This window comes from Triturus cristatus, chromosome 2_2 (genome assembly GCF_964204655.1).
Source record: "Triturus cristatus chromosome 2_2, aTriCri1.1, whole genome shotgun sequence".
Taxonomy (NCBI): domain Eukaryota; kingdom Metazoa; phylum Chordata; class Amphibia; order Caudata; family Salamandridae; genus Triturus; species Triturus cristatus.
In genome coordinates, this window is record NC_140582.1 from 1,054,747,272 (window position 1) to 1,054,819,360 (window position 72,089).

Sequence of the window (72,089 nt, forward strand, 5' to 3'; positions counted from 1 at the left end):
AAGCATTAGATTCACCTGAGTGATTCCTTTGCCTCCCAGACCCCTGGTTAAGTCCACTGGGGAGATCCAATGGGGTGATCCCATTGTCAGTCCCCAATAGCCTTAAGTTAGCTGGGCCACGTATAACACTTGGCACTGGGCTAGTTCTCCCTTCATCCTCACTACTTTCTGTATCCCCACTACTTTCCTCCGCTGTAGTATGATTCTCATCTAAGGGGTGGCTATTGGAAAGGGGTACTTCAGTAGCATCTTCAGAAGGGGGGCCTCCTGTTCCTGTCCCTAAGGGGCCTAACTGGGAGGCTTTCCTGAGAGCTTTCTGATCTTCATCAGCCTGTAAAAGCTCCCTGAGTTCAGCAGAAGTAGGATTCTTGGGCTGTTTAAGGCCCCTGATATTTGCCAACTGCCTGAGCTCATTCTGATTAAGGGTAGCAAAGATGGATGGTGCCCTCTGGGGGTCACTCTCAACAGAGATGGGTACAGTGGACCCCTCTGCCCCAGCCATTGCTCTTAAGTGTGGGTGGATGTGTTGCAATCTACCTACAATTGGGTTTACCTACTAAACCTATCTAGTAGTTGTAGTCAGGGTGTGCTACTCCCTTTGCTCTACAACAACTAAGTTCAGTAGAACTTAAGTATATATAATCTTGTTTTATATGTACCTACAGGTACCTATGTGATCTTTCAATTGGTAACCAAGAGATTACAATGGTAAAACACAGCGAGCTCAAATCCAACCGCTGCTCACCAATGTGAGAAGTTGGCCTGGTATATGATGTTCACTAGTTAAAGTGACCACCTTGTACCATGCCAAGCAACCCTTATGGTGTGGTTGTAAGTCAACCTTTTCAGACTAGCTGCCCTAGTGGTAGCGTAGGCTAAGCAGTCTTTGAGGCTAAACTCGTGAAACGTGTTAAGCAAGCTGTTTTACCAACTGCAACCCCCTTTTATACCAATGAAAGGACACCACACAGATATATATTGAAAATATATATGTATTTATTTCTCAAAGTATCCCCTAGACTCTTTATGAGCACAGGAGCACAAATCGTTAAACAAGAATACGTTAGAATACACAGAAGTTGCACTTTATATGGATAGGCCCTGGTGGCCGCTCGAACCATATACTAAAATAGTGGTATAAGTACCACGAACAGAAAAGGGAAAAGGCCTAGGGCCTCTAGAATCGCTGGGCCTACAAGGAGCTAACTTTAGTTAGTGACCAGGAGGTCCACGGGTTGCGTGTGCAGAGCAAATAGTCACACGCGAGCTCCCATAGGTTTTCAATGGGTGCGTAAAAGTTACAAAGTTACTGCAAAAAGGATCTTCCGGATGGACTATGAACTCAAGATTGGAAACACAGACACTAGAGATGATACTCTACACTTGGGCACCGGAGTGCCAGCTTTACCTCACCCACAGGAAGCGGGTGCATAGGTCTCGAAGTGCGTCGGGTTTCTTCTATCTGTTCAATGGAGCCTGTAGACAAAGATGCTGCAGGCGGTCGGTCCGGAAGGGATGCGGTGGATCCAAGAGTGGATCGGAGTTGTAGAAGACCTGTAAGCAGAGGGGACAGTGTTCACAGTCACTAGCCAGTGACCAGCGTGGCACCAGGTGGGTACCAGGCGATGTCGGGTGCAAACAGGAAGAAAGGTGTAGCTTGTCTCTGCAGCCACGTGGTCCCTGAAGGTTGACGACGTCCAGGAGTCGGTTTACGAGCTGTCCCACGCAGGCTCTCGCTGTCGGCGACTTGGTCGAAGCAAACAAGCCTTGGCAAAAGCAATTGTTGTGGAAAACGAAATAAGCTGATGGTTCTGACCAGCAAGGTCAGAGGGACTGCTCCTTTGGAGGGGAGCAAGGGCCAATCTGGAGCAACCAGACCAGTGGGGTATTTCTTGAAGTTCGTCACCAAGATGGCCACTAGCCAGCGGGCCAGCAACCGGTTAGGCGCGTCGAGTGGCAAAATGCAGAAGGGCCCCACGCAGATCGTGGAGATGCTGGAGGGCTCACCTTTGGTGCAGATGCTGCTCGGGTGTTGGGCTTCTCAGATCCCAAAGCACAACTTGGAGGGAGCCTCGGTTGTTGCGCTTGCAGCTTGTCGTGGTCTTTTCAAGATGGCTGGCTCCACGTGTCTCGGTGCCTCCACGGGTTCCTCTTTTTCAGGGACTGTGGATCGGGCGGTGAGAGGTCTGGAGGTCCAGGTCTTGTCAGTCTCTGGGCTCGGGCTCCGGCGGGAGGCGACGGCAAAGCAGACATTGATTCGCTGGATGGTGCTTGCGTTAGCAAGGTGGTCACTCCCTGACCACAGGGGAGATTGGCTTCAGTCCTGTGTGCGGCAGAGCGTTGAAGTTCCCGTCTTCTTCTTGTAGTTAAGTTGATTCCAGGATGTCTGAAGTCTTAGGACACAGCTCCTACCTTTAAGCGGATTCTAGGGGCCGGACTACCTGCTAGGTCCCTCCCTAAGGGTGGGACCAGGAAGGGGGGTGGTTACACCCCCAATCCTTTGTCCAGCTCGCCCCAGGCCCGGGACTGGTGTGCCCCAGGACCGGATTGAACTGGCATATGCACCGAGGCTCCTTGTGAGCCTTAGGCATGTCTGGTTTCTTTCAAGCCCTACCTGACCAATACACAAAATCCTGTCTGGGGTGGTGCACGCACCTCCCCTGGCAGGAAACCCTTTGTCCACACCTCCCAAGCTGGAAGGACTCCCAGCAGCAGGAGGGCAGACTTGTGTCTGTGGTGGCAGCATCCATTTTGTGGAGCTGAGGCTATGTCTGATTTTACCCGGGTTTCTGGTACTGTACATGTCGTGTCCCTCTAGAAGGGTGGAATGCTAACCCCGTCGCCAGAATTGGCGAGGGGTTAGTATTCCAATTCGTATGACACCTTACTCGACATGTTTTGATAAAGCCAAACCAAAGTTAGCATTTAACCGCGAGGTACATAATGCACTTAAGAGTATATGGTATGGCGATATCTGGAAACAGTAGAAGGAAGTTGTTCCGACCACTGCAGACAGGCTCCGCTCATGCCAGAGCACCATCTCACATGAAACCAAGCACTCTGCCTTCAGGATTGTTAAGGCCTGCCATAGGAGTGACTTATAGGTTAACATGTGTCCCATTTAAGGTTAGGTATAGGTATACTACACCTAAGTAAGAGGTGGTTACACCAACTTACCCTAGCTGAGTGATCAGCCAGTTGTGTCAAATTTGTTAGGCCAAGCCTGGGGTGGCATAATACATGCTTCAGCCCCTGGCAGGCCTTAGATACACCAATGCCCTGGGTACCTAGTGTACACTGGTACAGGGGCTCACAGGGTGATCCACTTCCAATTGGTTATGCACCTAGGGTGCATAGTGTAAATTTAGTAGAGAGAACAGCAGGCTGGGGGTCTGATTGACAGGCTCACAGCCTCAATATGTCAACAACCAGTGAAGCAAAAAGCAAAAATTTGGGGTGACCATAGGATAGCAGACCCTACTCTCCTACAGACCATCACTAATTATTGGGTGTGTGATCTTATGCTGCCTACTACAGATAGAGGTATTCCTTATTTTGTCCTGCCATATGTGGCCTTTGTGCTACTACATGTGTAAGGAGACGTGTCCCGTGAGAGTCGCTAAGTAATAGGATGATGCTACTGCAACATCTCCATGACTTCATGTCTGTAGACCTGGACTCGGATTAATGAGAGTATAGTTATTGCCTATGTAAGGGCAAAAGGAGGGTCTGTCGTACTTTAAAATTTGGGACCGCGTAGGAGGCGGGGCCCTACCCCTGTCTATCCCGGTATTAGTGAACCGCGAATGGTTAATGCGGTATGTACAAGTGCTTTGTGTAACGTTTTAGCTATGAATGCACTATGTATACGTTATTATACATTGACTCCGTGGGTTCCATTTTGTATCGGTGGCCATCTTATGGTTGCCCTCACATAGGCTATATAGCATGAAGCGAAAACGGGCCTTTTTAGAGCACATGTGCCTTTCTTTGACTTTTCTGTGACCTGGGCAGCTTGGCTCCGCCACCCCAGGTCAAACTGGTCTCACTAGTTCCCCGTCCTCTGGCCACCTGTGATTAGCATCAGGGCTTGACACACCATAAAGTCTTTTCATCCTACACAAGCCTCCGGCTAATCTCTTTCACACCTGACTGTTCCTGCTTTATGGCTTGTTTCCCAAAACAGGAGATGCTCATGTTTATTGGGGCCTATCGATATCTGATGTGGGATCTGAGCCTTGCTGGGTAAATAATTACGGGCTGGCTTAACTGGAATGTGGGACGGTCACCATGACTCTGCCTTTTCGTTTGCAATGTATACATGTGAATGACCAACTGCAAGAGAAGGGCGGTGTTGCCCAGAGCGTAACATTCTCCATAAAAGAGGAGACTGGTTTCTGTTCTGCAGACTGCCTCATCCAGTTGCTAAGGCTTCTGTGCGACGTAGTCTCACTCACTTGAGTTTAATAAAGATGTCTTTTCATATTTCAGCTTCTGTTGCCAAGTTCTTTGTTATATTATCAAGATATGCAGAATTCTATAATACCACATCAGGAAGTACTCGAAGTCATAGGGTGCTACCCCTAGCACCTCTGGGGTCTCAAAAATTGGAGTACTTCAGCAGCAGTGTTTCGTGTAGCAGTGTGAGGCGTGCACCAGTGTGCGGCGTGCAGCTGTGTGCGGCGTGCAGCAGTGTGTGGCAAGCAGCTGTGTGAGGCGTGCAGCAGTGTTTTGTGTAGCAGTGTGAGGCGTGCAGCAGTGTGCGGCATGCAGAAGTGTGAGGTGTGCAGTAGTGTGCGGCATGCAGCAGTGTGAGGCGTGCAGCAGTGTGAGGCCTGCAGCAGTGTGAGGCCTGCAGCAGTGTGAGGCGTGCAGCAGTGTGCAGCGTGCAGCAGTGTGCAGCGTGCAGCAGTGTGAGGCGTGCAGCAGTGTGTGGCGTGCATCAGTGTGAGGCGTGCCTGCAGTGTGCGGCGTGCAGCAGTGTGAGGCGTGCAGCAGTGTGAGGCGTGCAGCAGTGTGTGGCATGCAGCAGTGTGTGGCGTGCAGCAGTGTGAGGCGTGCAGCAGTGTGAGGCGTGCAGCAGTGTTTCGTGTAGCAGTGTGAGGCGTGCAGCATTGTGCGGCGTGCAGCAGTGTGCGGCGTGCAGCAGTGTGAGGCGTGCAGCAGTGTGTGGCGTGCAGCAGTGTGTGGCGTGCAGCAGTGTGAGGCGTGCAGCAGTGTGAGGCGTGCAGCAGTGTTTCGTGTAGCAGTGTGAGGCGTGCAGCAGTGTGCGGCGTGCAGCAGTGTGCGGTGTGCAGCAGTGTGCGGCGTGCAGCAGTGTGAGGCGTGCAGCAGTGTGCGGCGTGCAGCAGTGTGCGGCGTGCAGCAGTGTGTGGCGTGCAGCAGTGTGCAGTGTGCGGCGTGCAGCAGTGTGCGGCGTGCAGCAGTGTGTGGCGTGCAGCAGTGTGTGCAGTGCAGCAGTGTGAGGCGTGCAGCAGTGTGAGGCGTGCAGCAGTGTGCGGCGTGCAGCAGTGTGAGGCGTGCAGCAGTGTGAGGCGTGCAGCAGTGTGTGGCGTGCAGCAGTGTGTGGTGTGCAGCAGTGTGTGGCATGCAGCAGTGTGTGGCGTGCAGCAGTGTTTTGTGTAGCAGTGTGCGGCGTACAGCAGTGTGCGGAGTGCAGCAGTGTGAGGCGTGCAGCAGTGTATGGCGTGCAGCAGTGTGCGGCGTGCAGCAGTGTGTGGCGTGCAGCAGTGTGTGGCATGCAGCAGTGTGTGGCGTGGTTTGTAAGCAACAAGAAAAGCGGACATCAAAGGAAGGGTGGGAAGGAACGAGCATATGGGTTGTGAGTTATAACGAAAGTTAATTGTTGTAAGAGGGGATGCAGGAAGTGAGGCCGAGCACCCTGGCGAAAGCAGTCTGCTGCTTTCAAGTCCGATGCCAGATGCCAGCTTCGCGCTTAAATGCCTCACATGCACTGTCCATAAACCGCATTCCTAGGGTCTTGTGCCCCTTATTTATTCTCTCTGAATGCGTGAGGTGGCGCATGCGCAGGAAGTAGCTGGTGGCAAATGGAATGCGCGTGGTTGTGTGCGTAACCGCCACCCGATCCGCCTGGGAAGCCTTTGGGAGCATTTTCTGAAGCCCCTACATAAGTCTCGCTGCTCGATCGCTTACGCGATAGCCAGGCGAGACCTAAAAAGAAGGGAACAACACTTACCCAACCAACCACCCTGCTAGGCAAAGAATAACTGACGAAGTCAGAAAAAAAACGAATAAGAATTTTGTGTGATGCACTTCCCCCTATATTCTCACCTGATAGGTGGCGCCATATTGGGGGTAAAAACTCTGCTAGGTATAAGGTTTCTAGGAGCAGAAAAGCTGCTCACTGTTAGGGAATGGGATGGGAAGACGGACGAGTTGGTAATCCGTTTTGTAATGGATGCTCGCTCCCACAGATTTGTTCTGAATCTCAAAATCTTTATAAGCCACAAGGAGTGACTGATGCCAGATAGCAGTATGGGACGGCGACGCTTATCTGTGCAGTTTCGCAGAAAGTGACAGAGCATGTCCATGTAAGGTGAATGGTCGGATTGGGAGCGCAATTAGGCCCGGGCAGCCCCAAACAAAAGTGGCCCAAGAATATCATTCCGTTTCATGAAACACCATTTGGTTGGTGTCACTGGCCTCATTTTTAGAGAAATGTTTGGCAACGTAAGCATTTTAAAGCTTACAGTGGGGCATATTATCAAGGACGGCGTTAGTAATATCGCCGGTTTAGCGGCAGAAAACTGCCGCAAAAGCGGCGATAATGGGCTTGATAATATGCCCTTGAGAATTCCAATAGAAGCCCAGGTTCACACCAGAACATGGACTTCTATTGGAATTCTCTGTGGCATATTATCAAGCCCATTATCGCCGCTTTTAGCAGCAGTTTTCTGCCGCTAAACCGGCGATAATTTTTAACGCCGTCCTTGATAATATGCCCCACAGTAAGAGTAACGTTGGCTAGGGTTGCCAGCTGGCCGTTTTTTTACCAGCACGGCTGGTGTTTTAATAAACTGGCCGGAACAAAAGTGAAGAAAATCATCCAAAACTGTTAATTTTTCCTCTGATCAGTATATATTTTAAACAGTTAATGATAGGCGAAAGTGTAAAGCTGCCCTATTAATCTACAACTAATAGTTAAACTAAACAAAGACAGAAAAGTCATGTTGAAAAAGAATATGAATGTTTTTATATAAATAGTCCGCTTTAATGATCATGCTCCGGCGTTCGCTGAATCTTAAAATAGGAACAAATGGCAATTTTTCGTTGTTTATTTGTAGTTTTATGTAGGTTAAACGCTGCCCAAGGGCATTGGAACAATTTACATGAGCGCCAGTTACGCTACACAGGATCAAATTAATTTTTATTTTAGGCCTTGGAAGATTAAATTACTTGGCCAGAATCACAGGATGTTGAGCCAACGCCTAGTACCCCAGTTTCATAGCCGACAGTTTTAGTCATAATGTCACATCCTCTCTGTGTTTTTTCTGTAGGGTAAGGTGGCATCACATTGAGGCCTATGCAAACAACCATCCCCTCCGCCAAAGCCTCAAAGACACTATAGCCGAGGTGACAATGCTTGATCCCCCAGCCAGTTTGCTCCCCTTACGTCTGTCAGGGCAATGGCCTGGCCAGGGAGGGGTCAGAAAAAGCACATAGCTGCTGCTCCGGGGGAGCTGAGGGGAAGGTGGCTCAATGGCCACAAAATCACCTGGTCCCCCAGCCAGTGGCATGATGAAGAGGAAGATGATGTTTTCATAGTGTCTTGTACTGACTGAGAGAGTAGGCCACAAGATATGACTGCCTCCAATGTACGTCGTGAAAATAAGAGGCACTCCCGTCAAAGCACTCATTGACACAGGGACATCCGTAAACATAATGGACTCTGAGCAGTTTGAGAAGCTGACGTCATACCCGCCGTTATCATTTAGCCGGGTGAGAATCTACACTTACGGTCAGAACTGCTACCCCTCCGAGGAACAATAGAGGTAGATATTACGATCAACGGACACTCGACATGAGCAAAATTCCATGTAATGGAAGGTGGAAAATGGCACGCTGCTTGGCTGTCACACAACCAAAGACCTTGAATTAGTATTTTTTGCAAGACAGGTCGATGAATCGCATGCAAACGCCTTGCTCGCAGAGTTTTCGCAACTGTTCAAAGGCCTGGTGAAGTTAAAGGGCAAGCAAAACACTGTCTGGTGGTAGCAGGCTGGCTTAGGCTAGTCGGTGACCACACTAAAGATTGGTAGGTTTCAGGGGACCCCTATAAGGGATCCTTCGTATGCACTTTTTGATAAATATGACACTGTAATCAGTGCAGGTTTGATACCAAACATCCCATATTTCAGTGAAGCTATCATGGAGCTGGGGAACTCGTAATGACGGGTGTCCAGCCCATGTACTTACTATGGCTTACCTGGTCAATTACAATATCCAGGAATTAACAAGGATATTACGGGGGCATATCCGCTCATGCAGTTATGCACTCACAGGAGATATAGTGCACTCTGCCTTCAGGCTAAAGCCTGCTAGAGGGGTGTCTTACTATATCTCATGCAGTGTGCCATGTCCACCTGTCTGTTTTCTCTGCACAAAGACACGCAGCTTGCAATGGCAGAGAGCATAGTTTTGGTAAGGGGTCCCTGGGGTGAGACAACCAGTGCTGCAGCCCCAGAGAACCCTCTTCAGTACCCATGCTGTAGGTACCAGGGGTACCACTTATTTGGGACTTACATGGGCAACTGATGTGGTGCCAAAAGTGGTATAGTGGGAAAGAACACTGGCACTGGGAACCTGGTTAGCAGGGAGCCATAACTTTACAGTCAAAGTTACATGAAAAGCCAGGCAAATGTGGGGGGGGGGTACTGCAACAGAATCCCATTTTCCTACATTCTCTTTATTCTTTCCCTTGGCCAACAGGGCTCTACTCTGGGCATCTTAAAGGGCTATATTTCTTTTATATCAGCCTTTCTGAGGTCGCCTGCTGACCAGCCATCCCTCTTCAAATCGCCTACTGTACATAGCTTCTTAAAAGTTTGCAACCTATGTTTCCTCCATCATGCATCAGTCAGACCTTAATTTAGTCCTGACATTCTTTTTAGTCCTTGCACAATTGTACTTTCAGGCTCCTTGCCATCTAGACAGCCTTCCTGGTGGCAATAACATCTGCCCGGAGGATCTGTGAGCTTCATGCTTTGTAATCCAAGCCTCCATACCTGAACATCTACCGGCAAGCTGTTTCTTTGCATTAGACCTTCCTATCTGCCCAAAGTGGTTACTCCTTTTCATGAACGAAAGTCCATCACCATACTTACGTTTTACGCTCCGCCACATCCGTCCAAAGAAGAGGAGCGACTCCACCTTCTGAACCTTTAATGAGCTTTGTCGTTCTACTTTGACAACACTAGTGAGTAACAGGTGGACAACCCGACCTACTCTTCATGGGGTATGTCGGAGTGAAGAATAGAAGGGGCGTGCAGATATGGACCATCTCCCAATCGATCATACTCTGCATTAAGATCTGCTATACACTGGACAAGAAGCAACCCCCTGAGGGATAGCATGATCATTCCATCAGAGATAAGGCTGCCACCACTGTATTAGCATGCGGCGTACCGTTCCTGGATATCTGCTAGGCAGCAATGTGGGCTTCTCTGCACACATTCACAAAACACTACTGCCTGGACAGTCAGGTCTGTTGGGACGGACACTTTGCCCACTCGGTCCTGCAGGACTTATTAGTGTGAAATTGCTTCGCAGACACACCTCCAAGGAGGTATTCCTTGGGTATCTATTCTAAGGTAAGGAATCTACGGCTAGAATTCTCTTCGGTGACGCCTTATTTTTGAGAGACTCTATCTAGCCACAGATTCCTTCTGAACCTCCCAATCCTCCCTGCTGTGCATACGGATTTCTAGGGACAGGTCTTTCCTTTTTCAGGGCCCTAGTTTTCAATAAGAGTTGTCAGTGTTCTTCATGGGTCCACAGTCCTGACATGGAAAGTCGCAAAAGAAACTGATATCAGCATGCGGGGGTTGCTCCTATATATGCACTGTGCGCGTTACTTTCTGCGCGGACGATGCCACGTGAAGCCAAAGGATGCCACCTACCAGCGAGCAGGGGTACTGTTCCCGAAAAGGTTCCGCTTCAAGGGCGGCATCTGGGTATAATTCTAAGGTAAGGAATCTGTGGCAAGATAGAGTCTCTACCTGATAAGGCGTTACCGAAGGTAAGTAACTTATTCTACACAATGAGTGAGTGATGCCTGTTACTTGGAGGTGACAAAACCAACGCTGTTGAACAAATGTGATGCGATTAGGACTAGTTGGCTTCCGCAACAACCATGGCACCGAGACTCCCCTCCTAGCCGCCACGGACAACATCCACACTCTCCTCGACCAATGCCATACTGCAGCCCTCATTCACCTAGACCTCTCAGCAGCTTTCGATACCATCTCGCACCGCACACTAGCCGCCAGACTCTACGACGTCGACATACAGGGAACTGCATTAGACTGGATCTGCTCCTTCCTCGCCAACTGAACTCAAAGAATCAGACTCCCACCCTTCCTCTCCAAACCTACAGAGATCAGATGCAGAGTTCCCCAAGGATCATTCCCTCAGCCCCACGCTCTTCAACATCTACATGACCCCCCTCGCAACCAATGTAAAAAAACACAGACTCAGCATAGTATCCAACGCCGACGAAACCCAGCTCATCCTCTCCCTCACCAAGGAACCCGACATCACCAGACACAACTTCCAGGAAGGAATGAAAGATGTCACAACCTGGATGAGAAGCAGCTGCCTGAAGCTCAACTCAAAGAAAACAGGAGTCCTCATCGTCTGAGCCACCCCCGCCGCATGGGGCAACAGCTGGTAGCCCCCCGTCCTCAGCAACCCTACCACCCCTACGGACCATGCCCGCAACCTCAGCATCATACTCAACTCCTCCCTCACCCTGAACCAACAGTTCAACGCTGTATCCTCCACATGCTTCAACACCCTTCGCATACCCCACAAGACCTTCAAATAGATTCCCTCCCAAATCCAGGAAGACCGTCACCCACACACTCATCATCAGCAGGCCGGACTACGGGAACGCCCTCTACGCCGGAGTCAACAAAACTCTACTCCACAAACTACAGACCATCCAGAACGCAGAAGCCAGACTCGTCCTCAGCATCCCATGACAAGACCACATCACCCAGCACCTGCGAGACCTCCACTGGCTCCCCTTCAGAAAAAGAGTGACCTTCAAGCTGCTCACAAACGCCTACAGAGCCCTCTACAACACCGGACCCAAATACCTCAATGAAAGAATCTCCTTCTACGCCCCCAAGAGAAACCTCTGCTCCGCTAATCTAGCCTTGGCCGAAATCCCCCTCCTCCACAGAGCCAGAACGGGAGGCAGATCCTTCTCCTACATCACGGCCAAGACCTGTAAAGAACTCCCCCTCAGCATCATATGAAGCCCCACACTGCAAGCATTCAGGAAGAGCCTCAAGACCTGGCTTTTCGGGTGACCGGAGCTGAAAGCACCTTGAGACCCTCACGGGTGAGTAGTGCGCTCGATAAATCCCTGATTGATTGATTAATTGATTGAATTGTGAGGGAAAAAAACACATACTTTTACAACAGTGTAGATATATATCAAGTAAGATACAATACCATAAAGCTATTCATGTGACCTTTCAAGTGGCAACAAGAACATCACCAGTATATTTGTTACAACATCTCTTCTACAGTTGCACATTTAACAATTAATTATGTATCATGTAATGTCTTGCACGTTCAGTTCAAATGTGAATGCTATACACAATTAAAGAGCTCTAATCAAACCTCAGATTTCTAGGTTTCTCCCAAACACCACACACACACACGTGATTGTGCTTATGATCCCCACACCCAGCTCTAGCAGAATGTAGTTAGCCCAACTGCCAATCATAGCCTGGCTGCATACATAAAATCGGAGCAGCCACAAACATACTCTTCCAGACATTACAACATGTTGCTTAATGTGTTTTTCGGTTTGTCCCTTGTAATGAAAATGATGTGAGAAGGAGGAGGAGAGCTGAGAAGACCTTCAGATACAGGATCAACCTCTTTGGGATGTCTAGCCAAGATATTACATCCGAATTCCGTGTTGTCCGTGATGTCATCCTGAACATGGTTTGTGAGAGGGATAAGGATCTTGACTCAGACATGTGGCTCTCACACCATCCCAGCCTTAGTCAAGATCCTAGCGGCTCTGGGTCATTCCAAAGACTGTCCAGTGACATTGTGGGCTTTTCTCTGGCAAGCCAGGCCCAATCCTTGTGTCAGGTTCTGAGCTGCATAAGTAGGAGAGTGCATCTCTATATAGGTATGCCACATACACTGGCAGGAAGGCAACGAGTTGCTAGGGATTTCTCCCTCTTTTCCTGCTTCCTACTTGTGGTAGGTACAATTAATTGCACTTATGTTGCACTTCAGCCACCGCGCCACAATGCACACCTTTCACAACAGACACCACTGGCGCACCATTAACATGCAGGGTATGTGTGATGCCAGTGGCTGCTTCACTGATGTGTATGCAGTGTTCCCAGGCAGTAACCATGACAGCTACATATTCGGCAGTTCAACTCTTGCCCGGCGCTTGGCAGCAGGAGAATTTGGCAACATGTGGCTTCTGAGTAAGGACTCACGCACCGTACAAGTCTGATATGTATACATGTTGTTTGAATATTTACAGCCATTACATATGACTAATTCTCATGGCACATACATGTCCCCAACAGACACTACCTGTACCATTTATACACTAAGAACTCTACAGATGCCAGAGGTACATGTATAAGTATTCCCTAATTTTCCTCCTAAGGTGATGCTGCATATGCACTCTCTCCTCATCTCCTCATATCATACAGATGTGCAATCACTATACCTCAGCTTATGTACAATAGGGCACACATTTGTACATGACCCATCATAGAGCTCACTTTTGGTCGCCTAATGTCGCAATTGAGACGTCTTGACCGTACTGTACTCCCTTGAAGTTGTATGCAAAATAATAGTAGCCTGTTGAGTCTTGCACAACATTGCAGTACTTCAAGGCTTACACATAACTCTGAAACCTCACCAAGGTCTGCATCCAGAGAACACGGTCATTGCCTCAGAGGGCAGGGTATGCAGGTGCATAACCAGCTGGTTGACACTTTTTCTCTTGAGCCATCAGTTGCCTTACGGTCTTTATGTCGTTTCACAGTCTGCCGTCAAAGATGATTGGTGGACATTTAAAACTGTCCATAGATTCTATTCTGAGACTACTTTGTAAGCCATACATAATCAAAGTAAACATCAGCTGTTGTCAAGAGTCAAAAGGCAAGCAATGTAACACATTTATTTATTTATACAGAACAACATTCATCCATATGGCTATCACAGTGCTAAGGAGAGCGCAGCTTAAGTGAGAGTGGAGTGCTGAGAGAAGGTCTCTAAGTTACTTATCATACCCTAGGAAACAGATGAGTTTTTAATTTCTTCCAGAATACCAGATAGTCATCGGTAAGCCGAAGTTCTGGTGGTAGTTCATCCCAGTGAGTCTCTGCTAGGTGTGAAAAGGAGGGACCCCCTTCCTTGGTCTTCTTGATGCATTTGGTTTTTGCCCATGCCTGGTAACACAACCTCAAGTTACGTGTGGGTGCGTAGAATTCAACTCTATCTTGAAGAATTTTGGGGACAAGGTGGTGTAAGACTTTGTGCACATGGCCTAATAGTTTAAATTTAGCCCTTTGTCGTGCAGGAAGCCAATTGAGCATCCTCATGCATTCTGATGCCGAGCTGTACTTTCTCTTGTTGCACACCAGCTTGGCAGCTGCATTCTGGATCACCTGCAGACGAGTGAAGAGGTAGTCCGCCATGCCCACATAAAGTGCATTCCAGTAGTCCAATTTGCTTATAAGCAATGCTTGGATGATGGTTTTCCTACACTCCAGAGGGATCCATAAAAAGAGTCTCTTTAGCAATTTTAGTGTCGCAAAGCTTTTCCCACAAAGTGCACAGACATGGTCCTGCATGGTTAGTGCATTGTCAATGAGAATGCCTAGTTTTTTTGCAACCTGTTTGGGTGCGGGTGTGTTACCTAGTGATGAGGGCCAGGCTAAGTGTGCTCCTCCAAAGAGTAGAATCTCTAACTTGTCTGCATTCAGTTTCAGACAATGGTCAGATATCCACGCCGCCATTTCCAAAAGATGTCTGGTTAGTCTGCTCCTCGTATCTTCGTGTCCATCAAGAGCTATCAGCAGTTGCGTGTCATTTGCATAAGAGTAGATACTGATTCCCTATTTTTCGCTGATCTTGGTTAGTGAAGACAAGTAGACATAAAAGAGGGTGGGACTCAAGAAAGCTCCCTGTGAAACACCGTATTTAATGGATTTGGGGTTTGAGGAAAAAGGGCCCTGTTGTATTGTCTGTGTTCTATTGCTTAAAAAGGAGCAAAGCCACTGAAGGGCTTTGGAATGTATATCCTTTTCATAAAGGGTTTTCAACAGGAGGTCATGTGAAACAGAGTCAAAAGCTGCTGATAAATCCAGCAGGATCAGTGAGGCGGCTTTACCCTGGTTCGTCAAGGATCTAATATTATCTCGTACTGCCAGGAGGGTGGTTTCAGTACTATTGGTGGCTCTGAAGCCAGTTTGGGTAGGGTCCAGGAGCTCATTGGTCTCAAGGTAGTTGGTCAGTTGTTTGTTTACCAATTTCTCCATCACTTTAGATAAGTATGGAAGCTGAGAAATTGGTCGATAGTTAGCTGGATTGTGAACATCTGTACCCCTTTTTTTAGTGAGGGAACTACGGTGGCTTTTTTCCAAATGTTTGCTGATTACCTCACAGCACTCTGTTGAGGGGGACAGGACTTAAGACATGCTAGATGGATTACATAGCTCTTTGACTATTTTGTAGAGCTCCCTAGGTAAATTGCTGTTATCGTTTACACATTTTGCAAAGTAGGTCTTCTTGGCGTTTTTAATGGCATTATTGTAGATTCTCATTTCTGCTTTATATGACAATCTATCCCTGTCCTATTTAGACATTCTCCACTTGTGCTATAGTGCTTTGCATTTTTTCTTCAGTATTATAAGATCAATTGAATACCATTGTTCAGACTGTGTTCTTCTATGGAATGTGTTCCCTAATCTAGGGGCACATTGGTCCAGTGTATTGGAGATTTCTGCTTGTAAGCTTTGTGCGCTCATTTGTACCAGCGATGACATCATGGCATTTGGATCATTTATAGAGAAATAACGCTCAAATGTGTCAGGGGTAACTAGCCTCCAGACTCTTTTTACCGCTGCTTATGGTGTTTGGGGGCGGATTAATTTTGACGGTAGGCTAAGAGTAAAGGATCAGGATGTTATCTGTCCACAATAGAGGCCTTACTTATAGGATGTTGGTGGATTCTATATTAGAGAACAAAAGGTCCAGGGTGTGCCCGGCAATATGTGTGGGTTCCCTAACCCATTGTTTTAATTGCAAAATCTGCATGTCATTACCTAGGTGTTTTGCCACGGGGTTGTTAGCATCTTCAAAGTGAACATTGAAATCTCCTATTAATACATAGTGCTTGTGTTTTAAGCGTGAGGGAAACAACTGAGTGAGAAGTTGAGCACTGAAATCTGGTTTGAAACCTGGAGGGATATAGACAATTGCCCCTCCGAGTATTTTGTGGGCACTGTTTAATATTTGGAACGCTAAAATCTTGTGCTTCCCCAGCTGAACCACTGATTCAGGGAGACATGTGACACAGGCCTTAAAAAGCAAGACTATACCACCTCCTTTCCGGACCATTCTGTCCTGTCTCAATCATATGTAGCCAATTGGTAGGGCAATGGCGATGTCTGGGGAGTTCTTGTCATCCAGCCAAGTCTCTGTGGTAAAGGCTAGGTCGGGCTTTATCTCTGCTAGTACATCCCATATCTCGATAGAGTGTTAGGGCACTGACCTAGCATTGAAATAAATGCATTTCAGTTGAGGACCGATCAGAACAATTGAGCTCTGTGACCAATCTGGGGATACCTGGCTACACCATTTGCAGCAAAGGCATGAGAATGGACCCATCGTGCTCCCTGGAGAGGCTTTCATACACTGTTTCTTGATACCTGGCAAGCAATCTGCTAGCTCTGTGAGTTTTTCTCTCGAGTAGCATAGCCGACTGTGTGGATCTGAGATGAGAGATGCAGGGGTTCTGGCCTCAGGCCCCGGTCGGGCATGGACGGGTGCAGATGGGCTTGCCTTTGGCGTGCCAGTGGGACGGCCGCTGCGCCGCGGCCACGTTCATATGGCTGCCCATGTTGAGCATTAGCTACTAGACCGCAGACCTCGGATACTGCTGCTTCCAGTTTCAGCAGAGCCTGAGTCACGGTCCTAAACCCTCCCGCCTTTCAAAGTGCTACGTGCAGGAAGGCAGTTGTGATTCCAATACAATTCAATTCAAATTCAATATTTTACTTTTAACAGTTGACACAGTTAGCATTCAGGTTAACATTTCTGGCTTTATCTATGTCTGGGATCAGTGCAAATTTTGGCGACTCAGTGCACAATTTTAAATGTTAAAAATTGTTTTAGAGCAAGATAAAATAGGTAAAAAATGCTGCGAGTGAGCTGTCTCACTTAATCAGGCAATCCACATTTCTTGCATATAATAGTAATTAGTGTGGGCAAAGTAAATTAGGGAAGTAAATGTTACTGCATGTGTGAGATCTCCCCGGATAGTGGACATCTGAAGATTTGTCTACACCAAGTGTCACAATGAGTCATGTGTATGCATAGAATCAGTGAGGATTGTCATTGTGTCCAAGATAGAAACCTACAGGTATATGTGAAACTGATGAGATTAAAAATAGGTGGAATCTTCAAAGCCACATTCACAAAGACCCCGCGTGTACTGGAGGGTTGTGAAGACACCCTGGCTGACCCTCCATGATCAGCTGGAGGACTTTTAGCAACAGAGAGCTGGTTAGCGCATTGTAGGAAGCTGGCTCTCAATATACTACACCAAAATGAGGTATAGTGTGCAGAGAATCCAGTGGATCCCTAGAGGCTCTGCAGAGGCCAAAGTAGATAACACTAGTGCTCTCTTTTATGGTAGTGTAAGCTAGCAGTGAGGCTTATCAGAGGATCAGACCAATTTATACAAATAATAATTGGTTATATTTATTTTGTAAAAACACAGAATTGGGTCATAGGTGTAAGAAAGTAGGATCTGCTCTCATGGTTGCCCCCACGTTTTGCTGGTGTTATTCTGTTTTCTGACTAGTCAGACTGGGATCCTGCTAATCAGGACCCCAGTCACTGTGCTTCCTCCCTAAATTTGTTATGGTAAGTACTTTGGTACCTTCCCAATAGGCTAATGGCGTACCCAGGTAAGTCCCTAGTATATGGTACCAAGGTACCCGGGGCATAGGTACACCAGGGGTCTCTCATGGGCTGCAGCATGTATTATGCCACCCATGAGAGACCACACAAACTGTGAGTACAGGCCTGCCATTGCATCCTGTGTAAGTTGGTGTTAGCCCAACTTACAACAGATATGTTTCCTTATATCGGAGGTCACTGCACTTAAAACCTATAAGTCACCCCTATGGCAGGCTCTTCAGTCCTGAGGGCTGGGTGCTTGGTTACAAGTGTGAGCGCGTCCCTGCATGAGCAGGACCAATCTACAAACCCCAGAATCGATTCTCCAGGCTTTGTAAGTGCAATCAACCATTTAATACATATAATGGACATCAAGTCAATTTCAAGATGTCTAACTATATATTGGTTGGACAGAAACCAGTCATGTTTGGAATCAAACATGTTGGAATCCTACCCTAACACCGATTCCAGTGTTGGAACCCATGTACTGGGGGCTGCCCTACGGAGCCCCCCTGTATTTCCAGTCCCAGCCTTTCAGGGTCTAAAAGCAAGCTAGTGCTGCTGTTGACCACAGACACAATTCTGCCCTCCTGCTGCTGAACTCAGCTCGAGCAGGGGAAGGTAGAACAATAGGTTTCCTGTCACAGGGAGGGGTGACCAACTCCCAGACAGGACTTAGTGTATTGGGCTGGGGTGGGGGCACTTGCCAGCGCCACCACACTGCTTTGAAGGGGCACATTTGGTGCCTTCCTTGAATACTCCAGTTGGAACCAGTTCAGGGAGCCTTTGGCTCCTGCTCTGGCGCGAAACTGGACAAATTACATGGGAGTATCCTCCCCTCTGTGCAGCCTCTCCTCTGGGAGGGATCCTTAAATCGTCCCAACCCTTTCCCTAGGGTACTTAAGGGCTTACCTGTGGATGGCTCTTCAGATTCATCCTGGAACAAGATTCAAATCTGAGACCACTTCAACTGTCTGGCCAACTTGGACTTCGTTGGACTTCACCTGGAACCGAGACTGCATCAAGGAAGACTCCTGCTGCTACTGGTCTCGTCGTCCTGCCTGCCTTCTGCTTCATCTGTGCCTGCGCTTCATCTAGGTTCTTCTACAGGCCTGTGTGCATCAAGGACACCAGAAGTAATCTCCCTTGGAGTGAAGGAGTCAGTCCCCTGCATCTGCAGGCACCGCATCAAAGCTGACAGGTCTGCTACTCCTGAGGTCCCATGGACTCCAAAAGGCCCAGCAACACAGGTGGTGGTTCTGCAACTCCCTCGAGGCTTGCACTCTCAGCAAGTGTGAGGCCAGTATCCCTTGTTGGAACCGCTGGAACAGAACCCCTGTGCACCGCATCAAGTTATCCGTTGCCAAGGCTTGTTGACTCTGTCCTCCAGAGATCTTTGGGCTACAAGAAGCTCCAGCCTCCAGCATCTCTTCCTGATAAGATCTTCGTCCTCACCGCACCCTCTGCTATGTGGGCCTTCATCTTTGGTGACCTGCTTGAGGTCCTCTTGCAACTCGTCTGCCTTCGGCCTGTGGGTCCTATTGAGGATCTTCTTTGGCCTCAGTGGGCTCCCCTGCTTGCTCAGGGCCTGCTCTGACTCTCCTGCACTTGGTGAGTCCCTCAGGCCTTGCTAGTCCCAACGCTGCATCTTTTTCGTCTTCCACGTATGTTGCTGCTTCCAAGGCTTGTTGGTGCTCCCACCGGACACCGACCCCCTCGTTCTTGACTTCCGATGTGGGACAGCTTGCAAACGGCTCCTGGTCTTCCACAGCGTTGCCTGGTCCTCACAGCTGCAGCGACAATGTCTTCACCATCACTCCTGCATTTTCTGTCATCGGTCGTCATTCGTCTTCCATGCCTCCTGGTCACTTCAGAGTGGCATAGACTCTGTCCCCTCTGCTTGCAGGTACTCCTCTTCAAGACTCCATCCTTGGATTCCACCGGACTCTTTCACCTTCTTCGCCAGCGGCATCTTTACTGAAGTCTTCCATTGTGGTCTACGGCGGTTTCCGATATCACTTCGCATCTATGCACCCAGCTTCCCTGGTGTAGGTATCCTTGTTTTTGGGGATATCCTTGGGTGGGGTGACTCTCGAACCTTCCATCGTCCATGGGGTTTCTTCAGGGTCCATTGGGGCGGGTCCTTCTTCTTTAAAACTGCAACCACGACGTTCCCATTGACTTGTATTGAGTACGCAGCTGTATTTCAACTCTGCACACAGCCTCCGTGGGGTTCCTGGGTACTTATCTCAGGTGGTTCCTTGTGTTCCCAGCTCTTCTGAATCTTCTGGTCTTAGTCTCGACTTTGGTCGTAGTTCGATTTCCACGTCTTTAGTGCATGGTTTGGTCTCCCCCTGGGGACCACTGTATATTTGTGTTTACTTCAAATCAAATCAAACAAAGCTTTATTTGATTTCTGTAAGAAAAAATCATAAAAGCACAAACAGTACATTAAATCACATTCCATTTTAACATTTCAGGTCAATTTTTTTTCTTACACCCCTTTTACATGGATTTCTTACATTTTACTACACTTTTTAAAAACTGATAAAATCCAGGTTACATATTCATTTTCTAAAAACTGCAGTGCTAGAAATGCGGGGCCACATTGTCTAATGCCAAACTTTAAAAAAAAAGGTAAAATCCATTTATTCCTTTGAACATAATAGAATTTACAGCATCAAACTACGTGGAGTGTTTTTTGCTCCGAGCGATCATCACAAGGGCACAGTTGCATAACTTTTGTCCAGTCGTTCATGTTTGGGAAACTGGTTATTCTATGTCATATCCCAAATAAAAATCTGGTCAATAAAAATCTATTGTATAAACCACAGACACGTATAAGATAGGGTTGCATGCTATAGGTAATTAAAATCGTTTGATTGTACAATATTGTGGGCTTCATTATTTCTTTCGATAGTCTGAGAGTTTCGAGTAGGTTCAAGCCTTTTGCCTTTAACATTTTTCTTGTCCAACTACTCATTGTGTTCGGCTCAGTAAAGAACTCTGGGTGGCCTAAGTCAGGCATAAAATCCTGCACATACTTTAGCCATGTGATTCTCAAAGCACCTTCCAATTTAAAAATATCTTTAAAAATGTCCATATTGAGATGAGTTTCTACAGATGCCCATATCCTGTGCCATAGCAGGATTGGTTCCACTTTTATGAGATCTATTAGGTATGAGACCCCCAATTCAGAATGGCAAACATAAGAGGAGGTACTACCCAGGACTGCCAAAATATATTTTAAAACCAGATTTTCAATAACTTGCAATGCTTGAAGATCAGAATATCCCCATACCCCTCCACCATACATGGCCGTCAAAATGCACTTGGCCCTATATATTTGTAGTAGCTCATGTGGAGGCATCCTGCCCAACTTTTTTGAGAAATTTACTAAGGCAGCAGTAGTTTTCATAAAAGCCAGTTTTCTTGCTTGGATCGCACGAGTACACGTGGCATTCTGGTCAAATAAAATGCCAAAATAGCTAAATCTGTTTATAAAATCTATTTTTTGTTTATCAATGTACATATCTCTACACTTTTGGCTGCCAATACCACATCTCATAACAAACATTTTTGTCGTGTTTACCCTCATCCCTGGATCATGCATAAATGCTGAAAAGCTATTTAACATTCCTTGTAGGCCCACTGGGGTGCAAGACATCAAAACAGCATCCTCCGTGTACAATAAAGCTAGGATAGGCTGTCCTTCTATTTGGGGGAGTTCTTGGCATGTGTTCAACGGTGCTTGGCCTAAGCCATTGATATAAAGATTAAAAAGAAAAGGGGCCAGCATGCAGTCTTGCCTTACCCCCTTGTTGATTTAAAACAGGGCTGCACATTCTCCATTGGTGCCATATCGTATCCTGGCCTTGGCATTCCTATACAGTTGTGTTAAAAAAAGAATGATGGTGAGCTTCACTTCTAAATCCTGGAGGATCCTCCATAGCTTGTCATGCCTCATGCAGTCGAAGGCTGCAGTGAGGTCAACATAGGCTAGGAACAACATGCCCTTTTTTGCGAGGGTATACTTCGCTATGATAATATTCAGGTTTAAGTTTGTTCAACAGTTCCTAGCCCCTTACAAAAACCAAACGGTAATTCGGAGATGATCTTGTTGTCCACAGCTCAATCCTGCAATCTTTCAAGCACGATACGCCCGGCTACTTTTGCCAGGGAATCTAACAGCCATATCGGCCAATAGAAGGCGGGGTCTTGACGATTTCCTTTTTTAAATATTGTTACTAGAATAGATTCAGTCCATGTCTCTAATAAATGGGAGGAACAGCTAGCTGTAATTATCTGCGTTAGCAACGGGCCCCATTGCGCCGTGTTATTTTTATATAAATCTACAAGGATCCAATTGGGACCAGGGGCATTCCCTCCCATGCTTGCCAAGACTGCACGATTTTCTTCATGCAGGGTTACCTGATGGTCAGTCGCTATTGTTAGAGGTGCCATGTCGTCGTCACCTAGTGGTTGGATTTCTGCAGTATTGTTGGACAGGATGCTATTAAATATGTTCGCAAAATGCTCCACCCATTGCACCTCCGTTATTGTGATTTTAATGGATGGAGCATCCCCGGGATCTAAAAAAGGTATCTTAACAGCCGAAAGTCTTAAAGTTAGGATTTTTCTCAGTTTAGGAGTCCTAAAGTTAGGAGTCCTAGCTTTACTACTGCTAAACTGAGAAAAATCCTAACTTTAAGACTTTTGGTATTCACAGAAGGCATTTAGGAGTCCTAAAGTTAGGAGTCCTAACTTTACTACTCCTAAACTGAGAAAAATCCTAACTTTAAGACTTTCGGTATTCACAGAAGGAATTTAGGAGTCCTAAAGTTAGGAGTCCTAACTTTACTACTCCTAAACTGAGAAAAATCCTAACTTTAAGACTTTCGGTATTCACAGAAGGCATTTAGGAGTCCTAAAGTTTGGACTCCTAACTTCTGTGAATACCGAAATGAGTAAGTGCGTTTTGTGAATACCAAAATGAGTAAGTGCCTTCTGTGAAAACCAAAATGACAGTAAGTTTAGGATTCTGTCTTAAGTTAGTTCTGTGAATCGGGCCCCTTGTAATTTCTGAGGGATCCACCATTGCCCAACGGGAGGAATAACCGTTCAATCTATCTATTGATACGTTTTGGGAGACATGCATATCTTTAGTCCCGAAATGTGTCAGTCGGTTTATGTATGAAATAGATACACTCTGTGGGAAATGGTCACTTAGATTTATGTCAGAATGTAATCTATTGTTGCAGAATAACCTCTGCCATTAAAAGTGCTTTTAAAAGGAGAAGATGAAACGCATATCTCATTTGCAGAACAAAGATCATGGCCAAACATTATTTTGTTTTGAGATTCCCCATATTGTGAATGCGGGAAGTGCATATTACTATTTCCCTCTTCTGTAGTAAGGCCACATACTTCCCTCCCATTATTTGGACACAGAGCGGTTGTTGGAAAACGAGGCAGTATCTGTGAGGCCTGCACAAATAACATGACTACATTTGTCCGTCACTGGGAACCCAGTTGTAGCGCCTGACTCTCAGAGGGTAGCGTTGCAGAGCAGTATGAGGCTTACTTAAGGGAGGTGGTGTGGGCTAGTAATCGCCATTTGCAGGTGCGCAGAAATAACACTCAATAATTGATTTTCCAGTCTGTACTTTGCTTTATAAAAGTAAGAGTACATTTATTAAACACACACACTACTCAATACTATGCACCAATTTACAAAAATACATAAACTGTTGGAATTACTTTGTGACATTGCATAACATCTCCACCCCTCCTGCAGGGGGGTGGGGTCTAGTACCACCACTCCCATGTATGCACATCATCTTGCCCCCAAATGCCGTTAGTTGAACCTAACCTGGAGCGAGGGCCCTGCACGCTGGCATCATCCCAGCGGAGACCCACCCCATTACCCCAACAAGCATTTAAAATAGGTACACCTGCCCTGGTGACACACAACCCTGACTGAGCATTTCCTACTGACTATGAAGTATACACCTCTACATCTTAAGGGCTACCAGTCTGGGTTCTTCACCTAAGCGCAGCAGCAAGAATACATGTTTAAGCATCACTTTAGAATGAGGGTACTCATCACATTTGCTGGACATTAGAATGCGTTGCAATTACAGCCCCTAAAGGCATCACAGATGAACTCACAGGATTAAGAATATACAGCCAGACACCCTAGCAGGAATGTCTGGCAACTAACCTCACTTTGCTTATGATATCACCTTACACAGGTACTTCACATTACACATGTGACTTTCAGTCCCCCTAAAAGAAATAACGTGGTTAAATGCATTTGTGGTGCAATTACACCTCCAGGGGATGCCCTTCTCCAGACATCCCCAGCTCAGTTCTTCATCATTTGATGCACTTCTCAATACACCCCCAGCTGTAGAACAAAAGTTCCAGCCCAAAAAGGTGTTAAGTGAGCCCTTGAGGGGTTATTCTTCTCAAGTCCCCAAGAGACTTTGGGGGGGGACTGAGGTTCTGTAGCGATCCGAACCCGTGAATTCGGTATCGTAGTACCGACACGATTTTGGTACCAATGAACCGCAAATGATCCATTATATACATGACAGTGTTTTCGCTGCGCAACTAGCATGAATTCACTGGAAAATAGGGCATTCTGTCATAAAAGTCATGGCATCTATTTTAGTTACGGCATCCATTTTGTTTCTTGCCCTCACATAGTCAATGAACGGACGATAACCTCGGCAGAGTCACCTTGTTAAGGACACGTAAGCTCGAGCCCCGGGAAAGGCTGACGCTGCATGACTAGGCAGAATCAAGTTACCTCCCTTGCCTGAGGCCACTCCTGCTATACTGGTTCTCGTGTCCGATGTCCTGACTGAAAAGCCGAAGACGGTAGCCATGCCCGTTTATGATCCATAAACACCTCTTATCCTACATTTCAATCCTTTGCACCTGGCTCTGCCCCTTACCTTCTGGGCTTTTACAATGGGGAGGTTACGATTTTTATGATGGGGAGGATCGGGCAAAGAATGGAAAACTGTCGAGAGGACCTGATCGAATACCGAAAACCTACGACTAATTATTGTTTGATGTCAAATTTACTGTTTGTTTGGGATACCGGGTTAGGCATGAGAAATATTCGTGTAATGTAGCCTAAAGAGTAACCCACTTAATGCAATTTGAACAGTCTCGTAGATTCTGCCTCTGTGTGGTTCCTATGATTTCTGTGTCCCTGCAGTAAATAAACCTTGGTCTTTGACGCCGCCATCGAGAAGCCCGTGTCTCTGTTTATTTGTGCACCGGGACAGGAGGAACTCAGGGGTCTTCGGGTGTTGTTTCCCTGATACCTCTGGACTCTTAAAAGTCCAGAACCTCAAATTGGCGCCCAACGTGGGGCGACGTCATCCGGTACCGGTCCAAAGCCTGAAAAGTTCGAGAAGTTTCGTGTGAAGATTCCGGAGGGAGGTACCCCGCTTCATCGATCCCTGCATGTCGTAAAAGTGGCCCGACGATCTCTTCCACGAGGGTTCCCGTTCCCAGACGGCTACAGAGGACCGCTGCCCTGACTGTCGCCCTGTCTTGGACCCGAGGTGCAGACCTTAGTACGGCGAGATGTAGACGGGTTCTCCTTGGTGACGTCTTCCACATTTCAGTTAAGTATTAAGTGGGCTACGCTCAGTTTCGTTGTTCCTTGTTGCTCTGGTTTAAATTCGTAGATTATCATTGGTTGCTCTTGTTTAGATAATCTTTGTTTTGGTATTGATTCATTTTGGTAGGCCTAAGTTCTCTGCGTGTTTTGGTTGGAATTTGTCTTTGTTGCCATGACTACCAGTAGTAACTGTTTCTTGTCCTGGTTACGTTGCAACGGGGATTCCCGGTTGGAGGATTCGTGTTCGGTCCCTCCGATTGGAACTCCTACATATGAGCTCTATTGTAAACATGGTGTTGGTCCTATTGCGTATAATGAAGTATGGGTCCGTTATACCAGAAGAGATGGTGTCCTTAGTTGGCCGCCGCATGGTAGTTTCGAAACGGAAATACTAGACAATCTAGAAATGAAGTTGTTCAAGAAAAAAGCCCGGCCGGCAATGTTTGATTCTTTTCGCGTATGGCGCAAAGAAGCCAAACAGAGAGAAATTAGGAAAACGAAGAAAGAACAGAAAGAGAAAGGGTTGACTTTAATGGAGTCTGCTAGGCAGCTGCATGTCAACGAGACTGAGAAAGCAATGGAGATGGCGAATAGAAAATATAATTTGGCAATTGATAAATGTTACCCTGTATTGCCATCATGTCCTATTAAGCCGATGGAGGATCATGAAAAGGATCCTCTGTTGTCTTACCTGTTGAATTCACCCCCACCGTATGCACAGGGTATTACAGTACCACAGTTGCTACCTGTTGTACAGCCAGCTGCTGGTCAGCCTGGAGTAGTTGCTCCACTTCCTTTGATTCCAGCCCCTATCCTTCCCGTGGTTAATGTTCCTTCGGCACCCCCTCTTCCTGGGGCGCCCGTTCCGCCTTTGCCTGTCGTTTCGCAAACTGCTTTACCTGCTACTCCTACCCTTACTATTTCATCTGCTTCAGCTGTTCTGTCCCCGAACCCTGTGAACATTCTGACTCCGCTTTCCGTTCGTCGGAAAATAACCGACTCTGTAACTAATATCTTAACTCCTCTCTACAGGTCTTTAATTGAGACCCCCGTTTCTGACTCTATACAGAGACGTAGCCAGCTTCCTGGTCCCCAGGAACGAGACACGTTAGATTCGACAGCTCTTAGGTGGATGTCGAAAGCTGCGAAGTATGATGTACGAAGAGTGTTAGATACCTTTATGCAATGGAATGACCCAACCCAACGTTATGTTTTTGACGTGATGTGTTCTCTTGTGCGTGAAGAATGGGAAGATGATGATTTAGACTCCGTCCCCCCTGACCTGATAAATATTCAACAGAAATTTGCCGCAGGAATGGTGATAGGTCCAGAAGTAAGGGGAGCGATAGAACTGATTTTAGCTTATAGGGATGAGTCCCCTCTTCGAGCGACAAGAGACCCTGATGGTTCACCGATTACTACTAGGAAACGACGAGGACAATATCCGATGAGGGAAGTTCCACCGATATGGCGTGATGCAGTTCCAGCTGATGGGGCTAATAATATTGCAGCTGCTCCGGCACATTTCCAGAGAGTGTGGATACACATCCCTTGGAAACGGGCCGAAGTGTTAGCCGTAAAACAAGCATTACCAGACCCACGTAAAAATCCTGCTGGTTATTACAAAGAGTTAACGCAAACAGTTCAAGCGTGTGTCATGAATTTAGCAGACATTGAAATGCTATTTGGTAATGTGGTACCACAGCCTATATGGGCCAAAATTCGGCAAGAGAACCACCCAGTCGCCTTAGGAGGTGATTGGGCAGCTATTATAGCGGCAGATGCGCAACAAATTGGCGGTGCCAAACCTGAACCTCTGATTGCTGCTTTACCTGGCAGAATAATTACTCTAATGAAAACACTGATGCCAGCGTTACGAGTCAATTGGGATAAATTATCGGCATGCAAGCAAAAGAAGGACGAAAGCGTCTCTGACTTCTTCACTAGATTTGAAGAGACCTTCGTAGACCACAGTGGGCAAGATATGAGTACTGAGGGAGGCCAGAGATTGTTTGTCGACAAATTCGTGTTTAATTTACTACCTGAGCTTAGTAACAAGTTAAAGGATTCTGAAAGTGCATGGGCAGTGTCGACAACAGCACAGATACTTGCAACTGCTCAGTATTACGAGAACAGAGAGAAAGAAGAGAAGGAAAAGTCAGAAAAGAAAACAAAAGATTTAAAGACTAAAGTTCTTCTGCAACAGGCGTATCCGCCTCGTTCGAATCAGTCAGATTTACGGCAGCGACCCCAGTTTCAGCCACAACCACAATTCCAGCAAGGGACGGCCCAAGGATTTAATTATAGTTTTCCGCGACAACAGTTAGCATGGAATCAGTGTGCTTATTGTAAAAAGGAGGGTCATTATAAGAATGAATGCCCAGTACTGCACCCACAAACTAGTGGTGTCCCAGCTCAGAGAGGTAATGTTGGGTTTATGCAAGCTCCTAGAGGTAGAGGACGTGGTACGATGACACCACAGGCTGATCGCCAATCGAATTATTTCGATCAGCGAAATGCACAATCTGCGCAAACAGGTAGATCTCCACAGTACCATGTTGAAGATTACTATGATCATAATGAGGAGATTCAAAGAAGCGAGCACTAGGACAGCCGCAGGCAAAGAGAGGGAGTAGTATCAGTTCCAGTTGATCAGAGTGGACCTTATGTCGCAGTAGTTACCTCAGGCGTGGTCGAACCGTTTCTGTTGGATACTGGTGCGGCAAAAAGTTCAATTATGCATGCAAAACTCCCTGGCGCACCTTTGTCTGGCTTAACGAACACTTCGGTAGGATTCTCAGGCGCCCCTGTTCACAATCCTGTTTCTAGTCCTTTGTCAATATCTGTTGGGCCATGCGAACTAAAAGCACCCCTTATCCTAACAACCGGTTGTAATGAGAATCTGCTTGGTTTAGATCTGTTGAAACGCCTGCATGCGACACTGTACTGTTCTCCTTCAGGAGTACAGCTCACATTAGGCAAAAGAGTCATCTCTCCAATGTATATGTTGATGGATAAGCTCCCACCGGAGCTGCGTTCTCTTCCTGATACTCTTTGGGCGACTGGTCCTAACGATGTAGGCCTCTTGGAAATTCCCCCTTATGTGGTAAGTCTGAAAGCTAATGTTAAATTCCCACGAATCCCACAGTATCGGATTTCGAATGAAGGGGAACGAGCACTCTTATTGATTGTGAAAGACTTGATACAGAAAGATGTGGTTGAGGAAACTAGAGGGAACGTCTGCAATAGTCCTGTTCTGCCGATTTTGAAACGTACCGACCCTTCCAAACCTCCAATTTACAGATTTGTGATTGACCTCAGAGAAGTTAACAAAATAGTGATTCCACAGTTTCCTGTAGTCCCAGATATCACCGCATTACTGACGTTGATTCCTGCCTCAGCTTCATGGTTTACAGTGATCGACTTGAAAAATGCCTTCTTCAGCATTCCCATAGCCGAGGAAAGTAGAGACATTTTTGGTTTCTCCTTAGGAGGTCGCAGCTTCAGGTTCAAACGCGCTCCACAAGGTTATTGTGAGAGCCCTTCAATTTACAGCCAAGCATTGAAGAGTCAATTAGATGCCCTTGTATTACCTCATGGTGTTGCTCTGATCCAATACGTAGACGATCTTTTACTGGCTGCTGATGACAAGGAAACTTGCAAAGCAGCTACAATTTCTTTATTACGTCATTTGTCAGACTTACATCACAAGGTGTCACCTTCTAAACTGCAATATTGTTGCCAAGAAGTGACCTACTTAGGTCATCTTTTGTCAAAGGAGGGAAGAAGGTTGACCCCAGAGAGAATCAAAGCAATTTCACAGATGACTGTACCAAGCACACAAAGAGAAGTGCGTGCGTTTTTGGGTATTACGTCATACTGCAGGCAATGGATCCCAAATTTTTCTCTCATGGCGAAACCATTGGTAGCCCTGACTGGAAAAGGTGTTCCAAGCCCTTTGCCATGGTCTGATGAATGTCAACAGAGCTTCTCGAGCCTACGTGATGCGCTGTGTTCAGCTCCTGTGTTGGGTACTCCTGACTACAGTAAGCCGTTTACTCTATATGTCCATGAAAGAGAAGGTTGTGCATTGAGTGTATTAACGCAACAATTTGGTGACAAACAGCGGCCTTGTGCATATTTCATTAGATCCGGTAGCCAGAGCGTTGCCAAGTTGTTTGAGAGCTACAGCAGCAGCTGCAGTGTCTATTCGACAGTCTGCTGGACTAGTCATGAACAACATGTTAGTAGTCATGGTTCCACATGCTGTGGATACACTCATGAATCGAACGAAAACTCAGCACCTCACCAGTGCTAGACTATCAGGCTATGAGCTGACGCTTTTGGCAAGTCTTATTCAGATCAAGCGATGCAACATATTGAATCCAGCAACACTGTTGCCGACTACTCAGAAGTCGAGTGATTCAGAGCCCCATGACTGTTGTTTCAGAACTGAGGAAGATACAAAAGGTAGGATTGATTTAAAAGACACTCCGTTACTAGACCCAGACGGCACTTTATATGTCGATGGGTCGTGTTTCAAACTACAGAATGGCGATGTGACGGCCGCGTATGCAGTTACGACTTTGAGTACGATTGTTGAGACTGCAAGAGTAAGTCATAATTCTGCCCAAGCTGCAGAATTAATTGCACTAACAAGAGCGTGTGTTTTAGCTGAGGGAAAGAGAGTGAATGTGTGTACTGATAGCCAATACGCCTTCGGCGTTGCCCACAATTTTGGGCGTCTCTGGAGAGAAAGAGGTTTTCTCACGTCCCATGGGACTAAGATCCAACATGGGCAGTTAGTCAGTGATCTATTGGAATCCCTGACTCTACCGAATGAAGTTGCAATTGTGAAGTGCAGTGCACATCGGAAGATTACGGATGATGTTGGCCGTGGAAATGCGTTTGCTGATGAGGTCGCCAAAGAGACGGCCAAGAACATGACGAGCCGAATGTATGTTGCAACGTCTGCAAGATGGATTGCGGAATCAGGAATGTGTGAGAATACGATTGAAAGTGTGAAAACAATCCAGAATGAAGCAACTGAAAATGAGAAGAATGAATGGAAGGAGAAAACGGGTAAAATGGATTCAAGTGGATGTTGGGTCGATTTGTCTGAGCAGCAGCGTTGGATGTTACCTGATGCGTATGTACTTGCAGTAGTCACGATGGCGCATGGAGCGGCGCACATCAGTTCGAAAGGGATCTGTAAAATGTTAGCTCCAGTATGGAAGAACGATGGAATTACTAAGTGTGCAGAAAGAGTGGTGAAAAATTGTATGGTATGCCTGATGCATAATCCTGGCAAGGGAACCCCAACCCCAACTGGCCATTTTGCTCCCCCTTCTTGTCCCTTTGAAGTGATTCAGTTGGACTATATCCACATGGATAGATGTAACAATCTCAAATACGTCCTAGTGGTAGTCTGTGCCTTCTCAAGATGGATTGAGGCATATCCGTTAAAGGACAACACTGCTATGTCCACTGCCAAAATCCTCCTAAAAGAATACTTCCCCAGGTATGGTATGCCACGGATTGTTTGGTCGGACAATGGAAGTGAGTTTGTAGGGAAAGTTATGAAGAGTGTGTGTGCGGGTCTGGGTATTTCCCAAAAATACCACCGTGCGAATCACCCACAATCAGCGGGTTTGGTTGAAGGGTACAATGGCACCTTGAAGCTGAAACTTGCGAAAATTCAAGCTTCCACTGGTCTCTCTTGGCCAGACGCACTGCCTTTAGCTTTACTGTCCACCTGAGCGACTGTACACTCTCGAGTAGGGCTTAGCCCATATGAGATTGTGTTCGGCCGCCCTGCTAATGTTTGGGGAGTCCCTAGGCCAAAGGAATTCAAACAGATTGAATACCCAATGTTGATTGATTACCTTCATGATCTGACTGCTAAATTGAGCCTTATTCATCAACAGGTATTCGAATCCTTGCCTAAACTGCCGGAGAGTCCAGGCCACACGTTGAAACCAGGCGACCAAGTGGTAGTTCGGAACTTTGAACGTACTCGGAACCTCCAGCCAAGATTCGTGGGTCCGTTCCAAGTCCTCCTCACAACAAGAACTGCAGTCCGCCTAGCTGGAAGGAAAAACTGGGTGCACGCCAGCCATACGAAGCGTGTCCCTCTTCCACTCCCCTATGATAACTGGGTTAGACAGGGAATTGGTATATCTGAGACAGAACCTGTTCCTAGGCACATCCCTTTCAGTGATGCAGAGTACATAACGGACCACCCACGAACGGGAACACAGAACTTTGACACCCCAGCAGGAACCGCTCCTTTGAATCCTGAACCGAGTACTGTACAAAGTGAACATTTATCACCTGTGGAGTCGAACATTTCCGCACCTGTAGACCAGCTATTTCAAGACCAGACAAGACCCGGAAAGTGCAGATATAATCTACGTTCTCATGTTATGAACTAATGACATTACATAATTACCATTCTGTTTGAAAACTGTTTTGATCTTACTGCATTCCATTCAGTCAGGAAGTTTGCTCAAAATTTTTATCTTTTTGTTTTTTTTATTATTTCTCTCACCTTGCCATCTGGGTTACCGTAGGGTCGTAACGTGTGCCTTGTTTTAATTTGCAGGGAATCAGACACTAGGTCGGTTTCTTCTGTTTGTCTTGGGAACTCCCAGGATAAACAGAGGCAAGTTTTTAACAGGTACAAACCATCCGTTGCGAACGGTTGTAGAAGATGGAGCTTCCTGAATTACGACGGGTTAATGTCATAAATGTGCACAAGACAAAGCTATATGACATATTGTATAGCAAATGTTTTCTAATGCAATGTACTCTGACACTTCTAATTGTTTTAATAACTTTGGCAGGCGGAATTATTTTTGGTATTCAGTTGATCTTTACACCTGTTGCATCTACAGTATCTCCCTATGCTCCTGTTTCTCCGACTGTTGTTTCTCTTCATTCTTTCCATCCTTTTCCTGCCCACGAACAAGCTCGACGCTCTGAGTTCATAAATAACACTTTCATTCAACTCTTGCACCAACATCAACTAGTGGTTAATACAACATACTGCTGGGTGTGTGGTTTGATACCACATACCATGGGCAAGGGCATCCCCTATTTGGTTCTGCCTTTTAGTTATAATGGATCATTCTGGGCATTTCAGACCATGTTCGCTTATGCCCTAGAGACCTATCCTCCACGACCTCCGCGTTCCACCCGGTATAACTCTGCTAACAGAGCCTTGGTAAAAGGAATCACCGACATGGTGAGAGATGTCAATAATACTCCGTTCATTCCCAAAGATGAATTGCGAGTTTACATGGGTTGGAATGTTACGGAATATGGCATTACTCTGGGTGAGAACAAACGCAAGAGCTCAACTCCGATCTGGGTCGTACCCCACCAAGGTCAAGTCTGTTTGCAAGGAAATGGGAGGAATCCGAAAGCTCGACTAGGGAAGAGTGACTGTATCGAAACATATGTTTTTCCGTCACAGTCTTCCCCGGCATTCTTAGCTGCTAAGGGTACCTATTTTGTTTGTCAAGACAGAGCATACACATGGCTGCCTGCTGACTTCTCAGGTTCATGTTACATCGCTCAACTGTTACCTCCGACATATACTGCTGCACCGAACTATCACAAAACTAGAGTTGTGAGAGGTGTTTTCAGTAAAGAAGATACTGCTGGCCAAGAAGCAGGAGACTTTTTCAAGGGTTTCCTCCCATTCTGGGGGCCTATGGCCAACAGTAGAAACTTACGTCAACTAACATGGGTAGTTGAATCCACTATCACTGAAACGGCGGGTGCTCTTAGTAACCTGACAGCTGAGCTTCAAGCGGATCGCCTCATGACGTTACAGAACCGTATGGTCCTTGACGTGTTACTTGCAGATCGAGGTGGAGTATGTAAGATGATCCAATCAAGTTGCTGCGTTTTTATTCCAGATAATGCGCCAACAGTATACAAGGCCATCTCTAAGTTACATAAGATTTCTGACTCTATTCATGTAGAGGAAGGTGACTGGTCATTAATGGGATGGTTCTGGAGCCTGTTGTCTGCGTGGGGATGGAAGGTTCTGATAGTCACTGGTGTTGCATTAGTATTTTTATTTTCGTGCTGTCTCATTGTTCAGTGTGGTCCTGCCTTATGTAATCTCTGCATTTCTACATGCGTAAGAAGACCACCTGTTTTTAGAGATACGCCACGGGATAGAGTAATGCTCCAACAACATATCAGTGACCTGATGAACATAGAGATGGACTCTGACATAGAGTGAGTTATTGCCTATGTAAGGGCAAAAGGACGGTCTGAGGTTCTGTAGCGATCCGAACCCGTGAATTCGGTATCGTAGTACCGACACGATTTTGGTACCAATGAACCGCAAATGATCCATTATATACATGACAGTGTTTTCGCTGCGCAACTAGCATGAATTCACTGGAAAATAGGGCATTCTGTCATAAAAGTCATGGCATCCATTTTAGTTACGGCATCCATTTTGTTTCTTGCCCTCACATAGTCAATGAACGGACGATGACCTCGGCAGAGTCACCTTGTTAAGGACACGTAAGCTCGAGCCCCGAGAAAGGCTGACGCTGCATGACTAGGCAGAATCAAGTTACCTCCCTTGCCTGAGGCCACTCCTGCTATACTGGTTCTCGTGTCCGATGTCCTGACTGAAAAGCCGAAGACGGTAGCCATGCCCGTTTATGATCCATAAACACCTCTTATCCTACATTTCAATCCTTTGCACCTGGCTCTGCCCCTTACCTTCTGGGCTTTTACAATGGGGAGGTTATGATTTTTATGATGGGGAGGATCGGGCAAAGAATGGAAAACTGTCGAGAGGACCTGATCGAATACCGAAAACCTACGACTAATTATTGTTTGATGTCAAATTTACTGTTTGTTTGGGATACCGGGATAGGCATGAGAAATATTCGTGTAATGTAGCCTAAAGACATTTTTCGTGTATTTAAAGAGTAACCCACTTAATGCAATTTGAACAGTCTCGTAGATTCTGCCTCTGTGTGGTTCCTATGATTTCTGTGTCCCTGCAGTAAATAAACCTTGGTCTTTGACGCCGCCATCGAGAAGCCCGTGTCTCTGTTTATTTGTGCACCGGGACAGGAGGAACTCAGGGGTCTTCGGGTGTTGTTTCCCTGACACCTCTGGACTCTTAAAAGTCCAGAACCTCAGGACTTCCATTTTGGTGCTGGGGGAGACTGTGTTGCTCCTACAGCTCCCCCTGCATCCTGGCACACAAGTGGTGGTGACCCTGTTCTCCTGGGGTCACCACAAGCAGAGAAAATGATGAGTTTTCCTTGCAGGCCGTCCTGGCCTGCAAAGCATTATGGGCGCTCCCTTGTCTTCCTACATATTATAGTAGCGGCTCCACCGCTGCTTCGGGGGGAGCCACGATCGTTTTGCCAGCGGCTTCGCTGCAACTTCCTTATCGATGGGGGCCCGGTCCCACCCGGACTCCCAGGGGATACATCGCAGCTCGGGAAGCCTATCCCCGGCTGCTCTTCCTCTCGCGGGTGTCCGGTCCCACCCGGGCCCCCGCATTGCTACTTTATTGGAGGCCAGCCCGGGGAGCCCACCCCCGGCTGCCCCCGCCGGCTCCCTGCCCAGCCAGCCCCCTCGCGTGCTGCCGCTGGAGCCGGCATCACATTTCTGGTCTGCCTGCTCCGGTCCCGCTGGCCTCGGGAGAGTGCAATGGCACTCCCCCCCTCCTCATGGCAGCCGCGGAGGAGTGCGACGGCACTCTCCCCGTCCTCCCGGCACACTTTGAGGCCCGGAGATGGCATCCTGGGCCCCTGGGGCATATCTTCACGGGGAGCACGACGGCACTCTCCGGATTTGCTTCGGGGCCTAGGTATGGGGTCCCGGGCCCCTAGAGACCTCTTTGCGGGGGCTTCTTCTTGCACACAGTGGGGCCCGGAGTTGGGATCCCGGGCTCCTTGCGATATTCACGGGGAGCGTGACGTCGCTTCCTGCCTTCTCCTCTTCGGGGGGGGGCGTGACGGTGCTCCCCCGCCTCTGTCTTCGGCGGGGGCCTGGGTGGGCTCCTGACCCCCTTTCAGGGCATTTTCATGGGGAGTGCTACGGCCCTCTCCGGCTTCCCTTCTGCTGGAGGCAGCCCCCAGGACCTGACCCACCCCAGGGGCACAATTGAGACCAGCGGCGGAGCCCCACGTGCTTCGTCGTCGGTCCATTTAGAGGTCAAAGGTCGCCTACCTTCTGGGGGGCATATCTCGGCCCCCACGCGGCTGATTTTGGTGATCTTGGCCTCTTCTTGCTCCTGGTGGCGCACCCGAGCCACAGGGAGCACTTTCCTTCTCCCTCCTGGTCTCAAGGAGGATGCATTCAGCAGGGAGCTGTCTTCACTGGCTCCCTGAGCCAACCTTTTGCCTGGCTCTCCTCCTGGGCCTCTCTTCTTCCTGCACAGAGGCCCTACTTCTGCGCACTGGTCCTGGACTCTTCTCCTGGCGCTGTTCAGGGTCCTGGGACAGTCAGGGGGTTCCTCCTTCCAACTGCCCATCACGCCAGGCTCCAGCACCCTCTGCCTCTGCAGACCACACCCCAGAGAGAGCTCCTCTTCCAGTGCAAGTTCTTTTAAGAATTTGGGGAGGGGGCTGGCAGGAAGTCTCTGTTTGCCCTATCACACAACAACACATCACTTCTCTGCCCCTGTTCCCTCCTTCCTGCCCAGGCCTCTGGATTGGTTCAAGATGGCGTCGTCCAGGGTCTCCTGCCACATAGTCTCTAAAAAAGCCCCTTCCCCCCAGAGCTGCCTTTTCCCTTGTGCAGCCTGGTACCTTGCACCCGGTGACAGCTGCTGATGGATGAGCCTGTAGCCCCACCCATCTTCTCTTCGTGGAGAGGAGGTCTTCGCTCTGGGAAGTAAGGTCATTAATCCAGGCTACTGAGGTCAGCCCCCAGCCAGGGCCTGGTTATGGCTGACTCAGAGAAATATGACATTTCTGGATGACCCAAAAGCAGTACAAATATGACTTTGGACTCTGCAGAATACTTCTTCTCACACCCGTTACAGTGGACTTTAGTGCGTGTCTGGAATCTGTAGGCCTTAGAAAAATCTAACCCATGGGCTCCACATCCCCATAGGGAAATAATGAAGTGAAAAACAGAGTAAAACACACTGACTTTCCCTGGCATGTTTCTTCCCAGTGTATAAAGCCTATTCCATTTCACCACCCAATTCTGCATATGTCCTGCCACACCATTCACCTTGTATCTGCTCTGGGGCTGCGCACGCCAGGAATCTCCCCTGCGCAGCCCGCACACGTGTGGACACGCATGTACACATGTGTCTGCATGTAACTAGCCCGGTGCCCCTTCCTCCTGTGGCTGCGCAGCGGCCTGGTCAAGCCAGGGGGACACCAGAAAAATCCCCATGCAGTCTCTTTCATTGTGAGTTCACTGTGGGTGAGTCCCAACTTATGAGGCTCACCCACAGTAAAAGCTCAACAATTAGGTGCTCAAAAAGCAAAAAAATCCGGGCGGGCCATAGTGTCAGAACCACCTTTTTACAGCGGTATTAAAATCCCCCCCCCTCAAATGATAAACACATCCCCTTCATTATCATTGTGGATTGACTTCACATCATTTTCTAGTTTTTTCAAAGCCCTCCCAATCTGATCGGGCGGGGCATTATAATAAAAGTTTATCAATACAACACAGTGCTTTTTATCAGTATGCAATGTCATTACTTGATAATGAATTTCAACAAATTTCAGTTCTATTTTTCTTACAATTAGTATGTTGGATATATAAGTAGACAATCCCCCCTTTGCTCTCCCATGACTCCCAGCCATAGCCACAGTATGACAAGTGCTATAACCGTTAATATGAACAGCGTCCTCTACCCGGGTTTCTTGAAAACACATAATGTAAAACTTTGATATTAAATCGCACCATAACGAGTTTGCTATCTTTGAACTAATTCCTGCAACATTCCAATAAACTATATTCGTTATCTCGGAGTAATTTCTATCTTTGCAATTCTTTGGGGGCTAATCTACAGTGAGGGCAGTAGGAGCACTAGATGGTGTCTGGATCTGGCTTGTACCTGCAATGATGGTAGCATCCTCTATTGTGTGACTTATAATTTTCACTTTATCAGCCAAGTAAGGTTGAGTCTGAGCTACTGAGCTACTGTGAGTGGTATCTACTGTTTATTTTTAGGAGCAGGGTAATTTGGAAGATACTTGTGACTACCTGCTTTAATGGGCATATTTCTAACTCCACCCTTCTTATTTTCAGTTCTTGTTCAAGCCCGTTTTTCAGTCAATCAATATCTTCAAAATTGTTTCGACTGTCAAAACAATTAGTTACTGGGGCGCTTTACCTATGGTAGGTTTCAACTGGGTGGTACCTAGTAGTGTTTCTATTACTCTCCATCATTAGTGGTTGGTAAAATAAACCTAATAGGAAAATATGTACCTCCTGGGGCCTAATAACGTGGCTGCCTGCTCTTTCAAAAATTGTTTGCACCAGGTGGGGAGATCTAAATGTTAACACCGCAGAGTCCCCTTCCGGTGCTTTACGGGTTTTGTCTGTCCAAGCTATTCTTCTGGCCATTTTGAATTCGAAAAAAAGAGCCTCAGTTAATCCTATCCGGGTGCTAAGCCAGTGAATAGATTTGTTTTCTCAGGGCGATCCATGATTCCCCTTCATTGGCAGGGAGTTGAGGTACGTTTGTTAGAACTACCGTACAAGGAGTAGCTTCAGGTTGGAGTTCTAAGAATTGTGGGTTAGTTTGAAGGGAGACCCTTGTATTGCGTGTAATGTCAGGGTTAGATTGACTATTTAGGGATAATGTATCATTTTGGGCCTTCTTCTAGAAATGTATATATGTATCTCTCCTGCTATTATTACGATTGTGATGGTGGCCTTCAGGACGAGGGTGGGATTTCACCCCCGCGTTCCTATCGGGTTCCCCTGGTTCACCTGATTCCCCTGGTTTGACAGATTTAACTCTCCATAATTCCCTTTGTGTGTAGTTTGCCTATTTGGCAGTTCAATGCTTTTGACTGAGATGCTCGGTCAGACTTAGGTCTTATGGAACCCACACGCTTATTTGTGTCATTATCACTACTAGGGGTAGCATTTCCTAAGTGTTTTTCTATTGATGCCTCTATAGATTTTAGCCTCTCCGCCATTTTTGCTAGGGCTTCCCTTAGAGTACTCTCTAACCCTTCTATCTGCTTGGAAAGCTTATTTAACTCATCTTTTGAGCAGTAACACTCTGTAAGAGTTGGTGACCCCTCCTTATGTCCTTTGTATGATGAAGTTAATACTTTTTTCCGCTTTGTTACCCTTTTCTGTTGCTTTTTGCTCACTGTTTTTAGGTCTACCTGGCCGCCTTGTACTGCCCTATTATCCTTTGCCGAGTTTCTAGGTCGCTTTGGCGGGGGTTGAGTGTCACTATCCTCGTCACTAACCCATACACTGTCCGGTACATTTTGCACACAGCTGTTTTTAGACAATCTACGTTCAGTTCCCTCGGGTATTGGGGACCCCTCTCTTAAATGTATCTCCACTCTCTGGTTTTCTCCCCTAGTTTCCACGTTTAAGGTCTCCTCCATGGTCGATATGTGCTTTTCAATCGCCCCGTGAGATAGTTGGAAAGAAACGAGAGCCCATCTTAGGTGCAAACTGCCAAGGTGCTTCTTTTTAGCTTCAGCCTTCCTTTTCCCCATAGTTCGATCTTGGCCAGTAGTCACCAATATTTTGGGTCCGTTTATTAGTCTAGGAGGGGATAGTAGCGTGTAATCAGAACAGATGCCCTCGCTGTCATTCTTAGAGTTCTGGTCACATAATTTTCTTAAAAGGCCCGTGAGGATATAAAAGTTGCTAAGGGGCTCTCCCTTTGGGTACTCACCAGCAGAAAAACAGGGAAACTGTTCTTTCTGTCCCACACGATCAAGAGGGGTGGCCCGACCCGGCCTCTTCCAGGCTATGACGGGCTAAGATGGGCCCCTCTTGGCCCGGTCTTGGCCCGGGCCGAGCTCGGGCACGCCCCACGCTAATTCCGCGCTGTGGGACGCCTCCGGTACATTTATAGTGCTCCTGCGCTGTCTTCCTGCCTCCAAACAGGGTTCAGGGATCGTGGGAAAAGTGCAAGTGCTTCAGTGAATCCTCTGCATGTTTACTTACCTCTTTCCATTTGAAATATTGTATGTATTGTGTTGATATCTCCGGGTAGGAGACATACCAATGTGTTAGTGAATGTTTATAATAAATATAACTATTTTTATAACTATACTGTGTGGTACTTTTTCGTTCAACCTACACAATAGGATTAGTTCTGGTGAAAAAAAAAAGCTGCTTTACACTCATTCTGGACTAAGCTTGAAGGCTGCTCTCCAAAGCTACCACTTACAGAGCTTTTCTATGGTTGTCTTAGACCCCCTAAAATCACCACATGGGTTGTCTGGATTGGTTCATGGTGCTTCACTTAAATAGGTTTGCACCATATACTAAGCTAGCCTCCTACGTTGGTGGCAGCAGTGGGGATTTAAGCCTGCACTGTTGTACCAGCTAATCTAGGTGTGGATTAAATGAAAACCCATCACTAGCATAATGCACATATACAAATATTTTTGTAAACAAGTAAGTTCTGCTGAACTTTTTAGATTGGTTTTTAAGGGCCTAGCACAACCCTTTCTCCAATCTTTGGAAGTTTAGTTTTCACTAGGGTAGGTAGGTGCAACACCACACTACACCTAGTCACTACGTCTTTAGTTATGGAACCCAGTGATTCCCAACCCTCTAGATACAGTGGTCTTAAGTTCCAGGAACTAAGGACCCTGTGTACCTCTAGAAAGTTAAAGACAGGTAGTAACCCTTACACTAAGCAACTCCTAGAGTTGCTTCTGATAGATGACCTCCAGAATCCTGATGGGCCAGAAGGGCAGGACAAAGTGAGTGGGGATGCTCCAGAAGATGGATCAGGAGGGGTTGCCCTTCGTGACTTTAATTCTGAGCATGACCAGGAGGAGTCTGATGACTTCACCATGGTGAACTCTGATTCCCCAGGGAATAGTACTGATAGTACAGAGGGTGTCCTTAGAGGTATGTTCACCTTTGTTCCTCCTAAGAGGGTGCAGAGAATGTAGGGGAAGTCTATGTCCTCCACTGTCAACTGAAATGCCTCTGTCAATTCCATAAGGCCTCCATCTCTAGCAAGAGGGAGGACTCCTTGGAGAGGGAATACCACGTGATCAACTTGAGAGAGTTAGACTCAAGCAAGAGGAGTTGGCCCTTGATAAAGAGATCCTGAAAGTCCAGAGGGCTAGGAAGAATTTTGGACTAGAGTGCCATGGTGGTAGCCCTAGTGTAACTAGAGTCAGGGAACCATCCTCTGATACTAGGAACCTGAGCAGGCCTTACCAGGAGGGGGATGTTATCCATAAATGGATCACTTTTTTGGAGTTCAGAGGGTCCCTCAAGGGCAGTGGGCATCTATCCTGTTGCTCTCCTTTGCTAACAAAGGTAGAGACAAGTTCCCCACTGTTAAGAGAAGAGGATGCTGATAATTACTCAGCCCTGAAGAGTGCCCTCCTAGATGGGTTTAGTTTAACTACTGAACAGTAGAGAGTTAAGTTCAGGGACACACAGAAGGCACACACCCAAGACTGGGTTGATTTCATAGACACTGCTATTAAGGCTATTGAAGGCTGGCTTCATGGAAGCAAGGTACAGGACTATGAGGGATTGTACAATTTGTTGATGAGGGAGCACATCCTTAATAATTGTCAGAATCAACAACTGCACCAGTACCTCATGGATGCTGAACTGATCTCTCCCCAAGAATTGGGAAAGAGGGCAGACATGGGTCCATACCAGGGTTAAGCATAAAAACAATGGTGATGGTGGTGACCAGAAGAAGCAAGACTCTTTTAAGGCCCAAGAGAAGGGTGGGGAGAAGGGTAAAGACAAAAAGGAGTCTTCACAAGGTCACCAAAAACCTGCCTCTGGGGGTGAGTCCAAAACCTCCAACAACTCTAAAAAGAAACCTTGGTGCTACCTGTGTAAGGAAAAAGGTCATAGGCCAAGGGATGCTAATTGCCCTAAGGCCAGCACCAAGGACGCTACTACCACCGCCCCTAAGGCAACTATCCCCCCAGTACCAGTACAAGTGGCAGTTCAGCTCCCAAGGGATTAGTAGGTTTAACCTTGGGTTCTGAAGTGGGTTGTGGCCTAGTCAGAACGCCCACTCGGGCTGTCCTTTTCTGTGACAGTGGCATGAATCTTGCCACTTTACATGTAAGTCCCACTAACTTGGGCAAGTACAGACAACAGCTTGTGATTAATGGACAAGAAGCTATGGCTTACAGGGATACAGGGGCCAGAGTCACAATGGTGACAGAGAAACATGTGTCCCCTGAACAGATCATACTTGGTCAACTGTACCAAGTGACCAACACCTGCAATGTCAGGAATGATCACTCCTTGTCAGTTATTATTCTAAGTTGGGGAGGGGTAACTGGTCCTAAAAAAGTTGTGGCTTCTTTAAACCTACCTGTATATTGTCTGTTGGGCAATGATTTGGAAACTTCAGCCTGGTCTGAACTGAAGTTTAGGACACATGCAGAGACTATGGGAATCTCTGCCAGCACATTTGCAAACAGCTAAGCCTGCGAACCAGCTGGCTCCTAGGAGCAGGAAGGCTAAGGAATTATCCTGGTTAGGGCTAGCTTTGAGAGGGTAGGGATAGACATTGTTTGTCCCTTAAACCCTCCAATATCACCTGGACACAGTTACATCCCAGTGGTGGTGGGCCATGCAACTAGGTATCCAGAGGCTATTCCCCTTAGGACCACTACAGCTTCTGTAGTGGCTAGGGCCTTTCTTTGAGTCTTTTCCAGAGTGGGGTTCCCTAAGGAGGTCTACCATGTGGATAGAGTATGGAGTAAACTACAAGTTTACCATACCCTGCCATCCACAGTGCAATGGGCTTGTTGAAAGGTTCAACAAGGCCCTCAGGGGTATGATGATGGGACTCCCAGAAAAGCTCAGATGAAAATGGGAAGTCTTACTACCCTGCCTTCTTTTTGCCTACAGAGAGGTTTCTCAGAAGGGGGCGGGCTACAGCCCATTTGACCTTCTGTTTGGACATCCAGTTAGGAATCCATTGTGTCTGGTTAATGAGGGCTGGGAGCAGCCAAACAGGATATTGTGGACTATGTCCTTGGCCTGCGTTCACGTATGGCTGAGTACATGAAGAAGGCCAGCAAAAACATTGAGGCCAGCCAGGAGCTTCAGAAAGCTTGGCATGACCAAAAGGATGTGCTGACTGTTTACCAGCCAGGACAGAACGTGTGGGTGTTGGAGCCTGTGGCCCCAGCAGCTCTCCAGGACAAGTGGAGTGTCCCCCACACCATTCTTGAGAAAAAGGGTGAGGTCACATATTTGGTTGACGTAGGTACTCCTAGAAGTCCCCACAGGGCACTCCATGGGAGCCGCCTAAAACACATTGTTTACAGGGCTGACACGAGCTCGCTCATGGCCTCTCATGCGGGATAGGAGGAACAGAGTGACCCTCTCCCTGATGTCCTCTCTCAGGACCCTGTTGATGGGTCACCTGATGGAGTAGCCTTTGCAGGCAGCCACACTGACCAGCAGCAAGCTGAATGCAGGAAAGTCCACAATCAGTTTGCCCACTTGTTTTCTCTGACTCCCAGTCAAACCACCTGGTGTACCCATGAAGTGGACACAGGTGACAGTCTGCCTGTAAAGAATAACATTTACAGACAGTCTGACCATGTCAGAGATTGCATCTGGACTGAAGTCCAAAAGATGCTAGAATTGGGGGTCATTGAGCCTTCAGATAGCCCTTGGGCCAGTCCAGAGGTCCTTGTACCAAAACCTCACACCCAAGATGGTAAGAGAGAGATGAGGTTTTGAGTAGACTACAGAGGCCTCAATGCAGTCACTAGGACTGATGCCCATCCATCCAATTCCTAGAGCAGATGAGTTAATTGATACTCTGGCCTCAGCCAAGTATCTAAGTACATTTGACCTGACTGCTGGCTACTGGTAAATCAGACTCTCTGAGGATGCCAAGCCACAAACAGCATTTTCAACCCCTAGTGGGCATTATCAATTTATTGTAATGACTTTTAGCTTGAAAAAGGCACCTGCCACATTTCAGAGGTTAGTGAACAAAGTTCTCACAGGTCTGGAAGCCTATGGTGCAGCATATCTAGATGATATTGCTGTCTTTAGTTCCTCCTGGGATGATCACCTGGTCCACCTCAGAAATGTTCTGGAGGCCCTGCAAAAGACAGGCCTCACTATCAAAGCCACAAAGTGCTAGATAGGGCTGAGCCAGGTGCTGTATCTGGGTCATTTAGTAGGTGGAGGCCAAGTTCAACCATTGGAGAGCAAAATCCAGACCAGAGTTGACTGGGTTGCTCCCACTACCCAAACTCAGGTAAGAGCTTTCTTGGGCCTGACTGGGTACTACAGGAGGTTTGTTAAGGGATATGGGTCCATTGTGACTCCCCTTAATGATCTCACCTCCAAAAGGATGCCTAAGAAAGTTCAGTGGACAGTAAGGCAATTGATGACCTGAAGTGGGCCATGTGCTCTGCTCCCATTCTTCAAAGTCCTGATAACTCCACAACCTTCATTGTCCAGACAGATGCTTCTGAGATGCTGTTGGAGTTGTTTTGTCACAACTTAATGCAGAGGGAGGGCCAGGACCAACCAGTAGCTTTTACAAGCAGAAGGTTGCCCCAGGGAGAAACGTTGGTCAGCTGTTGAGAGAGAGGCCTTTGCTCTGATCTGGGCCTTGAAGTTGAGGCAATGCCAGTTTGTTACTCACTTCATTGCTCAGACAGACCATAAGCCCCTCGTTGATGCCTTCTGATGTGACCAAATGGTCCACCAGCATGCAGAGGGTTGGCAGATTGGAGGCTGTGGGGAGGAGACTCATGCCTAGGGGATACTTGCTCCTCACCAGGGGTTTGGGTCCTTCGGATCCTTGAGAGAAGGCCTGGGATGCATTGTCATGGGAGTAGTGTGTAGGAGAAGGAGTAGATTGACCTCAGGCATGAGGGCTATAAGGAGGTGATGGTTGTGTTGGGGGAGGTGAATTCTGTGGCTGGTTGGCTGACTGCTGGGAACAGGTAATCCTTAGGAGGGAAGCAGGAGGAATAATGCTGGCCAGACCTGATGTTGCCTTCAGTATTTGGCCACTGGGCCAACAAAGCACTCCCCTCATCCATGTTTTCCTCCACGACCAACATCTGCTCATCTTCTTCCTCCTCATCCTTGTCTTGTTGAGTGGTGCTACTGACATTGCTGCTTGGAGGAGGAACGGGTTCTCTCCTCAGATGGCCTGCCATCCTCTGCTGCTAGATGGTTCAGCTTCACTCGGCGACTCACTGTACCCAGCACCTGAAAGAGAGAGGTTGCAACAAATAAAGTATTTGCCATAGTATATCATGTGCTACAACACAATCATTTGAACAAATATTTGTTGCATCTATCTGAAGTTCTACATGTGATCTGGTTTGTGTAAACCTACATGCTAGAGATCACACTGTAATATTGGTGTTTTTAATGAAGATTTGCAATGCAAAATCACACTCACCAGCTCCAGCCAGAGATCTGTGTGGTATTAAGATCCCCCGTGATGTCACCTGGCTCCTTGATTGTATGGCAGAAGGCACAATCCTCAATCCAGCAGCTTCAGAAGAAAGTGACACCTTAATTAATGCTATCATGAAAAATAAGTGAACATGCAAAATAAACATAGACATCTGAAAGAAACACATAGTGATAGATTCCTTACCTTAGAATTACTCCCAGGCATCAGACTAGATCCGGAACGTTTTCATCAGCAGTACCCCTGCGCATTGGAAGGTGGTGTCGTGCTGCTCCGCGTCCGTCGTTGGCATCATGGTCTCCGAGATGACGTTGTGGCAGCTACATAGACGCCGCCCTCGCACGCTGACGTCAGTTCTGTTCTTTCTTTTTCCGCACCAGCAAGCGCAGGTCCGGAGAATAGTACCCCTCATTTTTTGACTGTGTTTTTGAGGCTTTTTGTCTCGATTTTTTTCGAGTCAATTGACTCCTGGTGTCGTAGATATGCCCGGTTTCAAGTCTTGCAGGGAGTGTCATCGGATGATGTTGGTGACGGACCCACACCGCGTGTGTCTCTACTGCCTGGGGTGCGACCACGACCCCAAGTCGTGCCCCGACTGCTGGGCCATGGCGCCGAAGACTTTGCGGGAGCAGTCCCAAAATTTGCTTCAAGCCCAAAAGTCGGCTCCGTGCTGCTCATGGTCCCGGTCCCAAGGGAGGTTGAGGGACCGGTCGCTGAGCCAACACCATCGTTCTTCTGGATCGAAGTCTTCGCACTCGAGGTCAGGTAAGCGAAGCACAAAAAGTTGAAGAAGCGCCATCGCTCAACGACTTCCCCTCGCCCGTCGTGGAACTGAGGGTGTGGGTGGTGCCTCCCCCACGGCTCTGGCAGAGCCTACTGTGTCGCCGTCGGCCTACCTGCCCTCCCTGGGTCCGTCGGCGACTCCGGCCAAGCTCCAGGATTTTCTGGCAGCCATGGCCCTTCTCTTTGGGCCGTCAGGCCCCGCCGGTGCGCCTTCAGGCCCCGCGGGCCCGACTGGGGGTCCTTGCCCTTCACTGTCGGTGGCTCCGGCTCCGGCATCGCTGTCGGCTTCAGCCCCAGCACCACAGGGCCCTCAAGGATCCAGGCCTGGATCCCGGTCAATGCCGGTTGACCTTGTTACACCTCCACCAACGCCGACCCCACCGGCACCACCACCGATGTCGGCCGTGGCACCAGACGACGTCGCCTCCGGTTTCAGCCCCGACACGGAGCCGGATCGGCATCGCTCGATCGCCAATGGGGCCTTTCTACCCGTATGTCCGACCTCCTTAGTTTCGGCCTGTACCTCAGCCTGAGGAGGAAGGGGAGGACTGCACCACTTTCCCTTTGGCAAAGGGAAGGAATGCCTTCAGTGTAAGTCAGATCGCCCAAAGCTCCAGAAGGTTGATATGGAGCTCGGACTCCGTCAGAGACCAGAGGCCTCTGATCTCCGCCTCTCCCATGTGGCCTCCCTATCCCAGGAGGGATGCGTCCGTCACCACTGTGTGCTCCAGTTGGGGAAGGGAGAGGGATCTGCCCTGGACTCAAAGTCGGTTTCTTGAGCCACCACTGCAACTGCTGTGCAGTGCCGTCCGAGATCTGGACGTAATCGGACAGGTTCTCCCGATGCTACGCCCACTGGAACTTCAGGTCCCACTGCAGAGCCCGCATATGCCATCTGGCATGAGTGACCTGCAGGATGCAGGAGGCCATGAGGCCCAGCAGCCCTCGGGGTCATCCTGACAGAAAACCCAGGATAGAGGCCGAAAGATCGGAATCATAGCCTGAATATCCTGGACTCGCCGTTCGTGAGGATAGGCCCGAAACTGCGTCGTGTCCAGAACCGATCCGATGAAGAGGAGCTTCTGAGAGGGAATCAGGTGCGACTTCAGCACATTGATGGAGAACCCCAGCAAATGCAGGAAGTCGGCCGTAGTCTGGAGGTGGGAAACGACTGCCTGGGATGAGCCCGCCTTCAACAGCCAGTCGTCGAAATAGGGGAAGACTGGAACCCCTGATATGAGCTGCGACCACCACCGTAACTTTCTTGAACACCCGAGGGGCACTGGTAAGGCCAAAGGGGAGCATGGTAAACTGAAAATGCTTGTGGCCTACCGTGAACCGCAGGTAACGCCGGTGGGCCGGCAGGACGGAAATGTGGAAATATGCGTCCTGCAAGTCCAACGCTACCATCCAGTCTCCAGGATCAAGAGCAGACAAGACCTGAGCCTGAGTTAGCATCTTGAACTTCTCCTTCCGTAGGAAGCGATTGATGTCTAAGGTCCAAGATAGGATGCAGGCCCTTGTCTTTCTTGGGCACCAGAAAGTAGTGGTAATAACAGGAACGTGCTCGATGGCCCCCTTGGCCAAGAGGGTCGCAACTTCCTCTTGAAGAAGTGCCAATTGATCCCCCGACATGCGGTGGTATTGGGGTGGCATGGCTGGAGGGGTAGTCTCGAAGGGGAGGGAGTAGCCCCTCCGGACTATGTCTAAAACCCACTTGTCCAAAGTGATGGTGCGCCAGTGGGGGAGGTGATGGCGAATCCTGCCGCCTACTGGTGTTTGATGGGCCTGAAAGACCGGACTAGGAAGGTTTTGGTGCAGTAGTGGCCGGGGTGGAAGTGAACTGACCCGCCCACTGGCCCCATAAACTTCCTCTGCGGTTCCCACGTCCGCGCTGAGACTGCTGCGGCTGTGGCCTGTGGCTCTAAAGCGAACGTGCTGCGGCACCCCTTCCGTTGCCAAGAAAGGAGCGAAAAGCAGAAGGCAGAGGAGGACGAGTGGCCGACAGGCCCAAGGACTTGGTCGTAGCCCGTGAGTCCTTAAAACGCTCCAACGCGCTATCTGTCTTGTTGCCAAAAAGGCGAATGCCATCAAAGGGCATGTACATCACGGTGTTCTAGACATCCCCCGAGAAGCGAGTAGTCCTCAGTCAGGCATGGCGACGTAGCACCACCGTTGTGGAAATCACTCTGCCCAGCGAGTCGGCGGTGTCAAGACCACATCGTATCGTGAACTTGGTTACATCTCTCCCCTCAGCAATAGCTTTTGAGAGCACTGTCTGCGCCTCCTCCGGAAACTGAGGCAGCACTTTCCCCATCGTATCCCACACAGAGTGGGATTAACGGCCCAAGAGACATGTGGTGTTCACAGACCGCAGCCCTGCACTGGCGTCAAATATCCCTGTTATCACCCATCTCCATATGCTAAGATATAGTTCATAAGAGTATACTACTTCATAACATGTTGGCTGATGAAAGTATGACTCTACATTTAAAGTATGTACCTAATTTCTTAAATTGTCTCATCTACACAGAAGTAGCACTAACTGTGTAGAAAGTGTATTCTAATGGCACATACACACAAAATAACACACATCATCCTTTGTATTGAAATATGGATATGTTTGTTTCATTACTGCTTCTGTCAGGAATACTTCAGTCATCCAAAGTACCTCATCCAGGGATTTTAGGGACCTTCTGGCTGCAGCAGTCAGACCCACTAGCATCGGTCCATCAGGCATGTGTGCCATACAGTGTTGTAAACTATTATTTCCCAAAGAGTTCACAATAACCAATTAATTGTGAACCCATTTTTGCAGATGTAGCCAAATTTTATAAGCATCTGATGTTCGTATGTGATATGTTCCCAACATAATCAGTGATGAACAAGTTACTTACCTTCGGTAACGATATATATGTTTAAGAAACATTAGTAGTGATAGATTCCTTACCTTAGAATTACCCCCAGGTGTCAGACTGGATCCGGAAAGTTTTCGGCAGCAGTATCCTTGCGCGTCAAAAGATGGTGTCGTGGTCGCTGAGATGACGTCGCGGCAGCTACTTAGATACCGCCCTCGTGCGCTGATGTCAGTTCTGTACACGACTTTCTGCGCCAGAAAACTCAGAGCCATGCAAGATACTGACCACTGGTGCCTTGAAACTCTGGCCCTGAAAAGGATGATCTTAACCCTAGAAATCAGTTTTCAGAACAGGGAGGATGGGTGAGGCGGTAAAGAATCTATCACTACTAATGTTTCTTACAGATATATCGTTACCTAAGGTAAGTAACTTGTTCATCTGAAAGAAACACATAGTGATAGATTCCTTACCTTAGAATAGATACCCCAGCAATACCAACCCCGGTGGTGGGTCTGCGAACCAAGATCACACCAGGAAGTCTCGGAGAACAGAATGGCCAAAGAAGCCGTCTCTCCGGACTTGGCTGTCCAGGCAGTAGTGCTTAGTAAAAGTATGCAGCGAGGCCCACGTAGCCGCCTGACAGATGTCTTGCAGGGGGACACCACGTCCCAATGCTGTAGTGGCTAAAGTCGCCCTGGTGGAATGGGAGCGCAGCCCCAACGGAGCTTCCTTCTTAGCCAGAGAATAACAGGCTTTGATACACAAGAAGACCCACCAGGAGATAGTCCGGTTGTGTACGGCCCGACCTTTTTTGGCACCAACGTAGCCAACAAAGAGCTGGTCATCCACCCGGAACTGTTGTGTGCGGTTCAAGTAAAACGACAGCGTACGTTTTGGGTCCAGACGGTGGAGCCTCTCTTCCTCTCTAGAAGGATGCGGAGGCGGAAAGAAGGTGGGAAAATTGATGGTCTGCCCGATGTGAAAGGCAGTGACAACCTTTGGCAGAAAGGATGAGTGTGTCCTGAGAACAACCTTGTCTGGATGGACAGATAGAAAAGGAGGCTTACAAGAAAGAGCCTGGAGCTCACTCACTCTCCTGGCAGAGGTGATGGCAACCAGGAAAGCAGTCTTCAAAGACAGCAGACAAAGAGAACAGTTGTGAAGAGGCTCAAAGTGAGCTCACATTAAATATGTTAGAACCAGGTTCAAGTCCCACTGTGGCATCACAAAAGGAATAAGAGGGGAAAAGGTAAGTAATGCCTTTGAGAAATCTATTTACAACAGGGGTCTTGAAAAGAGAGGGCTGATCAGGGAGCCTGAGAAAGGCCGAAATAGCAGAAAGGTATCCCTTGATAGTGCCCAGAGCAGAAAGAAGGAACAGAAGAACTTGTGAAAGAGGTGCAGAAAGGTGATCCACAGCCTTTGCTGTGCACCATGACACAACGCCCACCAACACCACACCCAGGCCCGCTACACCCACTCCCAATCCCGGACAAAGAAACTGCACACCAACACCACGAATCCCAAAACAAATATTTTGCCTGATGTTGCACAAGGAGGAAAAACAACATACATGCGTGGCCTGAAAATGGAGAATCAGTCATACTGCAATGCAATCACCAGCACAAAACACCATTTAAACAAAGGCCAAAACAACCATTCGGATGAGTCCTAGCGGGTCCTCACTGGACAATCTGTAGGACACGGCCTGGAAGGAAAAATCCAAGAGAAGAAGGTGTGCCATGCGCCCAACAAAGGAAAGAGAGAGGGAGAGAGGGAGGGATAGAGCGAGGAAGAGAGACGGAGTGAGATTGCACAAGCAGCACAAGGCCTCTCGGGCACCTGGCTCCACATGCCAACATGTGTGTGTGTATCGCCATCCATACACCATGAGCCCAAGGCCTTGTCCCAATCTCAGCGCCAAAGACACATCACATTCCGAAAACGCAAGTAGTAGTCAGACAAACATCAGGGATGAAAGCTCCATTGTTCCAATGCAGAAGGCGGGAGGACACCTGCACCTCTGACCTTGGTCCAGAACGTGGCTGGAACACCCTTGGAGAGATGCCATGGCAGATTGGAATGACTCCCACACCACGCATTGCGCAAATGAACCATCCGACTTATCCACACCCCACACACAGAAGCCCTTGACACTCACAGACAAGCAACCCATTCTCCCCAACATTGCACACACATTCAAATCATTGCTCAGAGCTGTGGCAAATCTTCCACACAACTGCCGCTGTTCAGAAGAGTGCCTGTTCCACGAGACGCATCAACGCAATGGCATGCCATCCCAGGCACATGCACAACTCCCATCACGTAGAACAGAACTGCACGTATGCTGTATTTAATAGGCGCACTACCATTGGCAGTGCTGAGGATCAGTTACCGGCTGAGCTTCTGCCTTGCCTACATCACCTGCGTTCAGCCCTGGTTCCACTGCTGAACATGCACATTCAAGTGTCCCATGGATATTTGCCTATCCAACACAACCCGTAGAGGAATTGGACTATGACTTGTGTGTGTGCCCCCTGTTGGATCATGAACAGGAGTGTAACCGAGACAGCCGTGCATGGGATGCATTGACATACTGCACATGTATTGGCAGTTGTACATGGGAGATTGCATAATTCCTCGTGTGCAGTGATCACATCGAGCCGCTCCCCTATTGGGCTGTGTTGTGGATTGGTGAAACGGCGTGGGCTGAGCACACCTGCCCGGACCAGTTAATGAATTGGCTCACCCTGGTGTTCCTTGAACACGACAACGATGTACTATTCGAACACATTGCACATGAAGGTGCCCGGGCATTCATGGACGAGTAACTATGTTCCTGCAGCCACATCGGATTGTCACCCACAGCACAGGTCCCAACAACTTGTTCCATCATGGGCAATGCTCACATATCCTACCACAACAGAGGACATGTCTGGCATCGTCAGGACTCTGGATGAATGTGCGTGGAACTATGCGTGTGAACACACACCTGTGCAAGGTGATGCAGGTCCATGGTCGGAGCAACACAGCGTCATCTGGCAACGTTTCCAATTCGGACACACTGCTGGGGGGAGAGTACACACATGTCAATGTAGCACGACATGTGAACCTGTCGGATCCTTTCACCTGATCACTGTCAGCAGAGCAGACAATCTGCGCACTCCGGTGGCAGAGCACTATGCAGATTCAATGGGCAGTGAGTCGTGCCCCCTCACACGGGGCACTGGGCAGTCGCCAAACAACACATGACTCATCTAGCAAGGCAAGGTGGGCTGAGACCGTTGCCATCCATGATGATTGTTGTCCATTTTAGCCTCACCATTTTCTGAACCTCAACATGTTCCCATGCTGCATGTAAGTGTCTTAAGCATGTCCCTGCCTGTTGTGGCCATTGCCTCATCCACACTGACATGCACATGCCAATAAAGTCTATGCCACTCCACTGGTGTCTAACTGTGAGGTGTGTTGATTAGATTGTCCACTTGTGTGCCACAATGAGCATCGTTCCTAAACAGGGAGGAACTGACTGACGCATGTGCAATGGGGGTGGCTCCCTTTTGCAATCTCCACCTCTGTGAGCCAGACATTGTTTTGGGATAGGTGCTGGCCGACCTGTGCAGTTACGTAACTTCAGCAATGTGAGTATGGTGTCCAACCTCTGACCATGTGGAGCAATGTCATATATCATAACAGAATGTGTCCACACAGATGTGTGTGGGTAGGTATGTGACGTGAAGTTCTGTTGTCACATGTGATGTAGGACACCACTCCTGGCCTGCTACCGATTTGGTCATTCCAACACACAGCCCTATTCAATACATGGACGTGTGCCTACGTTGGGGGGATTGTGAGATTGTTGTTGATTTGCAATGGGGACACAGCTAGTACTCACCTTCCAATTGGCCATGTGTCTCAGGGATACACATGCGCATAGATGTCAGTTACCAGGGTGTACCTTCATGTGCAATCATTGTCCCTACATCCAGCCATAGTTCCATACATGAGTGAACATAGTCATGACACATCTGTGTGATTTAGAATGTTGTATTCACATTCAGGTGATTGACAGAGCTGCAGCTGTACATGGCCATCCAAGCCCACATTACATGGAAGCCCAGTGGTGGGCCAACCAGAGTCCTTTGGGGATTGAATAGTGATAAGGAAGAGGGGGAGTACAGCCTGCAGCAAGATGTGTAGTTGTCCAGAAGTGAAGATATGGCAGTCCGTGTCGGGGTCCGGGTGAATGTCGCAGAGTGTTCTGTGGGTCAGTGGGAGGTATTGTCCCAGGGCATGATGCATAGGTCAGAACCAGGCAGGGACAGGCCATATGGCGGTGATGGATGCTACTGCCTCCTTCCTCACACAGTAATTACCATCCCATCTTAATCTCCTGATACGGGTTCTTTGTCCGTTGTGTCCGGTGTGTGTGGCGGGGTAATGGCTGCATCACTGTGTGCCACTGATACATCAGACTGCGAAGGTGATGGGGCAGCATCACTGTGTGCCACTGACACATCAGGGGTCGAAGCTGTGTGTGTCAATGTTCCCGCTTCAGTCATCTGGGACAGGCTCAGTGGCAGCAATGGCAAGATGATGAACTGCAGGGCATTGAAGTTCCCAGCTACTACTCGCTGGTGTCCAGCCGTGGCAGCCATACTTCCAGCCTGCATCTGCTCCATGGTCTCCATTGACCTCGCATCTGTGCCAACTCTGTGCTGTCATCTCTAGTGCCTGTCTGACCAGACAGTTCTTGTATCCGATTAATGGCCCCAGCGAGGTCAGCCAAGGTCTGTGGTGGAGCATGGTGCGTACAGGGGGTGTCCGATAGGGACTGTACGTGGTCCCTGATGGGACTCAGACACCCACGTATGGCATCGAGTTTGGCTGCCATGAGCTCGAAACCCACCCACAGCTGTTCAGCCAACTCCACCTGGCAACCCCACACACGCTGTTGGAACTCCATGTATTGGTCGGGGGTCCTGGGAGATAGCCGTGGTGGTGTGTGTTTCCTTCTGTGTGGTCTGTGCAGGTGGTGGGGTCACCTCGAGGCAGCTGGCCTTCCCTGCTCCGGGGGATGGGGTGCGGAGGCTGTCCATTATCCGTTGTAGGGTGTCTTGACATATATGCAGGTTGCCCTCTTTATCATCAATGATGGGAAGTGTGGTGTGCTCTGTAGGAGGTGTTGCTTGTCCCTCTGCAATATAAAGGGGAGATGCAGGTTAACAGAGTTACACATGTATGTTGAAGATTTGCAGATGTTTACATTCAGACTGCATGCCAATGTACATTGAGAATGTTTTGGTGGAGCTGGCTATTTGATGGCAGTCAGTGTGTTTTTCGACTACATGATGGGTGTGTGATAGTACCCATACATTATCATCACACAGTGTCAGACAATGGCAGATGTGAGTGGACAGTTACCACGCACGTGCGGAACCTGTTGTGAGCCCTGTCCTGTGGTGTTGGTGTTGCCCTTTGTACCACATTGCCGTCATTGCTGATGTTCTGTGATTGGTATGAGTGTGTGCTGCATTGTGGGGGAGTTGCCCCTGCAGCTCTGATTTCGTGTAGCCTTCTCCCTTTGAGGCGGGGTGCCTTTGAATTGTGTGCTTTTCGGGAGCTGAATTGTTTTTGACTTGGGTCATATGTGCTCTCGAACAGATGTTGTGGCCTGGTGCATTGTTTGTCTGCTGCGTGTATTGTACGGCATGGATTGTGGGTGCACGTGGATGTGTCTGAGTGTGACCTGCTCCTTTACGGATGTGTTCCGCACTGGGCCACCTCTGTGTCGATTTGTGGGCCATATCATGTTTTTTGGCTGCTGCCATGCTATTGGGCATCCAGTGTTACTTGCATAGTCAGTGTGGGTCACAGAGCCGCTGCTTTGCTGGATTCAGCACATGTGCATGAGTCGGTTGTGATTTTGGTGATAGGGAGGGGAGCCCCTCTGTGCATATTGTGGACGGGGGCCTACTTGGTGTTGCTATGTGTGCTGCAGTGTGCTAAGGCTATCAGGGACATGTTCCACAGTCATTGTGGGTGTGCAGTGTGCTACACATAATTGTGCATGTGTGCCATTGTGCCCATCTCCCCCCGTCCGCCTAGTCCCTGGTCGTTACTCACCCTGTTGCTGTTGGGTCAGGTCGTATTGAGCTGTGTCCAGGCCCCCAAATCCTGCCACCGTCTCCACACTGTGGCCACCATTTCCTCCAGCTCATCTAGCTCCTCCGGTGTCGCTGGACTCCCACCTCCAGTCGCCGTTGCTGCCTTCCTGTTGGCGGCGAGTTTCTGTTTGGTTTGGCTGTGCACTTCATGCAAGCGCCTCTTGACCTCCTCCAGTGACCTCCTCGCCACTCCGACTGCATTGATGTTGGTGACGATGGCCTGCTATATTTCCGTTTGGGTTGCCAGTGCCGCAGTGGAGGTGCCAAACAGTTGTTGATGGTGTTCTATCATCTCCGTGACGATGATCCGGTCTTTCTGCAGACTGAACCCCGTCTTCCCCTTCCTCTTCTCCTTGCCCTTCCCCGAACATGGGGTTCCTGGCTGATCCTCCATGGGGCTTGTGGAGTTCGGCTTGTCCTCTGCACTCGGTCCGGGTGCATCCATGGTGCTACGCAGTTTGAATTGGTTTTGGTGCTTTTTTTTCTTTCTTTTATAGTGCATTTTCCAGCCAGACGTGTGGGATTTGCAGGCCTGTGGCTGGTTTTCGCTGATTTTGTACCGCGATTGGCCTCATTGCATGATTCTTTGCGTTCACGTTTCGCATTTTTGCGGCGTCAAGTTGATTTTAACGCTGACATTTGACGCGTTATCTGGTGACTATCGCATGCTACCGCCCCGTTGTGAATACTTGGTTGGCACGGCGAAATTTTCCCGCGATAGGCTGCGATGTTGAAAGTTGCATTAAGCTACTCTTGCGGTAGTTATCACACGTTCTTGTGAATATACCCCTTAGATTTTGTGGAGTATTTAGACACAAACACCATCTGGTTCTCTTCAGATTTCATTTGTTTGCTTAATATTTCTTTACATTCTTGTAATCTTATCCGTTCTTCAGCTTTTGCCACAGTGGATATTGGGTATACGCCCTCCTCAAATATCTTTGTCTTATCTTGATTGTGGCTGAGTCACAAATTTCTGCATTGGTAGAAATTCTTTTCACCCTCATCATTTGTGAGCAGGGCAGATTCTCCAGCAATTGCGTAGATGAAAGCTTTGAAAATGTAGAGCATTGTTTGCCGTTTGGTTTTGTATATACACTCGTGTTCGAACCCAAGTTACTCTTTTCAATTCATACATCCAGAAATGAAAGATTAGTGTTGCTGATAGTGTGGGGTGAATTTAATCCTGTAATTTCTGTTTTTCATTATCATAATGTTCTTGATCACAGTCTCTTTAGTGTTTCACCAGATAAGAAATATGTCATTGATGTATTTGCAATATAATGCTAAATGATCACTCTATTTGTCATTAGAGAAATTGTAATCTTGTTCGAACTTCGCCATGAAAATGGTAGCGTACACAGGCACCCCCCCAAAACCCATGGTGGTTCCGATGATTTGCAAAAAGAAGTCATCCTTCCAATGGAAGTAGCTGTGTTGTAGACAAAACTGTAATATCTCCAACAGGAAAACTTTATTAGCTCTGACGTAAGGCTGATTGAGTAATGTCCACTCAACTGCTTCCATACCTTCTTGTAAAGGAATTGAAATGTACAATGAGGTAACGTCAATGGTACACAGCAGCCAATCTTCCATGTTTTCCACAGGTAAACCATTCAGGCAGACTAGAAAGTCTGTGGTGTCCTGCACATACGAGCACTAAGATTGCACAATAGGTTGTAAAAAGTGATCCACATATTTCCCCAATGGTTCAACCAGAGAACCACACCCAGACACTATGGGCCTGAATGTAGGGTCTGTGTGATTTTTATGGATTTTGGGTAACATGTACAAGTCAGACCCTCCAGCATTTCGCGATTTCACAATTCGCGAAATTTCTGCGAAATCGGCTAAGGAGCGCGATGGCCGCACTATTTTCCATTATTGCCGCAAAAAATGGTCTCCCTGCAGATTTTTGGGGAGTTCCAATTTGCTGCACGCACACACGTTTCCTGCGGTCCGTTCCGTTGTTAATATGTCTTCCTGGTAGGCGGTAGAGAGCTGGGATGGGTGTGTCCGCATCCCGCAGTGGTCTGTGGAGCCCGTCTTCCCTCGTCCAAGCTTGCTGAAGGAAAACGGTGACTTCAGAAGCAGTTTTTATCTCTCTTTCTGCTCCTTCATTCGTTCTTGAACAAGCGCAGCTTTAATTTCCCCTATCGTTTGAGTGTCAATACGGCGAAGATTTCCAACCTTAGCATATTTTCTAAGGGGGAGTAAATACGCAGGTGCCAGATTCGTGTTGGTATTTCTGAGCAGCTGTTTGTTAGTAACAGTGTCTGTTAGTTAGCAGACGTGGTGGGTATTTTTCTTTATGACGTGAACCAGAAATGCATAGGATATAACATGTAGCACTTCCATTAAGACTTTGAAATGTGGTCCAAAAACTGCACATCTCATAAATTTCTAGTGTGTGGATTACCGCTTGTTGGAGGAAACCAGGGCCGGACTGGGAACCAAAACCGGCCCTGGCAAAGTGCTCGCCTGGCCCCCTCACCCCCGGGGGGGGGGTTTGGGAGGGGGGGGGATTGGGGGTGCCGGCAAGCTCTTTACCAGGGCCGGTTTTCAGCCAATTTTGTTACAGGGCCGATTTTGCAGCTATGCTGCAAAACCGGCCCTGTAACAAAAACGGCCCCCAGGGGCCCAACACCGACCCCCACCCGTGCGGCCCACCGGGGGATTGCCCGGTGCCCGCTACATGCAGTCCGGCCCTGGAGGAAACTCGACTTCAGTGATGGCTGGAGAGTGTATGGCGCAGCCTTGAGAGTCTGGCCTTTGCGATAAACTGCTAGGAGTCCCTCTCAAGTTGAATTTGGCGGGGGAATAGGCCGCAGAAGCAAACTGTTAAAGTTGCTTGCTTCAGAGGCCCAAGGAGCTGAATGAGTGAGCGGAATGAATGAAATACCCACCCGTCTAGAGGATGTTTCACCAATGAAGGACGTGTACGTTCTCTGCTACACATAATAGTTATGTACAGAATATACACTTCAGAAAAAGGAATAGATATTTTTAGCACAAAGTTGTGTAGGCTGTGTGCCGAGTTACAAATGCCAATGATGCAGGTAGAGCAACATGGCAGACGGATCTAGGAAATTAAGGGGAGTAAAAAGAAAGGGACTGAATTGGAGGTCGAAGTGGGTAGGGGGACGGGAGAACAACACTAGCAAGCTTTATTAATTTGATCAAAGTAGCCATTCTTTTTATTTGAAAAAATGGCCGTTCCTGACAGATGAGTTGTTGCAGGTTGAAAGTGAAGTTAGAGAAGGGTGAGGTAGCTACTAGCTGATAGAAATATCCATGTGTGCAATTGGTTATTGAGCAAATCTAAAGGCTGCTTGGAACCAAGTACAGACTTTAACTAACAGAATCTAGAACTCATCCATGCAAGCATTGGCAAAGCCAATAGGTCAGGCGTTGGCCCCCAGCCTTTTGGCAATTCTTGTTTTGTTATGGGTTTTTACAAAACTTTATTGTTTAGGAATATCCCAGAGGTGAGGGAAGCAAGAGGAAGGGGTGGATGAAGCAGAATAGAGAGAGAGGGGAGGCGATGAGGAGGGGCAACACTGAGCAGACCTTCCAGCATTTTGCAATTTCACGATTCACAAATAATAGAAGAAAAGAACTCTCTCAGACAGTTTATAATGCCTTTTTAAAAGTTAAATACTCTGCTAAATCAGTTTACAATGATTTAAGGCTGAAAAGGAATGATAAAGTGGCGCATTAATGCCACAAAATTTCCATTTTTGTGCCGCTAAATTTCCATATTTGTGCCGCTAAATTTCCATTTTTGTGCCGCTAAATTTGCAAATCTATGCCGCAATATCCTGGGGGGTCTGACAAGTGTGGTTGTCAATTGCGCAACAGCTGAAACGCTTAGAATTCGTCACAAGGAGAGAGTTGAACCAAAGACTGCATGCGTCCACACAGATTCAGTATCACAAGACGAAAAGGATACCACGAGGATTGAGCTTAGCCATTAAACCGATGTTGTTTCAGTTTCAATACAATCAACTCTTCATGGAGAAATGGTACGCTGTACTCGATAAATGCTCTTTGGACCTCATAATATTGTTAATAGAAGAACTCATTAACCATCAATGAATTAGAGGAGGAGATCCATAATACGGAAAGAGAAATGTCCAACAGAATGGAACCTAAGGTTTGGAATAACACCTTGGAACAAATCAATACTCAGTTGGATAATTATGACAAGGAACTACAAGAACGTAAATTGAGGAAATTTAATAGAAGCACCATAGACTATAAACTCAACGAACTTTATACTTGTGCAGGAGAGTATGCATAAAGGAGACCATTTCGCAAACCAAATGCATCGTCAGAAGAAAATGTGGTATCAGATCGGGAGCCTGTATCCACAAGACCTCCTCTCAACAAAGATATCACACACAGAGACACAACCCTCACATCGCATCCGAAGTCCAACACCTTGCCTACCGTTGCATAAACTAGAGTGGGAATAGAATATTTAGAAACAATTCTATTTATTAAGGTCTGCATCTTTTTGACACAGCTTTCTGCCTACAACCACTGGCCGGCAGCATTATCAAGTTATGGCGAATGATACACAGCTCTGAGCCTACAACCCAAAGGCTAGCAGCGATCAAAGGACTCATTGAACTTTTAAAGAGGAGAGTCAAAAAGGGGAAAGAGAAGAAGAAACCAAAAGAAGGAAATATTCCATCTACCACCCCCACCCCTAACTCCTCCGCACCAGTATACCCAGTGTCCTACACTTGTAAGAAAGATACTTATTGAGGTTCAGGATGGGTGCCCAGCCCCATGATAGGGTCTAAGTGTCCTCACTGTCATCTCGGGGGAGCAATCGCAATATCTGCAGGTAGTTAGAGAGTAGTGCATAGAGTTCAGTTATAAGGTGCTTATCTCCATCTTTACACACCAGCCATATCTCAAAGTGGGTGAGGGGGCCGGAGAACCCAGGCTCATAACTCGGGGAGGTCACCCAGTGTGTCAGCTGTGCAGATTGGAACACATCTGCCGACTGGATCAAGTAGTGCTGTTGCAGCTGGTGAAAAGGGATAATCCCCAAGGGGTCGCAAAGCGGGCCTATGCGCTTGCAGCTCCATTCACACAACCGATTGAAGACCTCAAAACTGAACCACGGGGGGAAATCAGGATTATCAATAATCGGCATCTTTAAGGAGAGAACTGTTGTTAGTCCGTGCTTAAGAGCAATAGCGTCCTATATTTTCAGGGTTGTGGCAGTCACCGGGAAGGAATAGAACCCCCAGGCCCTATGCTTACGAGGCAACCAGACCTCACGTCATATACTGGTGCCAGCTATTGTCTGGTCCATAAAGAAACATTGCTTTTCAGAGAGCATGCGGTTCCACTCCACGATCAAGCGCAGTTGTGAAGCCTGTAAATATCATAGGAGCAGTGGGAGCCCTCGGCCTCCCCCTGCTTTTGGATGAGTAATTTGTTGTTGGCAGAGGCACAGTTTCTTGCCATTCCAGATAAACCAGTTGATAGCAATTTGCAGGTTGCGTAAAACAGAGAGCAACTGGGCGAATGGTACTGTCTAGAATATAAAAATAATGCGCAGGAGTACCGTCATTTTAACAGCTGCAATGCACTTGGTCCAGGACAACCCAAACCGGCTCCATGAGGAAGGTGTCATCTTTGCCAGCGTAGGAACTAGCTGAATGCACAGATACGGTATGGTGTCCTCTGACCACTCAAATAGAAACCGGGCCTGCAGCGCAGTCACATGTGCAAGGCAACTGAGAGGTTCAGAATCTGGGATTTTTGGAGATTGACTTTGAACCCTGACACCTCACCAAATGCCTGCAACTCATCGAGCAAGGATGGCAGGGAGGTCATCGGGTCCGTCAAAGACAGGATAATACCATCTGCATAAAGGCTGATCGTGTGTCTGTCAGCTCCAAGTCAGATCCCTAAGACCCGCGGGTTATCTCTAACTCTCTGCACCATAGGCTCCAAAGAGGAGCAGAGAGAAGGGTCTGCCCTGTCGGGTCTCCTGTGCTATAGGAAACATGGAGGATGACATCCTGTTTACCCATACTGAGGCCCTGGGGGTGCTGTAGATACAGCATATCCATGTGATAAATCTATCTTCAAATCCAAACTGGCGGAGGGTTGCAAGCAGTTTTTTTCATTTTGTCGTTTTATATAGCGCAAACTTGATCCGAAGGTATCAGGTATCAGAGCGATTTACATGAGCACCAGTTGCTTTACACAAGGACACATTAATTTTTGTTAGGCATGGGGAGATTGAGTGATTTGCCCAGAATCACAGGATGTTGAGCGTCATTGCCGAAACTCGAACCAGGTTCCCCAGATTTGAGATCGACCGCCCTAGCCATTAGGCTGCTTTCTCTCCCCAGTGGACGTGGTCAAACGCCTTCTCCGCGTCAATGGAAAGGAAGAGAGCCTCCTTCTGCGATCGTTGGATGAGATAAGTGAGATGCAGGAGGCATTTTGTGTTATCTCCACATTGCCTGGTCGGGATCTAGTGAAGCAGCTAAACTACCTGCAAAGAGTTTGGCGCCTATATTGAGAAGGGAGATGGGCCTATACGACCCACAGTCCCTAGGGTCTTTTAGCGGCCTAATAATCACTGAGATGGATGCCTTCAGCATCGAGTCGGTCAGGGAACGCGAATCAAAAAAGGAGTTAAAAAGCCAGGTCAACAAAGGGGCTAGATCTTGACAAAAAGTTTTATAGAATAGGGTAGAGAAGCCGTCCGACCCTGGTGCCATAGAGGGTTTGAGGCAGGCGATAGCTGCAATCACTTCCTCTATACAAATAGATTGGTCCAATTGGGGTGCGAGCTCTGAAGGAACACATGTAAAGAGAACTCCCTGAAGATACATCTCTATGTCCCCCATAGGGCCATCTAAGCCAGCCAGCCAGGGTATAAGGCGCTATATAAATCTTTAAAGGCCTCTGCTATTTCGGCATCTGTGTGGACCTCCTCACCTCGGGGCGTTCGAACATAACCCACGGAGCAGGAGAGAGCTTTCCCACAAAGCATGTGTGCCAGCATGCGCCCGCAGCGCTCGTTGCTTAAGTAAAATGTATGTTTAAGTCTCAAGAGGGTGTATTCTGCCCGGTGAAGATCAAGGCGCTTTGGCAGGAGTCTCCGTCTCATCAGCTCCCACCAGACTCTTGGAGCTCCTCTGCATTTATGGATCGACTCCAACTCAAGGACCGCCTGTTCCAGTTGTTGGCGCTTCTCCGGGCGCAGCCGATTCTTGGCAGCTGCAATAAGTTCTCCCCTCAGCATGAGCCCAAACCGACGAGAGGAGGGCCTCTTTGAGATCATTAATAAAAGACTTCCCCAATACCCGTAGAGAAAGAGGGAGGCTCTGACTGCAAGCATCCAATCTATTTTATTTCAGAACATAACACAGGGGTGCCTCCTCGACGCGTTTCTGTCTCCTGACCTTACTCATGGATGTAGCAGGCAAATCAATTTGTCATGCAACTGCGATCATTTATACCAAAGGTACTTTTTATATGCCAGCCAATCGGAGTTGCAGATGATGCATTATGGTTTAAATAGGAAATCAAAATATTCATGTTTTTATAAACAGTAATCCGATTGGAATACATCTTTAGGTATGAATGTCACAGTTCTTATAATTACTTTCAAAAGGTTCACTTTGGTCCATTAAACAATCACTTTGCTTGCTGGCCCATGTATAGCCCTGCTCCAAAGGCAAACACTAGCCCTCTACACAGTAGAATCTGCGGCAGTACCAGTCACCTACGATCCTCCAGGTGATTTTTCTAGATGATTTGTTTGTACTGTGGCAGGGTCCTGAACAAGAGGCTAATTTGTTTCTGTCAGAGTTACATTGCAACAACTTAAATTTAAAATTCACAGGGAAAATGAGTAAAACATCTATTGAATTTCTGGACATCCGGGTGTGGGTGGGGAAAGGTAAATTGAAAACCACTGTTTCCATGCTCACACTGCCCATCCCACCCCTCTTATAAGAAGCATACCCTTTGGTGAATATCTTCAGGCTAGAAGGATATGCAGTACAAACAAAGAGTATGACAAAGTGGAGAAAGAAATGAAAAAGCACTTTATTCAGAGTGGGCACGCACAAGCTATACTTAACACAGCCTCAAAAAAAGCTAAGGCTTTAGATAGAGAACATATATTATTTAATCCCAGGAAATCGTTGAATAAGAGAAAAAATGTTTCCCAAGCATCTCATAGATTTATTACCACCTATAATGCAGATCATGCAAAAGTTCACAATATCCTTTTTTTAAAAATTCTTTTAATTAGCATTTTCAAAGAAAATGTACAATAACACATGCAAAACAACAAGCCAGTACATAAGCAATGCATTTTCAGGAGAAAATGTTTGCACATGCAGTTCATTGCAAATGTTATACATTATGCGCCCTTCCCCTAATACTTACCAGAGGGATGTGAGACCACCACACGGCACCAAATAAGGAATACTCACATGAGGGACGCATCCACAAAGCTATAGATTCAGCTCATCCCACCGGAATGTCAGACCGGCTAACTGTATATAGAGGCAGCAATAACATTTCACAATAGCCCACCTGTTGGCCCCGGCTCGCTCGAAACATCCTCGACTGACCCCTGTCTCTCCCGGGCCCAAGCAATCAATGGTTCCCATATGTCCCTGGGTCTGGAAGTAGCGGGCATTAATTCCCAGAATGTGGTCAATTGGGAATCACCGTACGTGACATCCCTGATACACTCCTTAATGGAAGGCACCCTCTTCTGCCCCCAGTGCACGCCATCCCGGCGTTTGGCCAACAGGAGAAGCAGTGCATGCAGCTTGCGTACTTTCACTGGCGCGTCTTTGACATAGCTCAATAATCCCAACAGGGGGGTGGGTGATGCAGGTGTGCCAACTAATTGATTAATCATCGTGAAGATCATGGACCAGAATGCCGCTAGCCTTGGACATTCCCACGCCATGTGTAAAAAAAGATGCAGGAGTGAACCCACAGCACCAGCAGCTCTCATCGTCCCTCAGCCCCATGCGGTGCAGACCTACAGGTGTCCTATAAAATCTATGGAGGAATTTGAAATAAATCAGGAGAAGCCTGTAATTGGAGGACAGCTCAGTGAGTTGGCAGCAACAATACATCCACTGATCCTCAGTCAGGGGAACAGGGAGCTCATCGTTCCACCCCTGTAATGCCCTGGGTGTCACCAGTGGAGCCGTGTTTTGCATGTGTGTGTAGATTCGTGTGACAAGTTTGCAGGGGGAGGGTGAACTCAGCAGATTCTCTAATGCTGACAACGGTAATGGGGACGCCGGAAAACTGTCATGTAGGGAGCGACTAGCAGCACGTAGCTTATAATACAGGAAGATTTCAGCAAATGGCACCGTCTGACCCTCATCTGCCACAGGGAAGGATCTGAATGTGTTCTTTGGATAAAGATCTGCAAAAGTGCGGAGAATCAATTTTTGTGTCATTGTTGTACTAATACAGTCCTTCATGTTTGGTAACATAGGATTATAGGCTATTGGTATAGAAGGGGCATATAGTACAGGGGCACCCGCCTGCTTCCGCAGCTCATCCTACGCCCAACGTAAGGTTTCCGCGGTATCTATGCCGTCCCAAGGTCTTCGATACGGCTGGTACGGAGCCACCCATAGAGGAACAGGCGCCTCAGCATTGGTCTCCACTGCTAAATGAGGGTGGAAGGGTGTTGGGTGTACCCAGTAGTGAAGGAACTGAGCCTGAGCACAGCAGGCATATAACTGCATATCTGGAGCGCCCATCCCACCCTGTTTCAGCGGGAGTGTCAGCAAATCCCATGAGATTCTAGCCTGCTCGCCAGCCCACACCAAAGAAACCAGTAGTGACCTCAAGGACTTGAAAAAGGTGTGTGTAAGGGGAATCGGGATGTTAACAAGTAAATTAAGAAATTTCGGTAGTATGACCATTTTAGCTAGGGTGATTTTTATTGCCAGGGATAATAGGAGTGTAGCCCATAATGAGACCTTCTCTTCTAGCCAGGTAATGGCATGTCCGTAATTTAAGTTCCACACCTCCTGCAGATTCCGGCTGATCCAGATGCCCAGATATTTACCGGCCTCGGCCTCCCATCTTAAAGGAAATTCAGACACCACGGGGACCTTGTTATCCGTCAAGGGAAACACAACGGATTTAGCCCAATTAATAGAGACTCCAGCCAGCACCCCGAATCTAATTAATTCTCTCAAGATGGGGTCCAGATTTGTCACGGAGTCAGTGATATACAAAGTTACATCATCAGCACATAACGAAATGAGGAGGCTTCTGGTGCTAAAACCGATCCCTCTGGACGTGTGATGTTGCCTGATGCGCGTAGCGAGGGGTTCCATCGCAATCGCGAAAAGCAGGGGGGACATGGGACATCCCTGCCTTGTGCCATGCGAAATAGGAAAAGGTTCCGACAGGAGGCCATTCACTCTGATCCGAGCTGTGGGCTTAGTGTACAACAATCAGATGAGATTAATAAAAAGCGGGCTAAATCCCATGCGGCCTAAAATAACAAATAAATATGGCCATTTGAGCGTATCGAACGCTTTGGTAGCGTCAAGGAAGACCGCAGCGGCCTGAACGTCTGGGTGAAGGTAATGTAGCACCAAAAAGACAGTCCTGAGGTTGTGGGGGGTAGAACACCCAGGGATGAAGCCGGATTGGTTGGGGCGAGCAATAAGGGGAAGTAGAGGTTGCAGTCTATTGGCAATCAATTTGGCCAGAATTTTAACATCCACATTTATCAGAGACAATGGCCGGTTGGAATCTAGCTCAGTCTCAGATTTCCCGGGTTTCAGCAGAGTGATTATGATTGCCTCATGCATGGTTGGCGGTAATATACCAGTAGTTTGGGCTTCCTTGTACAGTGCAAACAAACGTGGCGCTAGTTCTTCTACGTAAACTTTGCCGAAAGCAGTAGTTAGGCCATCAGACCCGGGGGCCTTGTCCAGAGGCAAACTTTTTATGACCTGAGAGACTACACTGAACAGAAAGTCCATGTAGTCCCTGTGCCGTTAACTAAACCAAATTAACTCCAAAGAGTCTAAAAAAGATTGAATACCCTCTGGGCTCGTCTCCTGGGTGGCAGTGTAGAGTTTAGAATAAAACATTTGTCTAAGATACCCACCTGACCCTAATGACAGTTCCCTGTGCGGCAGTTAGCTCGGGAATGAAAGTAGGGGAGCACGGGGTTCGAATCATACTGGCAAACGTCCTTCCCGGCCTATCGCCCTCCCCATATCTCCTCACCTCTGCATATTTCCCAAGAAACTTAACCTCACGCTGCGCTTCCTCATCGTAGTCAAGCAGTTTAGTCTTCAAGTAAGCCAGAGTGCTATGGTCATTGGAGGAATAGAATTGTGTTTCCAGTCCCCTGATTTGAGACTCAAGAGAAGCAAGTGTGCCTCGAATGGTTTTTAACACCTCTGCTTGGCTGGCAATACACTGACCGCTTATGACCACTTAAATGCCTCCCAAATTGAGGTCTCTGTGTCCACCGATCTGGAATTTAGGGTGAAATAGTCTATGATATCCGTCCTTATTTCTTCATTAAAAGCCTTGTCTAAGAGGGCATGAGGTGGGAGCCGCCAAGAGTGGAGGGGTCATAGGAAGTGCCAATTTCAAAAGACAGGGGGCATGATCCGACAGAGATCTAGGTAGATGTGACACCTCGGTTGTCCAGGTGGCCACGTCTCGTGAGACCAGCCAGAAATCCAAGCGGGACCAGGCTCCATGGTGCTCAGAAATGCAGGTGCCCTCCTTAATCGCAGGGTGTCTACAACGCCGTATATCTACTAAGTCTCCATCTGAGATGATGGCGTTCAGGGCATTGCTTGCTGAGGGATGAAGGGCCTGGACCGCCCCCCTTCTGTCAAAGTCATCATCTAATATGGCATTAAAATATCCCCCCCCAGATAATAGTGCTGCAGCCAGTCGCCTGGATCCGAGCCCAGATGTCTTGAAAAAAACCAGGGGAGTCTACGTTAGGACCGTATAGCGCTGCTATCCCAACTGGGGCCCCACCCAGTGTGCCCAATAGGATAATGTATCTACCTTCAGGATCCCTGTGGAGCTCCCTCTTCCTCCAATCCAAGCACCGCTTAACCAACACCGCTACACCTCGCGAGTAGTTGGAGTAGATGGAGGAATAAATGTGGCTCCACCTATTGTGCTTCAACTTAAGGGAGGGCACGACATTAAGTTGGGTTTCCTGCAAGAGACATATGTCTATGTTGTGCCTCTTGAGGTATGTATGGACAAGCCTGGACTTCCTGCCATCATTCGGTCCCCTAATGTTCCATGTGAGAAAATGTAAACTGGCAATGTGGTGATGAACTGTGGAAAGTGTAAGTAGGTAACGTGGCGAGAGCAGCACCTCTTATGCTTAGACCTAGCAGTGCAGTCAAACAAGCATCGAATAGTTATACTGGCTAAAAACACAACAACATTTCCATCCCCCAACCATCCACCCACCCCAAACCCCCAATCAGGTTGTAGAGAACCCTCCCGTGAACAGATAGATAAACAATAGGCACCGGGAACACCAGCATACTTCCCTGCCATGGCAGGGTGGCCAAGATACTGCAGAAAGCAAAGTCAGTAAAAGAAACAAAAAATCAAAGAAACCATCCACATAACAGTTGGGCCCAACACATCTCATATCTTTGTGCAGACTAATGTGTCAATCCTATTTGCGATATGATGTATAGACCCCCCCCCAGGCCACCGCTGCCCCCTATCAGGCCATCGCAGTGACAGGACCCGTGCCTCCACGCCGTAGGAGTCCAACTGTACAGGGAACAGGCCACTCACAGGAGTTCATGGTATATCAGATTTGGGCTATCCCAGCCTAGAGTGCCAGACAGGGCTCCCATCAGGGTCAGCGGCAAACCCCTCTACAGACCCCACGTATAGCTGCTATTGCTTCTGGATTGGTGGGCCACCTGGAAGAGGTAGCTTTCTCAGGTCCCGTTAGGCTATTTTGGATGGGAAAGTTGTTTTGTTGCTGTGTTCCTGTCATAAGGGTTGTTGCTCTTATCCTCAAGCTGTTCTTCCACTGCTCTGGGGCAGCATATACCCTTTCTATCTTCCCTTTAGCTCCTTGTACTCACAGCCTGCTCCTTTGCATGGGATCTTGATACTTCTTCTTGTCCCGGGGCCTTCCTCTGCACCACCTCACAGCCCTCAAAGCAGTTTATCCTCCCTACCTGCACTTCCATGCCCCACAGCCCCAGGCTACATGCAGGAGCTAGAGTCAAGTGGTCCCCCTTTTGAGAGTTGCCGCCCCATAGGACCAGTCACCAGAAGTTCAAGGGGAACTCTCTCCTTCTGGGACTCCATCAAGTCCGCCCCTCTACTATAAAGAATCCACTCGCCTGAATACCAGGGCTTCTGTGGGAGCTTTGAGAATCCCAGCAATCCTTATGAGACTAGTCCTCAATACACAAGGAGTATCAGATGTTCGCTGGTTAACCTCCAGGGGATGTGGGGTTTGGGAGGAAGAAGGAGATTGGAGAGAAGTGGAGTTGCGATCTCCTCTGTCTTCTTGGGGAAACTGGTTCCGCCTCAAGTGTCAGGACAATTGTCTTCACTAGGCACTCATGGGGTTTCATTGCAGAGAAGTACAGATAATTAGCAATTGCTCTTACTTATTTTTCTCAATTCAAGGTCTCTCTTAATTAGGTTGTTTTACTTTTACAACTTACCAAAAAAATGTTTTCAGCAGACGTCTGCCTCTATTAACCCATAGAGGTAGGGCAAATGTGTTCTCTTGCATACAGTTGTTCCTTATTTACTTCTAAGGTTTTAAAGTCAAGTTTGGGATAAAGTATTCCAGCATTACTCAATGTTTTCCCCCCTTTAACTTACAGTTTCTTAAAAGCGCCAAAGTTTTTGAAACTCTACACCAAATGTCTTATGGTAGATATCCCATGCTCCTTTAACACGAATCAGAAGCAAGACAGTATCCTCAACTGTAAGGAAATGCCTCGTTTAGTGTTGACACCCATAATGGTTTGGAATGATGTTGATGGTTTTTCAACTCTGAGTGTGCACAGAGGCTTGCAAACCAGGCCTCTGACCCTTAAACATGTATGTTTGATTTGCCTATACCCAATTCGCACAAGCTAGCTTACTGCTAAGTCCCTAGCACATGGTACCAGTGGTATCCAGAGCATGTAATTTGGAATGCTCTCTCAAGGTAAAATGTGACTTTGAGTTTTAAACTGCTAACTCAACTTTGTCATTCTCAACCATGGCAAAACCCAAGCTGTCTTTTTGCTATGTGTAAGTCACCCCTACCGTAGGCCTGTTAAGCCTGAAGACAGGGTGCAGCATCTTAAAAAGTAGACCATGGGGCCGATTCACAGAACTAATCTGAGACAAAATCCTACTACTTTTGGTATTCACAGAAGGCATTTAGCAGTAGTACAGTTAATATTTTGTCTTAAATTAGGATTTTGTCTTAAGTTAGGATTTTGTCTTACGTTTTGGTCTTAAGAAAAAATACTAACTTAAGCCAAAATACTAATTTAAGCCAAAATACTAATTTAAGACAAAATCCTAATTTAAGACAAAATCCTAATTTAAGACAAAATACTAAGGGCCCGATTCACAGAACTAACTTAAGACAAAATCCTAAACTTACTACCATTTTGGTATTCACAGAAGGCACTTACTCATTTTGGTATTCACAGAAGGCACTTACTCATTTCGGTATTCACAGAAGTTAGGAGTCCTAACTTTAGGACTCCTAAATGCCTTCTGTGAATACCGAAAGCCTTAAAATTAGGATTTTTCTCAGTTTAGTAGTAGTATAGTAAGGACTCCTAACTTTAGGGCTCCTAAACTGAGAAAAATCCTAATTTTAAGACTTTCGGTATTCACAGAAGGCATTTAGGAGTCCTAAAGTTAGGACTCCTAACTTCTGTGAATACCAAAGTGAGTAAGTGTCTTCTGTGAATACCAAAATGAGTAAGTGCCTTCTGTGAATACGAAAATGGTAGTAAGTTTAGGATTTTGTCTTAAGTTAGTTCTGTGAATCGGGCCCTAACTTTACTACTATTAAATGCCTTCTGTGAATACCAAAAGTAGTAAGTTTAGGATTTTATCTCAGATTAGTTCTGTGAATCGGCCCCATGTGTTTTACATGTTCTGGCAGAAAATCTGCAGTTGTCGTTTTTATTGCACGAGGGACTGGTAGCCCCATTGTAGAGACCAGGGTTATATGCTGACAACTCAACTGTACTAACTTCTGAATGGGACTCCCAAAGTTGGTTCCTCAAGGTATCAAACAACTTGTTACATTGCACCTGACTTGATACCCGATTCGAAATGATTGTAACTTGTCACATGCAACTTTTAGAAAGTTGCCACTCTGTTGCCCAAGTTTTCCAGGGTCCATTTGCTGAGGCAGCCTTCTGTCTGCCTGGGGATAGGTAACAATAGAGCACTGCTATACAGGGTGTTAGCCCAAAAGACGAGCTTCAAAGGGGAAGCCGCCTTTGAGGAGCAAATGGTGTTCACACTCTAGAGAAGCTGCTCTTTTGTTCAAGTAGACAGGTTGGTGTTGGGGACAGAGAGGGAAAACAGTTGCTAAACTGGTTTTTCCATGGGCATGTATCCCAGAGGTAGCTACATCCCAGGGGTGTGCTAACAAGCGCTTGATTATAAGAGAGGGGTTCTGCTATCTTGAGAGTTGGAAGAATGGAACCTTCTAGAATAGCTAGTATCCATTCTTCCCAGGAAGTTGTCATCAGGCAGGTGTCAACTTAGTAGCCCATTGGTTAGTGACAGCTACCTCCCCTGAGGGCATTTTCTGGGCATAAAAAGGGAACTACAAATTATGGGGAGAGAAGAGGGACAACAGAGGAGGGTTTATCCTCCTCATACTCAAGCTATGCACAATTTAGAGAGGCCTACTCTATCATGTGGACTGTCGAGGCCACTCTCTTATGAAAAAGGTAAACATTTATAGCACCCTCACCCACCAGGGTTCCTTCTTGGTGGCCTGCTTCATCATTGGGTTAACTTCCCCTTTCGCCGCGGAACGGACTATGTTGCAACCAATGAGGCTACACAAGAGCACTGAATAATATCATACTATATGGAAGAAAGTAGAAGTTAGGGCATTGAAGAGCCAGGTGTGTCTTTGAAGAGTCCATCAAGAGACAGGACATGGAAGAGGGCCTTAAGACATGTCAAGAGGGAAAACAGAGAATGCTGCAAGACTTTCAGTCTGCACGTAACTTGATATCCAAGTCCCCCAGAAAGGAGTGGGTAGGCCCTTGCCACAGGCCCTGGGGACAAATTTTAGTCCCTGGGTTCCAGCGGCAATCAGGGGTCCTTGAGTCCTCTTTAGCATCAGGAGTAAGAAGTTTTTGAGTCCCTCTCTTTCAGTAGGAGTGTGGAGTCCAGGAGTCAGCAGTCAGCCCAGCCTTTTTGGGCCCAATTCACAGAACTAACTTAAGACAAAATCCTAAACTTACTACTTTTGGTATTCACAGAAGTTAGGATTTTGTCTTAAGTTTGTCTTAAGATAAACTTAAGACAGACTTAAGACAGACTTAAGACAAACCTAAGACAGACTTAAGACAGACTTAAGTTAGGATTTTGTCTTAAGTTTGTCTGAAGTCTGTCTTAAGTCTGTCTTAAGTCTGTCTTAAGTTTGTCTTAAGACAAAATCCTAACTTCTGTGAATACCAAAAGTAGTAAGTTTAGGATTTTGTCTTAAGTTAGTTCTGTGAATCGGCCCCTTTGTTCTGGGGTAGTTTGCACCAAGTCCCAGAATGTTCTCAAAAAACCCTGCAGAGGAGAAAGACTTTTAAGTAGGGGTTGGAAAGCTCCAGTAAGTGGGTACCTCTATGCAATCCAAAGAAGATACATCATCATTCAGACAATGTCCCATCCCTCCTGCATAGCATCTTGGGACTTTTCAAGGTGATGATTTCAAGTGATCAGTAAATACAGCTCTTCAAAAGCATTAAGCTCCACCCATAACTGTCACAGCAGGTGGATCCCTTTCCTCTCCAACTTCAGAGAAGAGCCTTTCCTGTGAGTGGTGTAAGAGGTATGGCTGCTTCCCTTTGTTTCTCTGGGGATGTGCATGTCCAGGCTTGTCAGGCAGTGTGAAAGTGATTAGCTGGTGTAAATTCTGCCCCCACTTTCTTCCATTTCCAGGAACAGGTTTAATCCCTTCCAGGTGGGCCTATTGTATGGGGAAGGCTTTGATCTAGTTGCTGGTCATCAGATTAATTAACATGCCCTAGCAGAGTACTTTAAAGCTCAAATCTAATTAAGTGCTAACACTAAGGAAAAAAGACTTATTTCAAAGTACAAAAAAGAGTGAAAATATGGCTAAAATAATCCTGTATTTGCACTTCTGAACTTTCTTTACCCAGGGAAGTGCTCAGTAAACTTCTCTTTACGTTCAGCCAATATGAAGCTGTTATTCTGCATTAAACGTCTCTCTCTGTTCAGTCAATGTGAGGCTGTTACTGTGGTGCAGTTTATGACTAAATACAGTAAACCAATACAAACTTACAGTGATGCATTATAGACTGACA